We start from the raw sequence: 71,324 nt of genomic DNA on the forward strand, positions 1-71,324 counted from the left end.
CAGATGTATCTTTCACACAACTACTTAAAAGACACACAAGCAGATTTCATCTCGGTGGAAAATGGATGAAAGAATATTTTACACTTTGGTATTGTTTGAACCAGTTCTCAAAATTCTGTTGATGCAATCAAGTTATTTATGTTTTTTAATTGCATATTACTGGTTTCAAACTCTTGCTGCTTATCATTTGCCTTAAAGTCTATCCAAGTTCGGTAATTTGCATTGTCTAAACCATTGGAGGTGGTAGCACACAATGAAAAAGCTTTTGATGATAAATTTTTTGTCTTATCATAACTTGCTTCTTATTTTTGACATTGAGGGGATGAATATAACTTAGGTAATAATTTTTCTAGTTTGCATGTATCTATTTACTAATTCCGTTTATGTTTTAGTGTCTAGACATCGAACTCTTATGAACATATTTGATAAAGCCCCTGTGGTTGATAAGGATGCATTTGTGGCCCCTAGTGCCTCTATCATTGGGGATGTTCAAGTTGGAAGAGGATCATCTATTTGGTACGGATGTGTTTTGAGAGGTATGACATGATTTATTAAGACTACTTGTACTATGCATGGTGCATTTAACTTTTTGTTTATTAATTGGACATAATTGGATAGATTACTCTCTGTTTCATTCTTAAAGTTTGACATGGAAGAATTTCTCATCATGAAATTTGTAACAAAAAATATTATGTTATAGTTATAATTATTGTACTGACAAATGAAATTGATGTGCCCATATTGTCAGAGACCGACTTCTTAGTGCAACCATTTTTTTTTCTTTCTCTTTGTTCTTTGTGCTTTTACTATTTCTGCTGTCTGCATCTGTTCAGATATATTGTGAATTTTTTTCTCCTTGACTTGACCAGCCAGTGGTTTTATGAAGATGATGAACATCTGAACAATTCATAGGAGAGTCTAAATCATCACTGCATGAGTTCATATGATTATCTTTTGAAAATTTAGTCCATATTTTAGAGTTCTCCCCGGCTGAAGGTAAGAGTTGCAATCCTCTAATTGCCCATACATTGGGAAGTTACAACTTACAAGTTGCTTTTTAAGTTCTATATGTTTCAACGGGGTGTGAATTCCTGAAATTTTTGTGGCTTTCTTTTTCTTTTTTTTCCCTTAATAATCTTGTACTTTTTTGCTTTGTGGATAGGTGATGTGAACAGCATTAGTGTTGGAGCTGGAACTAATATACAAGACAATTCACTTGTCCATGTAGCAAAATCTAATCTAAATGGGAAGGTGCTTCCAACTATAATTGGGGATAATGTTACTGTAGGTGGGTGATCTGGTGGAGTTCATATGTTCAATGTTAACCAACCTGATGTGTGCTTCAACTATTTTATGCGTTCTGAAATGAGCAGGTCATAGTGCTGTTTTACATGGCTGTACTGTTGAGGATGAAGCTTTTGTTGGTATGGGAGCAACGCTTCTTGATGGTGTTGTTGTCGAGAAACATGGCATGGTTGCTGCGGGAGCCCTTGTGAGACAAAACACTAGGATTCCTGCTAGAGAGGTATGATTTCAACTCTTTCACTCTGTGCAGAAGGATGTCAAAACATATATATATATATATATATATATATATATATATATATTTTTTTTTTTTTTTTTTTTTTTTTTCAATAGTAATGTTCTTGGCAGGTGGTCATCGTATGATTCAAACTAGTCTCCACTAGGATGCATCAATATTTGTTGGGGCTGATGTTAGGGTGCAACATGAATGAAACATTGAGTAACCAGAATGTAAATTAGGAATTGTATAATTTTGAAGAAATTTTAAGTTAAAAGGTATTGAACATTGTGATATATTGTAATAGCAAACAAATAAGTAGCTGGGGCAATGCCCTATCATGTACTTCTCATGTGACTGTTTAGAGGGCGTGTGGCTTAACTTATAAGCTGGTCAAACCAGCTTATAAGCTCTAATTTTAAGCTTTACCCGTTTGTTTGGAAGATTTTCAAAGCTTACAAGTACAACTTATAAGCCAAAAAAAAAAAAAAAAAAAGTTGGCAGAGAGGAGTTTTTCATTTTGGTGCTTACATTATACTCATAAGTTAGTTTGACCAAATAATTTACTATGTTATCCTCATTTAATTTTGAATTTTTACCATATATCCTCATTTAATTTTAAAATAACTTAATATCCTTTTTAGTCATTTTATAATAATTGTGCTTATAAGTCACTTTTTACCAAACACATCAACTGCATATTAATTACTTTTTAGTATTTTAATTAAATGCGTGACTACTTAAAATTTTAAATGCTTATAAGTTAAAATTAACTTATAAGTTAATTTTCATAAGTTATGCCAAACATCTTCTTAATGCATGCTATTATGATTTGTGAACAAGATTTTATAGGTATATGGATTAGTGGTTTGCATTTATCAATGAAGAACGAATAACGAGTAATTGAATTGGTATGTTCAATAATAGTTGCCTAACAAGTTTTGCCATAGTTGTGCTAAAAGGTGGTAATGGAATGGCATATTAAAGCAATAATTTTTATTTATTAATTATTGATTTCCAGGAAAAAAATGTAGAAACAGCTCTATTTTGTACCACTAATCAAATGTTCCTCTATAAGTTTTCTGAATTGAGAAGATGTTAAATAGACTGTTCCCTTGACTAACTTAGTAACACTGCTTCTTGGATGTTATTTCAATTAATTAAATCCTTTAAGACTTGATCTGTAAAATCCCAGATTAATTTGTTAGTAATACATGCAGGTGTGGGGAGGAAATCCAGCAAACTTTCTGAGAAAGCTAACTGATGAAGAGATAGCCTTCATTTCACAGTCAGCCACCAATTATTCCAATCTTGCACAGGTTCATGCCGCTGAAAATGCTAAGCCTTTTGATGAGATTGAGTTTGAGAAGGTACTTCGCAAGAAGTTTGCTCGTCGTGATGAAGAGTATGACTCAATGCTTGGTGTTGTTCGGGAAACTCCTCCTGAACTTATACTTCCAGATAATGTCCTACCAGATAAAGCACCCAAGGCAAAATGAGGTATTGTTTCTTAAAATTCAAATCTTCATATTTGACTTCAGAGGAATATTTGTTGTCTTCTGCAAATACATTAAGAAGGGATCACTCTCTTTTCCAATAATACCAGACCTGTTTAGGGTAGAATTATGGCTGGTTATAAGTTTTTTGCTCTGCTCTATTTTTGGTTGTTTAGATGTTCTATTTTCTTCCATGGGAGAACTAATGCTATAAAGCTGAATTTATTTTGATGTTTTTCTCTTCCTTTTACCTAACAAATTCACTTTCAATATGATCTTGCTGATCCATGCTTCTTATATCGAGTTATATGAGCCTTGAGGGATGGTGTAACTAAGGGTAAATTTCACATGTTGTCCCTAAACTTTGGAATCCCCTCTTCCAACCCTATCTCTCTCTCAAACTCATTTTCTCTCTGTACCAAAAATTGTTCTCCATGACCTGCCTTTTTGGTCTCTGTCTTCTCATATTTCTATCTCCTTTTCACTTCCCATCACCATCTCTATGTACTTCAATCTAAAAATAATGTTATTATGCATGGAGATACTAATACTCTGCACAAAAATACTGAAAATACCCAATTTCAACAATGTAATAGATTCAAAAAATAACAAAATTGCATCCAAAAAAGATACATAGCAAATGAAACAAAAGATGTGAAATTCTGAGTAGAAAGTTAAAGAAAAACAAAATAGAATTTGGGGAAATAAAACAATATCCAAACAAATTTGAAAAAGAAAATCTAAAAAAGGGAATGGCACAACATGGAGATGGTAGAAACAATCACAGCCATATAAGAGATAATAAATATGAACCAAATAAAGAACGTCTTAAATCCACACTAACAATTTTATTCATATAATTTCCTTTATTGTTGATCTTGTTGCTGACTTCTTATCATTCTAATTTCCTTTTGTGTGCCTACTATTGGGGTGTTAATGGGTGGGATATATCGCTTGGAGGGATGGGCGATACAAGAGGTAGGGGTAAAGGTGGGTTGGATATGGAAAAGAAAAGAAAGGCTGTAGGTAAAATTTGATCCATTTGTGCAAAGAGAACAACCAGAATCTGGAAGAAGGCTGCCTTGGGTCTGTGACATTCTCCCTCTCTACCAATTGGTAGAGCAGATCTGGATGATTGTGGAGAACGAGTTTGGTAGAGAGAGATTGAATTTAAGAGAGAGGACAGGGAGAGAGTGGGGAAGGGAGATTTTTTTTTTTTTTTAACCCTTGCCACATCAGCTCATTACTTATCAGTTGGCAATGAAGAGTCAAAAGGAATTTATTGTTCATTAAATTAAAGTTCAAAGAGTTTTATGTTACAAATTAAAGATTATGAATTGTAATGTTACAACACCCTAAATTCAAGGACAATGTGTGAAATTTACCTGTGCAACTAATTAGCTCATTTTATGATTGGTACGTGAATATATATGAAGGGAATAGCATTGCTGCAGATTTTCGGTTGTTTCTGTTACTGTAGGAACTTGTTCTACATCACCTGATCAACTATCGAAACTTTAAATGCATCATGCATGAGTTGATATTCTTTACCGATATTTATTTTAAAACCCATAATTGCATAACTTGGTAATTAGAATAAGATGCGAAGAAAGAATTTTAAATGTGTATCTTATCAATTAGATTAATAACTTCGCACATGGGAGAGATGTCTTGTTTTTAATCTTTATGAAGGAAGTTAAAAACGGCACGACATGCCTAACTATAAAGTTAAAAACATATCATTATCAAGGAATTAGAGATGGGATAAGCATAGCATTTTAATATTTGATGCATGGGAATGTTGGTAATTAAAAAATGGGGCAGGTAGGTAGGTAGGTTTCAATTTTGCATATACTCTGAAATTTATTACTTTTCATTAGAATTATTTCTAACTTTATAGGCCACATATGTTATCACAATCCATCATACTATCATTAAAAAAAAGTGTTAACAAGACCACCATTATTAGGCTACATAATTAATTTTAAGCATTGGTGTGCAAGCTCATTTAAGAGCCAAGCTTTTTGCATGTAGCAAAGGCCAAAACACATTAAAAATTCAGCCACCAATATATGCATTCAATATTTTTTTTTTTATTTGTATTGTAGCATCAGCAAAATTAACAACATTAAAATGTTAACAAAGTAAAATCTAAAATATTATTTTTATCAAAAACTAAATCACAAGTCCTAAAATATTAAACTCTAAAACTTCGTAATTCCTCGTTACGTTTTGCCCTGCAATGAATGTCAATGCATTAAATGCTTGTATTATATTATTGATTGACCTAGTAAATAGGTAAGTGTTGAATTATATATTATTAATTAGGGAATTCTGATTATTTCTTTTATAGCTTATATATAATTGAAAATGTCACATGCCATGAGAATACATTCTTGCTTTTTATATATAAAAGAAATTACCAAATGATTCTCATGCTTCCTAAAAACAAAAACATTTAAAAGATGTTTTAACTTTCTTGTTTGACGAGTTTGTTCATTATTATTAAAATATTTTAATCCCTTATGAAATTAAAAAGAAGGAATTAATGATTATCATTTGAAAATCTCACATGTTATTGACATCTTGCATTGTTGGAATTTGTAAGTGATATATTCAAATTTAAATCAAAATTAAAAATAGTTATTCAATATAGAATATGTATTTTTATTTCATATTTTTCCGCTAATCAAACAATGTTTTATGTTTGTTGAAAACTCCTATACATTGTAATTTCTTAAAATATATTTTTGATTCAGTAAAATTGGAGTTCATGCTTTTTTTATAATTTAATTTTTTTTTGAAACAATTTAATATGTTCTATTTATCTCGTAAATTATAAAAATAAAAAATAAAATTATTAGTCTAATATATATTATTATCCTAGAAAATGTTAAAAAGCTGTGTATTAATAAAATTCATACATTTTTGTCAATTATGGAAATTTAATATTAAAAAATAATTTCTGAATTTGTTTGATTTAATTGTTAGATAGGATTGATAATTAATAATTGATATTGTTGTTGATTTATGTTAAGTATTTGATAAAATTATATTTAATTGTTACTATCAATATATAAAAATATTAAAAAAATATTATATAAATATATAATTATTAATTTATTATTTTACATAATTTATTTTATTATCAAAATAAATATATAATTATTAATTTATTATATAATTTATTTTATTATTGAAATAGATAAATAATAAATGATATAAAAATTATAATTCAATCAACTAAGAAAAAATTTTAAAATTTTGACCGTTTAATATTAAGACTCAAAATTAAAAAATATTTGAAAAATATTATTTTAATTATTATAAAAAAAATAATTTTAATATTTTAATGATTAAAATGTATCAAATTTAATTTTAAATTAATTTATAATTAATACTCTTCAATTAATAGTTTAAAAAATATTTTTTAACAACATTTTAAGAATAATAATAATGTCATGTCAATCATTTTATCTTTATTGTTAGAAAAATTTTGTGAAAAATAGAAAAATAAAAAACACAATTTTTTTATTTAAGTTATTGCATGACACTTGGCATTGTTTTACACAACACAAATGGACACGCTTCGGTAGGGCTGACTATTCAGTTCAAATCGAATCGAATCAAATTAAATTAATCGAATTAATATATTTTAGAAATCGAATCGAAATAAATGGAAAATCAAATCGAATTAAATCGCTCTATTTCAGTTCGATTTTGTTTGAAACGATCGATTTTTGAGTTTGGATGAATTTTTTAATTTAGACTTGATTTTTTGATTTCAACCTTGGTTTAAACTTAATAACCATTAATAAATGAAATTAAACAATATATATATATATATATATATATATATATATATATATATATATATAAATTCTCTATAAAAATTAATTAATTTAAAAATAATAAAATAATTTAATTCGATTTGATTCAATCAATTTTTCCTCTTTAAAATAAAATAAAATCAAAATTCTTAAAATACAAAATTATACCGAATCAAATTATATAAAAAATTAAATTAAATTACTAAATTAAGGCGATTTGATTTGATTTATTCAATTTAAACTGAATAGTACTCACCTCCACACTTTAGTACAAATAAAATGAATTTGTTGGAGGAATAAAAAAACCTCAACTCGTGTGAACGTTATTTTTATCAAATAATAAAAAAATATAATATAATAATTTATGAATAACTATTTATAAAGCTAATAAAAAAGATAGCAAAGTGGTATTCTATTACTATTAATTGTTTTTTTTTAAGTTAATTAAACATATTAATTCAATTGTTTGTGACCTCCTTAAAAAATAACTTATTTGACTTTTTTATGTGCATAAAATTATTTTTTAGAAAAAAATTCTCACATGATTAATTAATTTATTGATAATATGCATGTGAAAATTGAATTACATATTTTTTTAATTTATATAAATATTTTTATTTTAAAAAATATACTATTTAAATCTTTAATTTTTTTTTCATGAATTGTTAATCCATCTTACTGACTATTTTGTTGACAACGTTAACTAAGAAAAAGAGAATAATTATATTTTTAAATTTTGAGAATTAAATAGTTAATGAATTTTAAAATTACAAAAACAAATATTTCATTTGTTTAATGAAAAATATTTTCTTGAAAAATATAATATTTTTAATATTTTTTAATGTTTAGAGCATTTAAATTAACAGAAATTATTTTTTAATTAAAAATAAAATTAAAATATTTTTTTAAAAAATAATGTTTTTTAAAATTTTAATAATCTTTTATATATATATATATTATTAATTTAGCATTTGTCACGACCCAACCTATGGGCCGGACCGGCACTAGGACCTGGGCCAGCCTAAAGCCCCCGAGGCCCGTAGTAAGCCTAACTGTTCATTAACCCAACCCTAAGGCCCATTTGGGCCCAATATCAAGAAAACAAACGGACAGAGTCCGGCCATAAAATGGACTTACCACGGGGAGTTTTCGACTCACCCGACCTGTAAACACAATATATAGTCAATTGGGGAGCTCAGCTCACCCTCCACATACTCATCAACATAATAATAAATGGGAGCTCAGCTCCCTCATCCAATCCATCAAACATGCATAGCATATTAAGTTTACAGGTCCCAAAATAATAATTTAGTTTACAGACCCAAATCAAATAACATTTCTAACACATGCGGAAATTCTAAGATTTAACAAGTTTATACAAACAGTAATAATTGACCTGCGAGGGAGAAAAGCAGGTTAACCAAAATAAAATCCTCCTGTAGCCTGAAAAAATATTGAACAGGAGTGAGCGTTCGACTCAGAGAGTAAAATATCAATTTTAACCATAATCTCTATAACTATCTAGAACTAATGCACCCTGTAGAGTGAAATGCAACATCAACAACATTTTCACATCATAACATCAAAAAGGTAATTTGGAGCACTCACACACCCTGTAGTATCAATCATAACATATGGGAGCTGATCCCCTATACAGCTCTCTTAAATCCAACCTGGTGCCAGCGAATTACTCAAGCTCGGACTTCCACTTAATAACCAAATCGAGGGTCCCAGCGAATTACTCAAGCCGTGACTACCCCTCGAAGGATCGGGTCCCAGCGAATTACTCAAGCCGTGACTGCCCCGTCCTATCCATAGTCCACACCACATCACACGCACGCCAACGCACGCACACTGCTCCAAATTACCACAACAACATTCATGGCACGTTAACAGTTAAGAATGCAACATAATTCGTGCCTAGAGTTTAACTACATAAATATATGCATATAAGTGATGCATGGGCATGCTGAACATATAATAATATCGAAATTACAATTAAAATTAATATTTTACTCACAAACTTGACGATAAATTACTGTGGCGGCTGGGCGGAGGAAGAAGGCTGTCCCGGCTCACCTGACAATTACATTACATCTATTTAATAAATTTGACTCAATACAAACAAAGAAAAAGATCAAGTACGTCCTAAGTCGTGCCGAAAATCCGGCAGAGTCTCCCCTATACCTAGGACCTACCCAACCTGCAAAAGGGCTAAAAACGCACTTCTATATTCACAATCCATATATCAACAGTTTAATCATATCACACAGCCCCTCCTGGGCCCATCAAATCAATCATCCATCACAATACGCAAAATTTCAATTTAGTCCTTATTATTGATCATTTTTGCAAAAACTGCCCAAACAAGCTCTAAAAATTATAAAACTTTGCCGCGTCCTTAGCAATATTACTAAGCTATTGCAAAAAGAATCGTAATTTTCTAAGCTACCACGAATATTTTATGGATTTTTAATCCTATTTAAGCACTAGAAAATTACAAAAAAACAAGGTTCGGGTTTACCTTTGCCGATTCCGACTTCAGGAACGCGCTCAGGACGTCTGAAAATGGGGGGCTAGCCAAAACCTCGGTCCAATTCGGAGACTTTTCGATGCAGTGCATGCGGCGAAATTTGCGAACCGGTCAATCGCCGAATTTCCGCGAATCGAGGATACCTACACGAAGCCCATAACACGGGGGTTAGTACATTAATTTTTCAGAATTTTCTAAGCTCATTAAATGCTCGGAAAAACACTGCGAAGTTCCGTGGGACCCACCGAAAAACGGTGTCGGAAAAATTCGAAATTTATGTCGTTGCGAAGCTCTCGACGAATGGAGCGTGCTGGTGGCCTCGGTTTTCTCGTGGGATTCACGGTTTTCGAGAAATCTAGCCCAAAAGTCGAAATGGGCTAAAATCTTCCCGAGCAAAAATCGGACAATCCGCTCGATGGATTTCGCCGCGCGAAGCCAGATCGCCGGGCGGCGCGCCGCAAAGGGAGGGCGCGCGGACGGCGGGAGGCGCGGCAAGGGAGGACGCAGGGAGGAGGTGGCCGGCGGAGGAGGAGAGAGAAACGAGAGAGAAAAGAGGAGAGGACGCGCGGGAAAGAAAAAGTAAGAAGGAAAAGGGCGGTCCGATTCGACCGGTCCGATCCGTCGGTTTGATTCGGCGATTCGATTCAAAATACAAAATTTTGAATTTTACTCGCCTCGGGACCGAAAACAAGGTCCAAAAATTTCAAAAATTCGAAAACTCGAAAAATACGTAGACTCCAAATATATTTTTAGTTTTGCCACGTGGTCTTTAAATTAATTTTTAAAAATCATCAAAGTTTATATTTTCGGAAAATCGAACCCGATTTTTAAAATCCGAAAAATCTCAAAAAAATTCCTAAAATTCAAATAAAATTAAAATACCAAAAATACTCAAAAATAATAAAATATTGGGGTGTTACATTCTTCCCCTTACGTAAAAATTCGCCCTCGAATTTTTACACAAGGCAGAATAAAGAAAATGATTTTACATTGAACAAATAAGGTTACTTGCTACGCATGTCCCGTTCTGACTCCCAGTTGCACTCTTCCACCGACTGACTCCTCCACAAAAAATTAACCATAGGGATCTGCTTTGATCTCACTGCCTCACTTGGTAGTCCACTATGGCTACAGTCGCTCCTCAAATGTCAAATTTTCTTTTAGCTCTATCACATCCTGCGAGACATGAGAAGGATCGGAATGTATTTCTGAGCATGGAGATGTGAAACACGGGATGAACGTGAGAAAGGTTGGGTGGTAGCTCCAACCGTGAGGCAATCGCTCCAACTCTATCAAGAACCTCAAAAGGTCCGATATACCGAGGTGCCAACTTGCCCTTCTTTCCGAATCTCATGACTCCCTTCATTGGAGATACCTTCAGAATACATAGTCGCCATCGCAAACTCCACATCCCTCCGTCTGGGTGCATAACTCTTCTCTCTTCATCGAAGTCGCCTCGATCGTTCTCGATTAAAGGAACTACCTCTGAAGTGTACTGCACTAGGTCTACATCATGCACCCTTGCTTCCCCCATTTCTGTCCAACACAGAGGAGACCTACACTTTCTTCCATATAATGCCTCATAGGGTGCCATCCCTATGCTGGAGTGATAACTGTTGTTGTAGGCAAACTCCACCAAAGCTAGCTGCTCATCCCATTGACCTCCAAAATCCAAGACACTCATGCGAAGCATGTCTTCCAGTGTTTGGATTGTCCTTTCGGACTGTCCGTCTGTCTGAGGGTGGAAAGCTGTACTGAAGTTCAATTGTGTGCCAAGTGCCTCCTGCAACTTTCTCCAAAACCGAGAAGTGAACTGGGGCCCTCTGTCAGATATTATGGAAGTCGGAACTCCATGCAATCTGACTATTTCTCGAATATAGAGCCGGGCATACTGTGCCACAGAATATGTAGTCTTCACAGGCAAGAAATGAGCTGATTTGGTCAAGCGGTCTACAATTACCCATATGGAATCATATCCTCGCGTGGTACGAGGCAACCCAGTCACAAAATCCATAGTGATCATTTCCCACTTCCATTATGGGATAGGGAGCTCTTGCAGCTTCCCTGACGGTCTCTGGTGTTCAAACTTCACCTTCTGACAAGTCAAGCACTTGGACACAAAGTCTGCGATGTCTCTCTTCATGCCATTCCACCAGTAGCTATCTTTCACATCATGGTACATCTTGGTGGAACCTGGATGGACACTGTAAAGTGTGTAGTGTGCCTCTTGCATGATTTCATTTCTGAGATTGTCCACATCGGGCACACATATCCTAGAACCTTGCACTAGGGCGCCATCATTGGCAAATCCAAACTCACCACCTTCGCTTTGTACTCTTTCTATGATCTTCATCAATTGTTGGTCTCTGTCCGGGAAACTCTAACTTTGTCCTCAAGTCCGCCTCACCAAAAGTGAGCCAACAATACCCCTCATCCGATGATCTAGGATTAAACCTTGATCCATCAACTCATGTACCTCCGAATCAACGGTCTCTTCTCTCTTGAAATGTGCGCCAAATCGCGGAAGATTTTCTCGCTCGAGCATCCGCCACAACATTGGCCTTCCTGTGGTGGTACCGGATGGTGCAATCATAGTCTTTCGAAGCTCCATCCATCTCCTCTGTCTTAAGTTTAAATCCTCTCACTGGAAGATGTACTTCAAACTTTTGTGGTGGTGTATATCTCGCACACTTCACCATACAGATAGTGTCTCCGGATCTTTAGTGCAAATATTACACCGCCATTTCCAAATCATGGGTGGGGTAGTTACGCTCATGCCTCTTCACCGCTTGAAGCATAAGCCACTACCTTTCCATTCTGCATCAAAACACACCCTAGGCCAACTCGAGGCGTCACAATACACGTGTATCCTTCACCACTCACAGGTAGTGTCAACACAGGGGCAGTGGTTAGACACTTCTTAAGCTTCTGGAAACTCACCTCACAGTCATCTGTCCAAATGAATGGAACATTCTTCCTGGTCAACTTAGTTAGGGGAGCCACTATCCTGGAGAAATCTTGCACAAAACGCCTGTAGTAGCCAGCTAAACCCAGAAAACTTCGCACCTCGATTGTTGTAGGCCTAAGCCAATCGATTCTGACTTCAATTTTCTTGGGATCCACTTGAATACCGTCACTTGAAACCACGTGTCCCAAGAATGAGATGCTTTCTAGCCAAAATTCACATTTTGAAAATTTGGCATATAGCTGGTGCTCCCTCAACGTCTGCAACACCATCCTCAAGTGCCACACGTGTTCTTCCTCGGTCCGAGAGTATACCAAAATGTCATCTATGAATACGATGACAAAACGGTCCAAAAATGGCTTGAACACCCTGTTCATCAAGTCCATGAAGGCTGCTGGTGCATTAGTGAGTCCAAAAGACATCACCAAGAACTCATAATGACCATATCTTGTCCTGAAAGCCGTTTTGGACACGTCCCCATTCCTGATTCTCAACTGATGGTAGCCTGATCGCAGGTCTATCTTGGAAAAGAATCTAGCTCCTTGGAGCTGATCAAACAAATCATCGATCCGAGGAAGTGGATACTTGTTCTTCACAGTCACCTTGTTCATTGCCTATAGTCAATGCATAACCTCAATGACCCATCCTTCTTTCTCACAAATAAAACAGGAGCACCCCAGGGTGAAGTGCTCGGACGTATGAAACCCTTGTCCAAAAGCTCCTGTAGTTGCTCCTTCAACTCTTTCAATTCTGCTGGTGCCATCCTGTAAGGTGGCATCGATATGGGGTTTGTACCCGGCACAACATCGATGCAAAACTCTATTTCCCTTCCTCGTGGCAACCCTGGAAGCTTCTCTGGGAAGACATCCATAAATTCTCTGACAACAGGAACATTTTCCATGCTGACACCTTCTACAGATGTATCTCTCACCAATGCCAAATACCCTTGGCATCCACGCCTCAACATTTTTCTAGCACTAATTGCTGACACCAAATTATATGGAGCCACGCTCCTGTCACCATCAAAACTAAACTCTTCCACACCAGGTATGTGGAAATACACCTTTTTGTTCCTGCAGTCTAAGGTGGCATAGTGAGTTGCCAACCAATCCATCCCCAGGATTACATCGAAATCCATTACTGGTAGAGGAACCAAGTCTGCTGGGAGGATCTTTCCATCCACTACTACTGGGCTACCCGGAAAAACCATATCTACATCTATGTTGTCACTAAGTGGGGTAGCTACCGACAAAGGGCATTCTAAGGTTGTAGGGTTTCTACCCAACCTCATGGCAAACACAGGGGAGACAAATGAGTGCGTAGCACCCGGATCTATCAAAACACGAGCCTCATAAGAACAGACCAGAAGAATTCCTGCCACAACTGCATTTGAAGCTTGAGCATCCTGGTGGGTCAGGGTGAAAACTCGAGCTTGACCTCTACCCTGAGTGGCAGAACCCTAATACTGACTTCTACCTCCTGATCTGCCTCCAAATCCACGTCCCCCTTGTCCTCGGCCCTGTTGGCCATCGAATCGATCGCTGCCATGTTGGAAGCGCCGGATACAATCGCCGAGGAACATTCGCAATGTAACCTGTGACCCCATCCGTGGCTCATTGAACATGGGGCATTCCCTAGCAAAGTGACCCGGTTGGCCACACACAAGCATACTCGATCCCATCAAACAAGGTCTGAATGTCCTCTTCCACACTGTGCACAAGGTGCCAAGGAGGATCTGAACTGCACCAGAACTATCAGCATTCGAATCATACCGCTGGATCCGCACTGCAGATCCTCGTGGTCGGTGTCTGAAACCACTTATCTTGCTCCTACACTTTCATCTGTAATTACCCTGGCCACCACTGTCCGGAGTACCCATGGAAGTGACACCTGAGGAACCCTCTGCTCTGTTTTTCTTTGCTCTTCCGTCATCAACAAAGATAGCTAATCTCAATCTGTCTGGCTCGATCAACCACCACATCAAAAGACTGATCCGACCTCATGGCCAGGTTCGCATACCTCCTGTCAAGCCCCTTTAGGAATCTTTTCACCTTCAGAGTCTCTCAGAGATCACTGTAGGGGCATATCTGCTCAATTCGAAATTGCAGAGCATATTCATCTACAGACCTGCCATTCTGTCTTAAGGCCTCAAAGGCCCACTGCTTCTGATCTCTGAAGCTTTCTGGCACAAACCGATTGATAAAAAGTTCCACAAACTGAGCCCATGTCAAACCCTCCATCCGGGGTAACACGTAGTCATTCATCCATTGCCTAGGCATGGGCCCCATGACGTGCTGCATACATTCTATCAATCTTATATCACCAATCAGATTGCTCCTCGCCGTCAGAATCCAAAACCGATATGCATCGTCGACACATCATAGGTACCGTGCACCAACTTCTTAAAATTTATGATCTGCTTGTAAGGTTCCCCTCTTGGTGCGGTGGATCGCCTGCTGTGGAGGGTGGATCATATCGCGCCATCATGTCGATGGTTCTCTGCGACCCAGAGTAGGCGCCATGGGGTCCATGGGACCTGTGCCATAAAGGACTGCTGTCTTGGGGTTGGCTGCTCCTCTACTTGAGCGCTCTAGGCCTCCTACCCCGCCTCCTGGCGGCGCCTCATCCTGTCTGACACCTCGTCGGGCACATCTGGTTACAGTGCGTGGCGGCTCTCCGCTTCTACGCATTTTCCGAAATTCAGCAGATTAGCCCACAAAATTCAAAGCGCACATTGCACTCTATAGACTCATATTTACACACAATATATGAAGTAAAACTAGAAGCAAAGACGACAATGCAAGACGAATATGGACCCTATTTTTCAAAGATGTGACTCTATTAGACTTTTCCCAACACTTTAAACAACATTCCCTAAGAATGGAGCCTAAGCTCGATACCACATTTGTCACGACCCAACCTATGGGCCGGACCAAGACTAGGACTGGCCACCTAAAGCCCCGAGGCCCGTAGTAAGCCTAACTGCTCATTAACCCAACTCTAAGGCCCATTTGGGCCCAATATCAAGAAAACAAACGGACAGAGTCCGCCATAAAATGGACTTACCACGGGAGTTTTCGACTCACCCGACTGTAAACACAATATATAGTCAATTGGGAGCTCACCACCCTCCACATACTCATCAACATAATAATAAATGGGAGCTCACTCCTCATCCAATCCATCAAACATGCATAGCATATTAAGTTTACAGTCCCAAAATAATAATTTAGTTTAGACCCAAATCAAATAACATTTCTAACACATGCGGAAATTCTAAGATTTAACAAGTTTATACAAACAAGAATAATTGACTGCGAGGGAGAAAAGCAGTTAACCAAAATAAAATCCTCCTCAGAGCTGAAAAAATATTGAACAGAGTGAGCGTTCGACTCAGAGTAAAATATCAATTTTAACCATAATCTCTATAACTATCTAGAACTAATGCACTCGTAGAGTGAAATGCAACATCAACAACATTTTCACATCATAACATCAAAAGGTAATTTGGAGCACTCACACACCTGTAGTATCAATCATAACATATGGGAGCCGATCCTATCTGACTCTCTTAAATCCAACCTGGTGCCGAATTACTCAAGCTCGGACTTCCACTTAATAACCAAATCGAGGGTCCCAAATGAATTACTCAAGCCGTGACTACCCCTCGAAGGATCGGGTCCCAATTACTCAAGCCGTGGATCGCCTGGCCCTATCCATAGTCCACACCACATCACACACACGCCAACGCGCACACCGCCTCCAAATTACCACAACAACATTCATGGCACGTTAACGATTAAGAATGCAACATAATTCGTGCCTAGAGTTTAACTACATAAATATATGCATATAAGTGATGCATGGGCATGCTGAACATATAATAATATCGAAATTACAATTAAAATTAATATTTTACTCACAAACTTGACGATAAATTACTGTGGCGGCTGGGCGGAGGAAGAAGGCTGTCCCGGCTCACCTGACAATTACATTACATCTATTTAATAAATTTGACTCAATACAAACAAAGAAAAAGATCAAGTACGTCCTAAGTCGTAGAAAATCCTGAGTCTCCCTATACCTAGGACCTACCCAACCTGCAAAAGGGCTAAAAACGCACTTCTATATTCACAATCCATATATCAACAGTTTAATCATATCACACAGCCCCTCCTGGGCCCATCAAATCAATCATCCATCACAATACGCAAAATTTCAATTTAGTCCTTATTATTGATCATTTTTGCAAAAACTGCCCAAACAAGCTCTAAAAATTATAAAACTTTGCCCCGCGGTCCTTAGCAATATTACTAAGCTATTGCAAAAAGAATCGTAATTTTCTAAGCTACCACGAATATTTTATGGATTTTTAATCCTATTTAAGCACTAGAAAATTACGAAAAAACAAGGTTCGGGTTTACCTTTGCCGATTTCGACTTCAGGAACGCGCTCAGGACGTCTGAAAATGGGGGGCTAGCCAAAACCTCGGTCCAATTCGGAGACTTTTTCAGAACGGTCCATTCGCCCGAAATTTGCGAACCGGCCAATCGCCGAATTTCCGCGAATCGAGGATACCTACACGAAGCCCATAACACGGGGGTTAGTACATTAATTTTTCAGAATTTTCTAAGCTCATTAAATGCTCGGAAAAACACTGCGAAGTTCCGTGGGACCCACCGAAAAACGGTGTCGGAAAAATTCAAAATTTATGTCGTTGCAAAGCTCTCGACGAATGGAGCGTGCTGGTGGCCTCGGTTTTCTCGTGGGATTCACGGTTTTCGAGAAATCTAGCCCAAAAGTCGAAATGGGCTAAAATCTTCCCGAGCAAAAATCGGACAATCCGCTTCATGGATTTCGGCGTTCTTGGTGTCTATGGAAAGCTCTCGCCGAGTAGATGATTTTGGACACAAGACCCGGTCCAATTGGTGGCCGGATCGGCCGGATTTGGCCGGGGAAGCCGAAATGCCGCACGCGCGAGGAAGGGAGATCGCGCGCGTTTTCCAGCCGTTCTGGGCGGCTGCCGGCTGGCTGGGACGGCTGGGAGGCGGCGCCGGCAAGGGGAGGACGCAGGGGAGGCGGCTGGCCGGCGGCAGGGGAGGGGAGGAGAGAGAAACGAGAGAGAAAAGAGGAGAGGGACGCGCGCGCGGGGAAAGAAAAAGGAAGAAGGAAAAGGGCCGGTCCGATTCGACCGGTCCGATCCGGTCCGGTTCGATTCGGCCGGTTCGATTCAAAATACAAAATTTTGAATTTTTACTCTGTCTCGGGACCGAAAACGAGATCCAAAAATTCCGAAAAAATTCCAGAAAACTCAGAAAAATACGTAGACTCCAAATATATTTTTAGTTTTGCCACGTGGTCTTTAAATTAATTTTTAAAAATCATCAAAGTTTATATTTTCGGAAAATCGAACCCGATTTTTAAAATCGGAAAAATCTCAAAAAAATTCCTAAAATTCAAATAAAATTAAAATACCAAAAATACTCATAAATAATAAAATTTTGGGGTGTTACAGCATTATAATCAGGTAATGAAAATATTTATTAAAAATTTTTTTATAAAAAATATTTTTCATATATAAATTATTTTTTATGATATAAATATAATTTAAAAAAATTATATTATGTAAATTAAAAAAAATAAATAATTATTTAAAATATTTTTATTAATAAAAAATTAAAAAAAATTAAATAATTTACGGACTATAATTAAAAAATTAAGTAATATTAATTAATTTTATTAAAATATATAGACATTAAATAATAAATTTTCTGAAATATTTTAAAATTTTATATCCTATTTCTGTAATATTATATCCTATTAAAAATATTTTAAAATTTTCTGAAATAACATAGTGTACATGACGTGTCAGATATGGACAATTAGATTTCATAATAAGAAACAACGGCAGTGTGGAGCCCACACTTGACTTAGCACAGGCGATAGAGAAAAAGGCCTTGACTATAACAACCAATGATATTAAGCAGCTGATCATGCACCCTGATTGCCCCACGTGCCGTCTTTCTATCTTAATGAACATAGACATAAAGACTTGGCACATATAAAGGAGTATCCCTTTGTTTTAATCTTAAAATATATTAATTTATTTATAAATATAAATATATAAATAAATATTAATTAACTAATTAATAATATTAAAATTACAAAATAAAAAAAGTCACATAAAATGAATACAATAATTAAAATAATTCTATTTTTAATATCATAATTAATTATATTTAAATATTAATTTTAATTTAAAAAATCTGAATTGATTTAATCAAAATTAGAAAATTAAAGAAAAAATTAAAAATTTGTAATATATATATATATATATATATAATAAATTTGATTCTATCTACCCATTGGAATGCAATTATCATGTAGATGTTTCCATTAAAAAAAATTATAGTCCTTCATATCATTCTAATGTAATTATGGGAATTTATTAAATTTTAAATATTCTATATCTTTAGAAATTTCTCTTTTTTTATTATTTATTGAAAGACAAATCAATTTTCATACACAATAGAAGATAAGATTAAATATTTTTCTAAAAAAAATAAAAAGATAAGATTAAAATTAAGAATATTCTAAAAATAATTTATAAGTAACAAAATTAAATTCTATTTTCAGATAATTTCATTTAAAATTTTTAAATAATTATAGAATACTTCTTAATCAATTAAATTTTAATCAGATTAATTTAATTATTAAATATTATTAACCCTTTAATCAGTTGTATTATGCAACTGATCTTGATATTGAAAATAAATTTTTAATAATAAGAAGAAGAAGAAGAAGAGGAAGGAGTAGCACATGGTAAGACACATGGGGTTGCTTGCATCTGAACATATCTTAAAAAGAGTATTATTACAGAGCTTATCCATTACACCGCTATAAAAATAGAAGGCAATTCAGCAATTGGAGCTCAAGCCTCAGGTCAGTATTCAAAAGCAGGAAGCTCTCGACTCCTCTCTCTCTCTCTCCCTCTGTCCCTGTCGTTTCAAACTTCATACCCTTTCCAAATTATCTTCTTTAATTTCCTTTGATCTTTTTCTGATCACCAATGGCATCCAAGAATATTTTCCATGCAAAAGGAGAAAACAATAGCTGCATTCTTGAAAACCCAGATGGTGATTTTAATCCTGTGAATGATTCTGAAAATCTTTTTGAATTTTCTGAGGCAGATATTTGGACTGATAATAGTGCTGATTCTCAATTGGAGGCCAAGAAAATTGTACCTAGTTCGCGTACGTCAAGAAAAGGTGGCAGAAATCTGGTGGTGGAAAGGAGTAACCAGCCGATGACCTGCGCTGCCTCATCACTGCCGGTGAATATACCAGATTGGTCCAAGATTTATATGGATCATCATCATGATCATGGTCAAGATGATTATGATGATGATGATCATGGTGGTGATGATGATGAAGAAGGTAGGGTTCCTCCCCATGAATATTTAATCAGAAGGAGAGGAGCTTCATTTTCTGTTCATGAAGGCAAAGGGAGGACATTGAAAGGGAGAGACTTGAGGCAGGTGAGAAATGCAATTTGGGAGAAAGTTGGGTTTGAAGATTAGCAAAATAAATAACTTAATAATCAAGGAGAGACTAGAATAATTAGATGGGGATTATTATTTTTATTATATGTCATAGAGATGAGGATCATGCAGTAAGTTCTCTCTGGTTATGGGTGTTTTGGAAGCATAATCAAAGGAAGAAGAAGATGATGATGATGATGATCTTATGACTTGTAATTCTTATCTTTTTCAAGTTTGTGTTATCAAGAAAACTGATGGTCACTTTTTTTTTTTTTCTTCTTCTTTTTTTCCTATGAGATCATTATGTATGAGAATTGGAGACAAGAAACTTGAGAAGAGGAAGAGAATGAGACTTCTTGTTGGTGGGTGTAGTTGGCAAGAAAGCTACAGACTTGTTAGTAGCTAGAACAATCTTTGAAGAAAAATCCATTATCCTTTTTCTTAAAATTTTTTTTATATAATTAGTTTCGATCGGTACTCAAAACTTTTTTTTAAATAAAATTTATTATTCATTTTTTTTAATTTTTTTATATAATTAGTTAAAATTAAGACTGAAACCTTCTTTCAAATAAAATCCATTATTTATCTTTAATATAAAAGAAATAATATTCAACTTTGTTTTAAAAAAAATAAACTAATTTTTATCTCTCAATTATATCAAAATTAACACATATTTTAATACTTTCATTTTGATTATGTCAAATCGTCTAATAAATTTAGAAAATATCATTAATAGTATAGAACATGAAATAACTCTATTCCCCTTTTGATTAAATTAATAATATTTTAACTAAAGTTAAATCTCTAACAACAGTTCATCAAATAGTAGTGAAACCTCTTTTCTCATTATCCATGACATAATCGCTCTCAGTATACTCGCTGCTTCTAAGCATTCAATCATTCGTATATCGCTTCAATTTCGTACTATACAAAATGATTTATTTTATTTCAAATATATTTGTGGATAGTTTCATGCTTTTATATGTAATGAACTGTGATTTAATTTTTGTCAATCTTTGTATTTTCTTCTATTCGCAAGTGTGGTCCAATTAAATTATTAGTTACTATTAAATGATATTGACATGGCGATTATATGGTATTGACGTGGCAACACATGAATAACGTGTCAATGCCACATGTTAGCCACATAATCGACGCGTAGGCGCCACATATATCATGTCTATCATATGTTGTCATATTAGTATCATTTAACGGTAACTAATAATTTGAACCATATTTACTGAGAAGGAAACTACGGTTCCTTATGTGTGAAAACACAAACTATATTTTTCTAATATTTTTCTATATTTATCAATAAAATAAATTGAATTTAATTACACAAAAGAATTATCTAAACCATATATTAAATATTTTCTTTAAAATTCAGCCGATATGGAACTTAACACACTTCTGTCTCAATCAAGACCCATTTAGAGAATAATGTTTACAGATATTTATGAGTGACTCAATATCAAAATTATAGTTGATTAATTATAATACCATATTAATAAAACGAATATCTAACCTAATTAATTTCACTCAAAAAACATTTTAACAAAACTTAATATTTATTTAAATTATATATAAAATATTATTTTCAATACTCAACTATTTTTAGAAATTAGAAAGTTTAGAAACCAACCATGTATATTTAGACCTTATTCGACAATAGTTTTTAAGATAACATTTAGTATTTTGATCAAAGTTAGTATTTAGTGTTTTGACCAGAGTTAAAATACTATCTCTTTTTTTTACACTGTTTGGTGGCATGATATCTATGCTAGCATTTAGAGATTGAGAGAATGATTCATAAAAAGCTATTCTCCTAACTTTTAGACTATGTTCGGTAACAACTTTTAAAGTAGCGTTATAATTAAAATATTACATCTCTTATTTATACTATTCGGTGATATAGTATTTATAATATTATTTAAAGGTTAAAAAAGTGGTTCATAAAAAGCTATTCCTTCTTTTATAAATTGAGAGACCATTTTGATAAAAGTCAACAAGATAATACCACTATTTTTACATTTAACAATTAATCTAATAAGTATTTTTATTGCATACTTCTACTTTAAATTATTATATAAACAATTAATCACTAATAGCTAATATCTAATAATTAACAGATAGTAAAATAGCTGATAGCTATTAAAATAACTGACAGAGTCTTAGAAGCTGAGCGAGCATTTTGACTAAGGTTAATAAAATTATATCATCATTTTTACATTTGACAGTTAATTTAACAGTTATTTTTATTGAATATTTTAACTTTAATAATTATATAAAAAGTTAATTATTAGCTACTATTATTTAATTATTGATAATTAATAAAATAATTGATAATTATTAAAATAATTAATATTATTAAACTGTACTTAAAATTATCTGTGAGCCCGTGATATTCAAAGTGATGTTGGTGATATTAGAATTTTTAGATAATGGGTTTCAACCAAATATTTGTCTTTTCAACTTAACGTTTCAAAAAAAAAAAAAAAAAAAAAACTAAATTTTGAGCCTTTTAATAATTTTAGCTAATTCTTTTCATTTTATTAATCAATATTATTTTTATTAAAAATATAAAATATTAAAAATCATTATTTAGTCTCTTAATTATATTAAAAATAATTACTTAATTTTTACATTTTTTAGAAATAAATAATTTAATTTTTTTATATGTAATTTCATTGACTATTTATTATAATTTAATTCACTTTATAAAAAATTATATTAAAAAAAATCTCCATATCATTATATTGCATCAATCTAAAATTAAAATTAAACTAAAACTAAAATGAAATTGATTTATTTATTTTTTTCAAATTTATACGATTTAATTTAGAATCTTTATTCTAAAATGAAAATCATCAATTTCAACTCGAAATGGAAACATGCTTCTTATAATAGAAATAAATAATAAAAAAGTATCCTACCCAAAAATTAATAATAAGAAATGAAGAAACAAGCGGCGCTGCTTGATTTATGTGATGTCTGTGTCCGTCTCTTTAATTCCACACACATTGTTTGTTGTAACTCTAAACAGATTTAGACAGTATTTAAATAATAACAATAATAATAATCATAAATTTGAAAAGAGTAATTTATAATAAATTTTAATCGGATTCATGTATTATAATTATTAATTGAATTAAAATTTTGATAGAATAATTTTCATGAATACTCTATTTGCTGAAGAAATGGAATTCACTTGGGTACATTTATCAAATTAGGAGATTTTACAAGGTGATTGAAGCATGCAAGGATACAAAGAAACTTTCTTACAGAGACAGGCTCTCTACAGCAACTCTAATGCAAACTAGCTATTATGGTGGCTTCTCTGCCTTGGGGCAATCACTTAAAACAGTTGGATGATGGAGGTTTATGTCTCTCAGAAAATTTTGTTTCCAAGCTTGTTAAACAACTGTTAATCCTACATAAATTGAAAGGGAGCTACTCTGGATCTCTGGCGCTTGTTGAGAAATCAGCATCTGTTTTGGCTCTCAAGTCATGGATAAATTTTGATATAGTCTGCACAAACACTTGTTTGTTGTCAGGTTCACTTGGGGATGCAGAGGCAGTAGCTTTGCTGCTCCCTCTAGAACTCTATAATAAAACATAAACTGCAATCCAGTGAAGATATGGCCATGGAATAGTAGTGCAAGTACATATTTTGGGGTATAATTATACCTGGATTATGCCAATGTACAAATAATCAAACAAGTGGTGAACAATAATAATAATACAACAAACCCAACACCAACATCAATTTGCATTTCATTACAGATCAAGCTTCTTTTTTTTTTTTTTTTCTGAAGAATTACTAAACAAAGAAAAGAACCAGTTCTCCAGCATCAAGCAAGGCTAAGTGTGTAAATTAGCTTTAGCCCTAAAAAGTCAATTTAGACCTCACATTTCAATTTGGCTTAATCCCTTACATAATACACATGGATGTTAGCATACTATTTTATCCGTTGACTAAAACACACTTTAAAGGCTGTTTGTTTATTCTATGGAATATATTTTTTTTTAAAAAAATATTTTTTATTTTTTTTTTAAATTTTGGATGACTTAGAAAAAGAAATAATGAAAAATATTTTTCTCATAAAAAAAACATTAAAATATTTTTAAAGAAAATAAATTTTTGCGTATTTAATATTAAAGTTGGATGGCCAAAACTATTTTTCAGAAAAAAAAAATCACATTTTAAATGCTAGTAAAAAAATAATTTAAAAAAAATAATTTTATTATTTTAATATTTATGTGACTAAAATTTATTAAATTTAATTTTAAATTATAATAATAATGTCAAATAGGTTTAATACTCTCTAATTAGTATAAGTAAAAAATTTTAATAGTAACTCCAATAGTAATGTCAAATATGCCATTTATTATTTAAAAATAATAAGTCAATTTTTAAATTTGATAATCTTATTAAAATATGAAAACACTTATATATGTATTATATAAAGACATCCCATTAATTTAACATTTACATTATAATAAAAAAATACTTTTATAAATAATATTTTAAAAAAAATATTTTACATAAAAAATATTTTTTATATATAAATTATTTTTTATGAGATTATAAAAAAAAAACAAAAATCTCTAAACTTTAAATATAATTTTAATTTAGAGACTAGGCTAGGATAGAAAAAAAAAAAAGAAATAGTCAAAGGAATTTCATTAAAATATTAATTATTATTACTATTGGATGTGGAAGGAACTAGGAATCTTTACCATTATATTGTGAGTTATAAAAGAAAGAAAGAAAGAATTTTTATAATTCATTTACTCACAACACACAGAAGTGAATGTGCATATCTAGTTAAAGAGAACTTACAGAAGATAGTCTTCTTCGCTTTAGTCTTCTGCTTCTATCATTAACTATCTCCATTAGCTCATCAAACTATATATATATATAAATAAATAAAATCCACCATTAAAATTATTTACTTTTTACATTTTGAGTGTTTAGACATCAAATTACCTGTTTTACAATTTTTTCATACTTCTTGGCACATTGATACAGCCTCTTTTCATCTTCTTCCTCCTGCTTTGACATTATCAAACCCTCTCTCTCTCTCTCTGTGAGACTGTGACAAGGTTACATGAATGGTGAATATATAGAAGTAATTGGATTCATGTTCAACATGAGACGAGAAGACTTGGCTTTAAGAAATATAAGATTGGCCGTTACCAACTGCCCACTTCACAAACAATAAAAAAGAAGAGAAAAGACCGTTATTTTGCTTCCTTCTATATATCTCTTCTCTCTTACGCATACAAAACACTATCCTTGTGATCACTAACTAATCTATAAGCTCTCATGCAAATATCCCTACATAAATTATTAAAATAAACAACCAATGAAGTCCAGTCTAAATTGGTCTAATGGCTAAAAGCATATCACTCACCTGTGTAAGCAGGCTTGAGTCCCCGCCAATCTCTACTAAAAGAATAAAACTACTGCCAAATAAAGTGCACACAAATTTTTTTTAACTTTTTGCCAAAAGAAGAAGAAATAGCTAATTCCCATATATGCAAACAATCAGCGGAAAAAGCTTGCCAAAAAATAAAAGGCCACATGGAAAAGGTATTGCAAGCAAAGGTTTTGAACATTCAATCATCAAATATCATCTTTAAATCCAATTTGGTTGGGTATAAGAGAGTTAGAAATTATAGAAATCAAAAGTAGATTTGGAAATTTTTAATCCATCCAATTTATAATTAATTTCAACTCATATAAAATTTAAAATTAATGAAATCCAAATATCCACAAAATTTAAATTCGATCCACAAAAAATTTGTTTGCATTGATCCGATCAACTCAAATTTTAACGTAAAAATGTTTGAAAATTTTAACATTTTTAACAGAAACGAACCACAACCCATAAATTGAGAAGAAATCATTTATATATAGTGATTTCATAAATAACACCAATCAACTTATAATTCAAAAAAATTTGACCCTAACTCGATCAAAAAAGATAAGACTCAAAATAACTCATAGCTCGAAATAATTTGAACTCGCCCAAACAATCCATTTGAAAGGGTTAAGATTTTATTGGTTGAATATTGACTTCGAGACGAATCTAATAATACTGAATTAAAAACTCATGAAAGAGTTACTTGCATTTATATTTGTAGGCTTTGAAGGTTTCCTGGGATTTTATCATTAAGTCGTTCAAAAACATAGCTCCACCAAATTGGATAAACAAGTTGTTCTGTTATTCATTAAAGAAAACTTCAGAAACTAATTCACTAGTACCAATGGCAATGGATTTCTAGCAAGAACCCTGAATCAAATAAAGTAAAACAAGACCCATATAGCAAACTCTGATAAGCTAGCTTTGAAGTTAAGCTGAATTAAATGCCCAACAATGGTGAAGATTAGAGGGATCATTTATGTCTGCAAAGTACCTATGAGAGCACTTCATGTTCACTGGTGTATCAATGTCAAGTGATCAGTATTCAAAAGACTAACAAATCCTGAAGATAAAGATGTACTCTCTGTCAATTGCTGTCAAGAATGCTCCAGCATTCAGATTTCTAAAACATATGCAATCAACGCAGCCATTGCTTATTTTGGAAAATTAATTTCATATCTGAAATCCCTTGAGAAATGAAAATATTCAAAAAAAAAAAAAATTTACAACTGACCATGAAAAATTATAAAACATATAACTGTATACAATTCAGCGTCAATTATCATGAAACTGTAACTAATAACAGAATTGCATCATAGAATTTATTATGCAACCGTAAACCCACCGATTAACCCTGGAATTCCTACTTTGTATAATGCATGTAAATTGTGTTCAGATGGCACAAGCTTCTCAAAGACACGGTCGACTGGCAAGGCTTATGCAAAAAGCACTAGGATTTGTATTCTCCTAAATGCTTCAAGTCATGGTAATTTCTAACTAACCAGATTCTACATATTTCTGGCAATTAGAAAAACCAAACTTTAATTTCTGATCTCAAAAATGAAACTCCCCTAACCAAACTGTAACAAAATTTATCCATCTACAAAGTAGTTGCAATCAAATCTCCATGGCACACCATAGAGAAAAATAGTTAAATAAAATATAGTCGCCTGAGACTAAAGATTCCATCTAACCAATTCTCAATGGGAAGCCAATGACCAGAAATTCATGAGAAAGGACGGTGTCATGGCAAACCAGCTGATAAAAGCCATGGCTGTAGCAGCTTCAAACCTAGAGCAGTGGTTCATAGAACACTTATCGAGATCATTGCCAATTAGGACTGTGATACCAGCAGATGCACTGGCCGCTGCAAATATAAGGGTTGATGTAATCTGCACAAAAGCAAGAAAAAAAAAATACATTTCAATAAGTCGGGGATGAATGTAAATCCGAAACTCATGCAGAGAAGATGCACATGATTACATAGTCAAAACCACAGCATTAGTAGATGGGCCCAAAACTACTAGCAAAATCAACATCAAGGCAGCTCAGTTCCTATTCAAAGAAAAGCTTATACCTTATAGTCAATAAAAGTCCAGAGTGGAAATTTTCAGTCATTCAGCACGACAACAGAGAAATTTTGACAGCACTGGAATAGAAGATAAATCTACAAAAACCAGACAGAAGAAGCAAATATATTCAATGCAGAAAGATAACTGCAAGATTTTTACACAAACTTTGTAATTAGCTAAATTTTTTCAAGGGCCACTTGTTATATACCTGTGAGATTTCTTTTTCACTAAGTAAAATCTAAATTCCAGATGATTCACATCAATCTTTTTTTTTTTTTTTCAAAATAATATAACAAGGTTGTTCTTCTGTTAAAACTTAAAACATTCAAAAACTAAGATGCCTACTCTTCCTTAACAGATCATGTCCAGTCAGAAAAGGGCATGGAAGATTGGTTATGAACTGTAACAACTATCATGACAAATGCGTTTCTTCCTCTAATATTAGATAGAAACTCTCAACTTTAGTTCAAGCAATCAAGAAAAAGTATCAACTATGAGAAGTTTGGTTTACCATTAAACATTCATCTACACAAATATTATTTTGAAATAGTGACTATATGTATATCAAAATATCCGCAATATGCTTTTCATTCCCCCACCACCCACTTTTATGTTGAACTGGGAGTTCATTAAAAACATACTGAAAATCATCACAAAATAATTGAAGCAAGAGCAACAATTAAAATTTCACATGAACAACATGCCCCACAAATGATAAGGAATGATCAAAATAATCCCTAGCATATGTCTCAGCTTCGTTGGCATTGGGTATTTGATTGGACAGCATAATCTAATATCAAATTAGAGAAACACTAGTTCGAATCATCACATAATTGAGGAAAACTTAAATAGCTGAGCTGAACCTGAAGAGTGAAGAGTGACAGGTATATCAAGCAAGTAAAGATTTTAGAGCCGGTGAATATATCAATAGGATGATGCGGAATTATCAACTCTGGATCACTCATTAAGGAAAAGGAACTAAAAAGAAGAAAATTTTACCCCATCACCAATGGCAAAAAGTCGAACAATTACTCGTTTCCTGAGACTTCTTCTCACCAAAAGAGCATAAGCATCCACAATAGCCAAGGACAAGCTCCATGATATTTGCAAGCTAACAGCAATGACCAGGTAGCTGAAGACGCAGTAGAAATAGAAAACCACAACCCTTTTCAACAAAGATAAAAAGCACCAAATTTTAATGAATTCTTAGTTCCAATTCCACATACCAAAAAGCTGTGACAGAGCGGAAGTCACTGGTGGTGGCCATGACGCAGACAGAGACAAGACCGAACAAGAACTGAAGAAGACGAAGCGCGAGGCCACCGTGAGTCCCTGGCATGCCTTGGACGTCCTTCATACTCATTCTCGGCCTGTTCAGAGGCCCATCGTTCAACGGCGGTGCCTCCACCGGATGCACCGTTGGCCTACTCCCATTCATCATCTATTATTCCCAGTATCTATACACCGATCATAGACACAAAACAAGAAGAGATACAAGAGTATGGGGAATGGGTTTGTATAGAAGGGAAATCGAATTGGATTAAATTCTAGTCATGGGTTTTTGATGAAATGATGATCGATCAATGAATTGAGGATTTTTTTTTTTCCTTTTTCACTAAGTAACAAGTGAATATTTCTCAGTGGACTGCCTTTTTCTCTCCAATACCCTTGCCGCGTCACTTGGATGCCCACCCCTAAAATCAATTGCTCCCACGGTCCAAACCTCATCTCGGTTGCTCATTTCTCGATACAGCGTCGTTTAATTTTCAAGGTGTCGTTTAGAACATCACGCTACTTATCAAATGTCTAATTTAGCCTTCTACTGCATCTTCGAAGTTAATTAGGACCTCATATCTCAATTGGAATCAAGGTTAATTTTAAAAATAAAGTTGGAGGATTAATTTGAATTTTCTTTTCCGGGTCGGTCAAGTACGGCGGCGCATTTTATGCGGCCCTCAGAAACCGAGAAAATAAAAAAGATTGGTGAATTTGGGATTAGGGATACCGGACTTGTTGATCGCGAGATGTTGGAGGTGGTGTTGAATGATCGGCTCGGGAAGAAGGTGAGAGTGAAGTGTAATGAGGACGACACAATCGGCGACCTGAAGAAGCTGGTAGCGGCGCAGACCGGCACTAGAGCCGAGAAGATAAGGATACAGAAGTGGTACACCGTATACAAGGATCATATCACTCTTAAGGATTATGAGATTCACGATGGCATGGGCCTCGAGCTCTACTACAGCTAAAAGGTTCCTCCTTTTTTGCCTTTTTTTTTTCCTATATATATATATTCAATCTGGACCTTAAATTTTAGCTTAATTGATTGTTCGTTCTGTAATTGGTTCCATATGAGTCTCTGATTGACTCAGTTATGTGAATTGTTATAATTTGATTACTTTCTTTCTTTACAAGAACTAGCTTTGGACATTTGCAGAATTGATTATGGTCTCTTTTTATTTCTAATTCGGATGAAAAATCCAGTTTGGTTCAATTCTCGGCTTCTGATAGAGTAATCTCTTGTATGAAATGCTTTGGATTTTTATTGGGTAGGTTGCAGTTGCCCTTGGTTATTTGATGTTGAAGAGTGAATGAACATATCATAAATTTTAAACTGGAGATTACCAATCTCTATATATATATATATAGAGAGAGAGAGAGAGAGAGTAGTGATTATCTTATTTAGCGCTTTGATAGGTATTTGCCAAAGTTGGTTCTTATATATATATATATATATATATATATTAGTTTATGTTGCTGAGTTTCATCGAGGTTTTTTGGATCTCTTCCAAAGTTTCAATGCCTATGTTTGTTTCTAATAGCAACGGTGCCTGATTGCTTGTTTGTTCTACTACTTGCAGTTACTTTGCTTTTAGATGAAAAATGATATCTGAATATGCAAGGTTACAACTTAATTTGTTGCCTCAGCGTTCATCAATGCCCATTTAATAAATTAGTTAATTACTGAAAAAAAATTGATTAGTGAATTGTCCATGTCCCACTGTCCCTTGAATTGGTTCTGGAACATGCTCCCTTTGTTGTGAGCAACACATTCTGGTGTCCATGCACCAGAGTTTGGAATTCCTGGTTCTAGAAACAAGCTAAGCTTTTCTCTAGCTCATATAGCATAACTTCCTTCGTTTTCTTTCATTAGAAAGTTATGGCATACAGAAAATCTATATTCATGGAAAAAAAATAAAAAGGATAGAGGAGCTACATGATATTTCATTTTGTTTTAGACACTATCTCCTCTTTGTGAGGAGATTAAAGGTAAGGGATAAGGGATGGCTATTGAATTTCAGACCTTTGCTGAGACAAAAATTCAATCTTAAAGAATGTTCTGGAATTCTTATTTTTATAGGAACTGAAATAGAAGAGGGACCAAAACTCTCTTGCAATTTAAATCTTTATCGCATATGATCAAATATCATCTTTTTTAACTTTTCTCCCAAATACAGAAAATAAAAGCTATTAGTTTTGAATTTAATAGGATTTCACCCATTGGATTCTCAGATTTGGACTAGTTTTGAGTGTTAGATTATGTGAAAGTGCTTAAAAATGAGTATGGCATAGTACTTTTTTTTTAACCTCTTTGTCAAAAAATTTCTTTGTCGATCTAAGGCATTGGAGCAGGGGCAATGAAATACAAAACTTAGGGTGGGTTTGTCATCATTGATTTTATGCCTGTATCATTTTCAATGGCTTTAGGAGTAATGCCATCTGGTGAATGGTAGCTATATGGAACTATACAGTCTCGCTTTTTATCTCTTACAGACATTCAGATGCATTGGTTTATGGAAATGGTATGTATTCTTAGTTCTGGGGTGTGTGTGTGTGTTTGTGTAACTTTTCTTTTCTTTTCTTTTCTTTTTTTAAAAGAAAAAGAGAGGAAGAAGAGAGGCGGTGGAGTATATTCAATTTGTGCATATTTTATTTTCACTTGCTGTAGGAGTAACACCTTCTGGTGAATAGTTGCTTGTATTGGTCTATATGCATAGTCTTTCTCTCTCACACAAACACAAATGCAGATGCATCTGTTTAGGAACATGGCATTTAATCTCAGTTCTTACATATATAAATAGCTTAAAAAAAGTTAGTAGGAAGGTACTGACATGGACAGTGATAATGTGACCAATTTGGCAATCAAAATAGTATATTTCTCTGAACTGTAAACTAAATAGAAACAAAAGAATTATAAATGTAAGTACATCAACGCGTGTCTGAAGCTTTCATTTAGTTTTACATATGCTGGCGGTTGTAGTCCCCATGATATATTAATCTTTGATTCTTTGTTGCTTGGCGGCCAGTTTTCCCTGTATCTTCAGGAAGTAGGCATATCTTCTATATTTTGTCAGAGCTTTTGATTCAACGATGATAGGATGCACCCAAAGCTTTGTGCCTGTATTGTTTCGGATTGTCACCTAACAATTATGCTTTGTGTTCAGGTCCTGTAGCCATGCAAATCCATTGGGAGCAAAATGACTTGGGATCTCATAGTAAGGGATGCTGTTGTTTCATTTTACTTTTCACAGGTGGCTTGCGAATCCAATGTGGTGTGAGAACATATATTTATGCATAAAAACTGTCGGCTTCGTTAAAATACCATTAGCAACTACTTGTTTGTAGATGCAAGCATGTAGCCAAGTACTCCTTCCATATATGCATATCAACTTGATGCAGCGAGACTCTGTATTAGCAGGGAAAATGCTGGTGTACTTTTATGTGATTATGCATTGAATGGCTGTAATGAAATTAAAATATCCAGTTAAATTTACTGCAACTTACTTTGAACTTTTTGACACTTCTATAATGCAATAGGATATTTGTAGGGATGTAAATGAATCGAATTGAGTCGAGCTGAGCCGAGCCGAGTTTTGAAGAGCTTACAATTGGCTCGTCAAAATTTGTTCGAGCGGTTATCGAGTCAAATCTTGAGCAGCTCGATGTATTTACAACTTTAATGAATTTTAGGGTCATGAAATTTAAAACTATAAAGTTTTTATTAGGTTTAAGATAATAAGTTTAAAATTAAATAATTTTAGTTAAACAAGCTAGGTTGCAAGCATGTTCATGAGTTAGCTTGCAAACTTGTTAAGTAAGTCAGCTCGTGATAATGAGCTAAATATTAGTAAGTATGAGTTTAACTTATTATTTATCAAATGAGTCTAAAAATTAATTTTGAGTTTAGCTTATTTAAAAAATGAATGGAGTTAAGCAGAGATTATGTTGATTTACAGCCCTTAGATGTTTGGATGAAACATTAGGGCATGTTGCAGGTATTCCCTGGGCAAGTGTAAAACGCTCATAAGTATGTGCTGCCCATTTTTCGGCTTGGAGAAAATTTTGGAAATTTGTAAAATTGGGCCTAAAGGGCCTGGCCAATAGGCCCGGCAGATAGAGAAAAGTGGGAAACGGGAAGATGTAGAAGCAGTCACGTTCGTTGGATGGAATGGGTCCCTGAACATCGTATAAATCAGTTGGTGGAAGAAGAGGACAGATTTCTCCTATTGAAAGAGTCCATCGCACGGGTCCTGGTTTATTTTGTTGAGTTTGCAACCATAATTCGATAATGTTGTGGATAACTCTTGTATGATCTAGTTCAATGGTGGTCCGATTTTAAATTAAAATCATTGTTTTTGATTTATGAAATTGAAGACTAAATTAGATTGTAGGAGTTTGTTGGTTTTAATTTTAATTTTATTTTTTTTAATTTAATGATTTTTTCTATTCTTAGAGAAAAAAAAATTGTTAATTTGATTTGAATTGGATTGAAATAATTTGATTTCAATCAAGAGGGAGAGATTTGACTCTTATTAATAATATTTCAATAATAATTATTAAAAAGTTTGTAAAACTGAAATCAAATTAAATATTTATTTAAATTTAATTCGATTCAAATTTGATCAAATTTAATAGGTATATTTTTAAAAAAAAATTTTTTATAATGGAAAATTTTAATTTTTAATCTAAAAGTAAATCAATCAATTTCATTTTTTTTTTAAATTTATAAAATATTCTTGAAACATTAAAAAATAGTGTTATCTATAAATATAAAATTTTAATTATCTTTAAAATTAAAAAGAACAAATCTCATATATCATGAGGAAAAAAAAAATAGTAATTCCTTAATTTAATCCACAGCAAAAAGTCGGGGAAGAGTCTACGTGCATGTGTTGGCAAAAAAATCCTGACAGACTCGTCTGTCAGTGGGGTTGATCATTCTAAATGATTTTATTGTGTCTGTGTTCTATTTTGAGAAAAAATTTCATTATTAATAATAAGAAGGAAAATGAGAAAACAAGGAAAGAGCGACTGAATCCAAAGACACAGAAGAAGGAGGAGATTACGGTCTAAAATTCTACAGATAGCCACTAGAGCCGCTTCTTTCTCTCCTTTCACTTCTTGCTTTAGACCCGCTACCGCTCTCTCTCTCTCTCTCTCTCTCAACAACTGCTACAATGGAGGCACATGCCTGGTTCTGTTTCACTTCTATTACCACGATCTCTTCTTTCTATCCATTCTTGATCTTTTTCCTCTAAGCTTTCAAGCTTCCCCATTTCACTATTACTCTCATTACATGGCGCTTATGAGGCTGGGATCTAAATCTGAGGCCTTTCATCGTCAAGGCCAAACCTGGTAACCAATTCTTTTAGCTTTTAACTGCCTTTTAGTTTTTTAACCAGAAAATGATATCCGGGTCGTGGCAGTCACATGCATTTATTTGCTCTTTAATGCGATGGGTTTGCTTCCTTATCACTGTGTTCAATTTCTTGGTGATGCATGTGGTTAATCTTTTCATGATAATATCTGTCACTTGCAGGCAACTTTGCCTTTGTCACAGTTGTTAATTGTTATTGATTCTTTTTCACCATTTCTGTGGTAATTCATCTTTATTTTTCTTATATCTAATTTCATACAATGTATATATATCCTGTATTTGAAAGCATTTTCATAGAGGACAATGCGGCGATCAAATAGTTTTTGCATTATTAAGAGATAGTGAAATCTTAACAACGACATACCTCTTAAAGTGGTGCAATGAAGATCAGTTTTGAATTGCAAGTATTTGCTGCTATCCATTATCCTTTGCAGGTCTCGCTACCTAAAGATGCAACAATTTTATGGTAGTGTGATTGAAATTGAGTCTCCTAGCTATTGTTCATAATCCTGAGTATCCAATCTCTTCTTCAATAGCTTCATTGAGTTTGTAACTATGATTTTCCCATTTGGGATATGCTGATAAGATTTTTAAACAGTGTCTTTGATGTAGAACCAAGAACACTCAAAAAGGGAAAAGGGATAAATTCTCAAAATTCTTATTAATTTTCAATTGTGAATAATAATTATAATATGAACTAATATTAATCATGATCCTTGTTTACCAACCACACATTATTTAATCAAATCCTCGATATGTTCCTCAAAAAATCTGATTCGTGCTGATTATTCCCCCCAACTAACGAAGAGATCTCGGTGGAATTGCTACGTATGAAATTGAGCACAATTTTACAAAGAAATAGCCCACTTCTTTCTGGAGAAGAGATGGGAAACTTGCTCAATATACTAGTAATTCAATCATTCAATAGAAAAATAATCCTAGCTCATAAATTTACTTTAGTTTGATTGATTTTAATCATTCTTTCTCTGCAGGCTTTGCACAACTGGGCTTCAAAGTGATCTTACAATTGAGATCGGAGAAATGTCTTTCAATCTCCACAAGGTGCATTTATTTGGTTCTGCTCAACCTCTAAGTAGTTACTATATGAACTTTTCAGTTGAATTTTTATGTCCCCATCCCACCAATTTATCCCAAAACCAAAATGAAAAAGAAAACCGCTAATTATCTGACGGGTGCAGTTTCCACTGCTTTCAAGAAGTGGGCTATTGGAGAAGCTTATTGAAGAACTTTCTTGTGAGAATGGTTCAATTCGTGTCTTGAAACTTGATGACATACCTGGCGGTGCTAAAGCATTTGAGCTTATCAGCAAATTCTGCTATGGTGTAAAATTAGAGCTCACTGCTTTGAATGTAATCTGCCTTAGATGTGCCGCAGAGTACCTGCATATGACTGAAGATTATGGAGAAGGAAATCTTATTGCCCAGACAGAGGCTTTCCTTAATGAAGTCTTCAGCAATTGGGAAGACTCACTAAAAGCTCTAGAAACATGTGAAGAAGTTCTACCTTTTGCAGAAGAACTTCACATTGTCTCAAGGTGCATTGATTCTTTGGCAATGAAAGCTTGTGCAGACCCAAAAGTATTTAATTTGCCTTTATCAGGACAAACAAACTCTCAGAATGAGGGAAGTGTAATAGTATGGAATGGTATATCTGTTGCAACTAAACCAGAGCCCATGGGTGATGATTGGTGGTTTCAAGATGTCTCATTCCTCAACTTACCCTTATACAGACGACTGATTTTAGCTATTGAATCAAGGGGAATGAAGCCCGAGACTGTTGCTGCATCTCTTATACACTATGCTAAGAAGTATCTTCCCTTGATGAATAAGCAATCAAGCTTCAACAACATCAATCATGTCAACCCGGGAACAACTGTTTCATTCCCTCCTGAGGCAGACCAAAGAACTCTCCTTGAAGAGATTGTGACTTTACTCCCTAATAAGAAGGGAGTCACTTCCCCCAAGTTTCTGCTTAGGCTGCTTCGCATTGCTATGGTGTTGCATGCTAGTCCATCATGCCGAGAAAATTTGGAGAAAAGGGTGGGAGCTCAGTTGGACCAAGCTGTACTTGTAGATCTTCTCATACCAAATATGGGTTACTCAGTGGAGACCCTTTATGATGTAGATTGTGTTCAGAGGATTCTTGATCATTTTGTCTCATTACACCAAGAAACATCTTTATCAACTTCACCTTGCCTAGTTGCAGAAGGCCAGGTTCTGGAGGGGACTGATGCACTAACACCAATAACAATGGTGGCCAATCTGGTGGATGGATTTCTTGCTGAGGTAGCACCAGATGTTAATTTGAAGCTTCCAAAATTTGAGGTTCTTGCTGCTACCATCCCTGATTATGCCAGGCCACTCGATGATGGAGTTTATCATGCAATTGATATATATCTCAAGGTAATAGACCATAAAAACCTCTCTTTTCTCTTGTCGAAAGAAACAGTGGGAAATGCTAATATTTTGAACGTATATATATATATATATATATACACGCCATTAACTGTATGCAAGGAGAAGTTTGTGTGCCCTTCCCCAAGCCTGCAATGTGGAAAGCTTCATGGACTGAAACATCCAATTCATTGATTATTAATTTCGAAATACCAGCCACAATTTTCATGAGCAATTTATTTTTCATTATTCCAGGCACATCCTTGGCTAACAGATATAGAGAGGGAGCAACTTTGCAGACTCATGAACTGCCAGAAGCTCTCACTAGAAGCTAGCACCCATGCAGCACAGAATGAGAGGTTACCTCTCAGAGTAATTGTCCAAGTCCTCTTCTTTGAACAACTTCGGCTCCGCACATCAATTTCTGGCTGGTTCTTTGTCTCGGAGAATTTGGAGAACTCACAAAATCCCAGTGGAAACCTAGGGCTGCCCAAAAAGAATGGCTCCTGTCCAGTGGACTCTGCACAAGAGCATGCTGTGGATGTTGATATGAGGGACCGTGTTTCTGAGCTTGAGAAAGAGTGTTCAAACATGAAGGAAGAACTTCAGAAGCTTGTAAAGACAAAGAGAAAATGGAAAATATTTTCTAGGAAATTTAGTTTTAGACAGAAACTACAGCCCTGCAATTCCAAAGAATCATGCGATTTAAAGGAACCAGAGTCATATATGAATGGGCAACCGAATCATGAGAAAGGTTATGCGGCTCAATAGTTTTTCAAATTCAAACTAACTGGACAATAGTCTCACTCTATATTTGTTTTTGTTTATTAGAGAGCCATATATATGTGATTCTTTTCCTGTGGATTACAGAAAGATCACATTCCAGTATTGTTTTAGGAGTTAGGATTTAGTTCAATTCTTCTCATATCAGTTCATTAACTTGCAAACAAGAGCATAGTTTTGAGGTTTAATTTGTTTCATTTGTAGCTGGTGCTCATGAAAGGAATAAAAACACTTTGGATTCATCTTTCTGTAGCAACTTGGTATGCTATCTGTGTTCTTGGCTATTTGAATCAAACCCCATATAAACCAAAATCATGTGAAATCAAACCCCATATACGATCCCACAAACCTCTGAAACCGGCCCAAAGGCAGGGCTACTCTACCCCCGAACAGCCGAACACGCTTCCAAAGTGAGCCTACATTGAAGCAGCTGCTGAAAGGAGGAGAACCAGTCATTGTAATATCTCATTATTATTAACCTAAATAAATAAATGAAATAGATCTGAGCCTTATGACGGGAAGGAAATGGACCAGGAGCCAGGGCGGCCTGGGCATAGTGTCTTAGCCCATTACTTGTGTGGCTTAATATGTCTCCCACTCGTCAACTTGTGCATAAATGAGTAATGACAAGGCTCCAATAGGACATAATACTAGGCCAGTCTCTAATCTAAGGCCCCACTGTAGTCGAGTCTGGCATGAATTGAAGATTATGTGATCCAGCAATGGCTTTGCTTGCTTTATTAATGGAAAGGCTCCTCCTCTTACCAATTATGTCACCTTAAAATATAATAAAAATGGAATAGAGGGTTCAAAATTATCATTTATATATAAACTATATAAAAAAAGAGGGAAAATACTAAATTATTTGAATTTGAATAAAACAAGAAATGGACAAAGAAGTTACATTTCTTGATGGGTTCAGCCAAAAACAAAAGAAAATCTACTTTGTGGGGACTCAAAGGGAAAGAAAATAGTAAACTATATCACATGCATGGGATGTGTTGAAAGAGATGCTTGGAACTTTGGTTATGGGCTTTTGTTTTTCTTTCTCTGTGACATTTTCACATGCAATATACCTCAAGCTAGGGCAATCTGGGATCATCCTCGATGTTTGCTATGTTCCATGTCCTATAAAGCACAACCTCTATATCAAATAGAAGGGTTGAGATGGGTTATATGAATTCTTTTTCACCATTTAATTTGATGATACTTTTTTAAATTAAGAGATATATTTATTTCCCATTTCGCTAATAGTAACACTTAGCATGCAAAAATGTTTACTTTACTGAATAGATTGCAGAGTAACGTAATCATCCCATTAGGGTTTGATATTCTTGCAGAAGTCATCAATGAAGATTGAATGTAATGTCAATAATGGGATGATTCTCTCTTTCATGAATGCTTTAATTTCCTCCGTTGGCTATGGCATCTTTAAAGCAAACTTAATGCCTTTCACAGATTAAAAATAAAAAAAAAAAAAAAAACAGAAAAAAAAACAGGGTTTGAACGACTGGACAAGATTAGTCCAATCGATTCAATTTATTTCAAGATTTACACATTCCTTTCTTAATGTTATATATCTGTCACATTAAACACTAAAAAGGACCTCTCCAACCACCACCAATTGCTTTTGAACATATTGATCTTCTTCAAGACCAGATGTTATAAATCAGTCCCATCAACCACAAACATTTGTTGCTAAACTGAACTTGGTTGACCAAACTAGCAGGCTTCCATTACCACATTGTCTTATAGCCTCCATGGCATCTCCCATATTGTCTTCCTTTTGTTTTGTGGGGCCCAATAACATATGTCATTGTCTCATTGGGTGGACGGCATGCGGGTCTCTAACTTTATCTTTATTCATTAGATTCCACAGGATATCTGAAAATTTGAAAATTTTAAAGTTTTACAGTTTAATGCTCTCTCTCACCCTCTCTCTTTCTCTGTCTAGCAAAGCAAGGAGACATAAGGAGGGCCTCCTCTCTCTTTTCCATTCCAACATCAACAAACACCAACTGACCCCACCACCTTCGGTTATTTATAGTTGGTTGAGTTAGGCCTCCACAAAATCTTCACAACAGCAAACAAGAATTTGCACTGCCCGGTCCCCTTTCTCTTCTCTCAATTAATGACACTTAGCTCCTTCTTATTGGATTCTTAATGCTGTTTTATTGGATTATTGTGCTGCTTCCAATAGTGTCACATTGACTTTGTGTTCTTGCTTTGATCTAATTGTGACATATAATACCAAGAACATATGAATAATTTTCATCAATTTTAACATGATATGTAATTATGAAATGAAAAGATGGACAGAGAGGAAACAAGAAATGGGAAGTGAAAGATAGTTGATATATAAATTAGTTAACATGTAATGGGGATGTTCATATGCCTCTAGTACTTACAACTTAACAGGAAATCCAGATTGTTCACCAGAAGTGAATGTTGAGAAGCTTAACATATTGAGGTTAATTGCAGTAATTTACAAAAAAGAAAAAAGAATTTCCCCACAAATGGAAATTTCAAGATCATCCAAAATTAGCTCCTCCCACTTCCAAATTCCATCTATTCTTCCTTCAGTGCAGTCATCCCCATGTCATCTGGATATATCATAATTCTGAGAGTAGTCAAGTTGATCGATTTCCCAGCTCAATTTCGAAGCAACCCTCTCATGACTGGGGACATATTCCTATGATATTTTGCCAGTAAATCAGACCATGTAAAACATGAGGAACAGACTCAAGAAACAGGGCAAGTACAAATTTCTTTCATTTATTTTGAGCAAAGATTACCTAGATTTTTTTTCTTGGAGCAATCAAATCATTTTAATTTTTCTTTGAATATTGGCTTTAATCTTAGCTTTATGCATTTGAAGACAAGTGAAAGTAATTGCTGTGCACTTTCCAGATTCCCTATAAATCACTCTAAAGATAAACAATTCAAAGTGATGAAAGTAGGCCTAGATAAGTGGATACCTTAGCTTACCTCCAATTTCATTACCAACTCCTTTGCTGTTGGAGCAGATGCAAAGATGTTGCGAGCACTGGGGTGTATAAATCCCTCTTCCACAGCTTTGTCAATAAATGAGAGCAAAGAATTGTAGTATCCATCAACATTTAACAATCCCACCTTCAAAATGAAATGTGGAAATATGACGCATCATTAGTTCTTTAAATACACCCTACAGTTAAATAAATCCTCCTGCAGACACTAAATAAGCATTCAAGCACAAGGTATTAGAAATGAAAACACGACAATTACCGGTTTGTCGTGAATTCCAAGTTGAGCCCAGGTTATCACTTCAAGTAACTCTTCAAGAGTCCCATAACCACCTGCATTTAACCAAAACCCAATTTAATATGTGATAATACAAGTGCCAGCTATCTCTGCCAGGAAGACGCATAAGGCATTTGAGAATATTATCCACCATTAACTCATCAGAAAAGAATTGGTCAACTGCTTAGTTAGTAGTACAAATCAGCAAGAACTTTAGGTATAACAAGTGTCTTTTCACTCTGCATGCTAGATGGTTACAATTTAATTCTGGAATTTTTTTTTCCCACTTATAATAATTTTAAAGATCATGTCAGTACTGTTCCACATCTTCATGTTTGGTGGTCATATGGTTTTTTTGACTTGCACTATTTGTTCTTTTTTTTTTTGGTTACACCATCAGTTCTTTATTGACTATTGTTCATTTCCTTAACCTTAAACATTTTATTATTGATAGAACTATAAATATATTTTTACCTAAAATGCTAAACTAGGGACAAAAATGTAATATTAACATGTGTGCCCTACTATAAATAGATAGTAACACCCTAAGGCATGAATCTTTTTCTCTCCTCTCTAGCTCTCTCATTCTCTGAAATAGTTGTTGACTAGACTGCTGGAGTGGGCAAGCTGGGACCATCCCAGAATTGAGCTACCAGAGAGGATCAGATTTTTTTTTTTTTTTTGATATTTGTCAATTATTATTATTATTTTTATGGAGAAAAGAGGGAAGGAAGATTGGATGGATTTTCCCACGCATCAATTCCCTCAACGTAAACATGGTCTTCGTTTGCCAAGATAGAGGCATAATCCTTTGCCAACCCATTCGGGTCATAATAGCTCTCATCTTATCATGTTACAGCAAGGAAGCCTTTTCTTTTTTTACTGTGGCTGTGGGGATTCGATGACAAGATGAGGAGTTCACATGAACAGTAATTTGACTCTTTTGTCCATGCATGTCCTCCTGTTCCCCAAAGTTTTAAACTCCATGATGGGGGTGGGCATCATTACCTGTTAGGTGCAGGTACTAGTTGGCAAAACTATTTTTCCTAAAAGTGTGTCTCTGTGTCCCTTGCCCTTACTATGCAAAGGAAATAAATGAGTTCAGAGACATAAAAAGATAAACAACTACATTTACAGGAAAAGAACACATATTAACCACAGAAGCAGACCTCCTTAGCAGCTCTAATTTTCAGTGTAAGATGTTGAAGGGTCAAGAACTAGGCTCTGAGCTGTTCCACTGTATCCTGTTAGGTATTATTGGGCTGATGATGGAAGGCTCAAAAATTTGTCTTAATTTAGACTTCACATGTTCTTTTCATACATTATGAGATGCTACTTATGCCATCTGAACCAAACAGCTATAATAGCTAAATATGGAGATATATTTTGTGAAAAATCTCATCCTACTCTCTTATATCACAGCTTGCTTACTAGACTTAAGCTGAAGTCAGATAGCCTCTCAGCTCACCATTTCTGTTTGATTTCATTTTTATTGTGGGTATATAATACATTTATTAGCAGCTCAAAAAAGTATAGCAAATAGAATATTAAGGAAAAAAATATATATAAATTGAAAAGTAGAAATAGACACTTCTTTCTTTCATATCACTACTTCCAGTAACCACTAAATAAAGCAAAGATGTCAAAACTTCTAATCCTAATTTTTTTTTTTTTTTTGGTGTGGTTTCTCTCAAGGAACTGTTACCTTTCATGATTATTTTATTTTTCTCTTTCAATGTGGGGCTGGGGGATTAGTTTCTCGAGGGTAATCAGTAACTGAGAAATCAATCAAACAAAGAAAAGTACTCAGCAATCCTAAGAAAAATCAGAACATGAGATATGGCCAATCTTGGATGCTGAACTTGGTAAAATAAAAGCATCTGATGGTCTACATGATTCCTTGATTCGCCTTAGAAATTTTGTGTGAGTAAGAATTTTTCAGAGCTTATACTAACCTGGTAAAGCAATAAAAGCATCTGAATGCTTAGCCATCTCTGCCTTCCTTTGATGCATATCTGCTACTGCCTTCACTTCCCCCACTGTTTCACCAGTTAACTGCAAAAGGGGTACGACAGGCACAGAAAAATAAAATTGAAGGATTGAATAAAGAGAGAAGTTTGGAGGGTTGTGCAGTGAAGCAATGATGAGTGTTGCAGGAATAGTTGGCTTAATCCAAAGAATTTAACTCGGCAACTTCCTAGCCAGTAATTTATTTATCTCATAACAGGAAGAAAAATAAAATAAAATTTTGAAAGAACCCAATAAAGAAAAACACAGAACAAAACACTGCTATAGAACTAAACAGAGAAGACAGCAGAAGGTAGAAACCCATAAATATGTATGTAGAAGGTGTAGTGCCTAGTTGCCAACTAGTCAACTAGTATTATGGATAAGGCTATCTAGTATTTGCCACATGAGTAGAAATCTTGTGTAACAGCTTATTTGTTATTCTGATATTCGTGCATAGTAAATGAATTATTTTATCTCAATGACAGATGGAAATCTTGAGAAACAAACAGAAAATGACAGAACCGAAAGAAGAAGAGGAAGAAAAAAAAAAAGAACTAATCAAAACAATTAAAGAAAAGGAGAAAAAAAAGTATAAGAAAGTAACCAAAAGCAGAGAAATTAATCAAAATATTTGAAAGAAATAAAGGTAGAAATTGACAACCAAAAATCTATACCCAATCCATTGTCATAAAAGACTAATAGAAGTTGTAGCCCTTTTATGCAAAAAAGAAAAGAAAAAGAACTAAAAGATGTAAGACTTTTTCTGGTTCTAGCAGACAGACCTCTCGAGGCATGAGCGTCTTGGGAATAACTCTGCAGGGAGACAATAACATGACAAAAAATAAGTTGTAATGGAGAAGACAAGCACAACCCATCTCACTGATTTTGTTTGTTGAATTCATTTGGATGATTCTAAATTCTTAAAATGAACTTGAACATCAGCTTACCCAATAACGTGGCGACCGCCGTCATGAACAGCTTGAGAAACCAAACCCATCAAACCTATGCTGCCCCCTCCATAGACCAGATCAATGTTCCTTGAGACCTGCAAGAAACCCGCAATCATATCAATTGGTAGAAACTATAAGAGGCTTTCAGAAGGCAAAGAAACGTTTCCGATGTGGGTATGGGCTCATATTATGAATAAAAAAGTGTTCTTAATGGTACATTCAACCATTGTGAAATTGCTCAATTGGCAAATCAAGCAGTACTTGTCAGTTCTCTAAAAGGTCTCAGCTTTTCAGTTTTCACATGAAGAGGGGGGGGGGGGGGGGGAGAGGAACTAGCATAAAGACCTAGAGAGAGTGCATAAATAATGCCTGAGACGAATCCAAAAAAGAACATTTTGAAGAAACCATTCAAGATTATAAAAATGTTAGAGCCCATGAGCCAAGTTACAAACAGGTTATAAACAGACTAAGTTTACCCAAAACTCAACATAAAGAATTGAACTTGGAGCAACTTGCAATACAGATTTCTATCAAATCCCTTCTCATGCTTACACAAAGAAAATAACTTGTAGCTACCAAGTTTTGCAAATGCGGCCAGAGACCAAGAGAAACAAGCGAGAAAGGATAGAAAGCAAAAGTGGGAATCATTGAAATAATAGTAACAATACCAATTCCTTGCCAAGCTCAATAGCAGCATCTTGGTAACTACTCTTCTTGCCTTGACTACTCCCACAAAAGACACAAATCCTCTTGAACTTTGATGCTTGCCTCATTTCAATACCCTCAACTTCCATTTTCACTTTCTTTGGTGTAAATATTCCTCTGGAAAAATTAAAAAAATAAAATAAAATAAAATAAAAAATACAATAAGAATCTCTTTCCCTTCTCAGTTTTGCCCTGTCTCTACTCTAGCTAACCTTATATTACAAGTGTCAAACAAGAGCACGAGTATCAACTTGACTCTTTTCTTTCTTGCTTGACCACTGTATTTTCATTTAGTGCGGTTCTCTCCATGCGTATATATAAACCTCAACGCACGTGAGTACCCTCCACAGCACGCTTTGCTCCGCTCCTCTCACACATACAGCTAATCTTGGCACGCGTGGACCACTTATTTTAATGGATTTTATTTTTTTTTTCTTTTTTCTTCTCCATTAATTTTTTTTTATTAAACAGCTGATATCTCAATTCAACATACAGATGAGATTAATTTATTCTTAATTTAAGAATAATATTTAAGTAAATCCCTTTTAATAAGAATGATTATAAAATATTAATATTTTACCTTAAATTATCTAAGTAAATATTTTTTTTACTTTAAATTATACAATTATATCTCAAATGAATTCAAATTTTCATTTAATAAAAATTTCTTGCTTATAAAAAAACAATTCAAATTTGATGGATTCATTATACATGAACATATTGATACAATATAGGCTCTAAGCATTAATCAAAGCATCTCATTTGGGAATTCTCACTATGGATAAAGGAAATTATTGTCTTTCATATTGCTATAATGTCTTTGCACTTAGAATATATTAAAGAATGTTCTCATACAATAATTTCAATTGTCTATGGTAACTATTCTCTGTTAAGAATGTGAAAATTTGATAAATATAGTAATCAAGATATCATAAATTTGTTAATAATTTTCCTTAATTAGGGTCCAATTTGTTCACTCCTTACATCAAGAACTTTTAAAGATAAAACAGACATGCATCCTTTTCTAAGCCAGAAATAATGCCATCTATGGACAATATGATATGGGCACAATATATTTTTTTAAAGAGATAAATGTAACTATTTATATATATTTATTTTATTATCACAATAACACATGCACAAAATATATATGATCTATCTGAAATGAAGTATGGGTAGAATTCAGAAGCATGAGATAATGGTATACAGAGTATTGTGCATTGATGATTGAAATAAGAACATAAGTGGGGTGGTGGCATATCACCTTGTAGCCTCATCCACCCTCCCCTGCTAGACACACTTGTTGTATGCTTAGGAAACATTTCACTTTTATTTCACTCCTCCCTAACAAACCTTTCAACCCTTCCCCGTTCTCAGCCCCCCTCTCCCCTCCTCCTTAGTCCTTTGCTCTCTCATACTCTACTGCTAATTGTATTTAGAGGTTTTATTCAGTGCTCTAATTAAACATATACTCCCTTTCTCATATATGGGGTCAAATATTTAGAAATGATAACGAGACGGATCAGAAATAGAATTGCCCCCTCTGTCCCCACTCCATATATAGACGATTGGAGTTGAGGCGACAAACTTTCTCACCTATGGGAATTTTTCTTTTTCTTTTTAATTTTTAATTCAATTAATCATTATATAATAAAATTTATTTATTAAAAAATAAATTATGAATTAAAAATATAAATTTTTGACATAATTTTAATAATATACATATATTATTTGTAAAATTATATAATATTAAAATGATCAAATATATAAAAATAAATTAAATTTTTAATAAAAAATAACAATATATTATTAACAGAGTGAGTTACAAGAATATAAAGCAGGGAAGACTTTCTCTCTATTTTCATCCCATACAATATTATAGTTAGGTTAAAGTTAAGAAAAATTAATCAAGTGCGAGTCAAGTAGAACCGAGTTTGAAAATAATTGTGTACTCTCCATAATACTTCAAATAACTATAAATATATGAATATAAGGTGTACTATTTTATAGTACATATAGAATATTTTACAAATCTATTACATTTGTTTCTTAAAAAATCCACATAAATTTTGAAATTATTTTAAAAATTTTAAATGTTTCACGTTGATGTAAGAGAGAGTGTATCCTTAACCTTTTATTTCACACCTCCCTAACCTTCCAACCCTTTCCCATTGACATAGCCTCGCTCCTCTCCACGGCCTCTCCTCTTCCTCTACTCTCTCATGTTCTGCTGCTAATGTATTTATATCTTCTCCACCCATCACTTTTCTTTCTCAACATAAAAGGCCTGGCAGGCCCACTGAAAGGAAGTGGGTTCTATGAGACCTTGTTGGAGAAGCTGTTTGCATTCTTCTTGGGCTAGAGTCAAGTCTGTGGAATTCATCCCCAGGTGCGATGCTTTTGTTGGATTAATATCCTCTTTGAGTTTGAATGGAAGGTTGACAAAGAATTCTGAGTTCTTCCATGGGGGGGTAATGGTGAAAATGTGCGTGAGAATTAGCACAGGACCTTAAGAGAAACTCCTTATATTCTTAAAATTCTGCTGAAGCATCAGCCAAAGAATATAACCTTGGGACGGAGGTGAATGGTTGGAAACTCTTTTTAATACCAATGGACAGTCCTTCCATTCAGCCTTAAGACGGCCCCATCAGTTTTCTAAAAGGCCATGACAAGGATATTCGAACCCATACTCCATAATGCTCTCATCTACATAGACGATATCATTCTTTTCTCCAAAGATATTACAGTCCTATTTGTAAAATTATTCACAAATATTAAATAAAAAAAAATCAATTTAAAACTATTTTCTCATCAACCCACTTGCTAATTTTTCAATATTTATGTCGGGTCATTGCTTAATGAAGATGTAAACGTTGCCAGGATTATAGGAACATGGTAATAAACTAATAAATGTATCAGTACTGTATTACTTAGCTTCTCTAATCCCCAAAATTGGCCTTTATGGCTATTACTACTCTTGCTTGCCATACTTTACTTTCTTTAATATTCCGTATACCTCCTGCTCACTTACTAAGTATAGAGATTATAAACTCATTATTACTGTTCTTAGTGTTTTCCTTATTTAACTAATTGTGTAGCTCCTGCATGCTTGCATGCGCATTTGACTCTTGTTTCTTTGTGTTTGCTTGCTAGCGTCGCTTGCAGTTTACACATGTGAGTGCCCTCTATGTGTGTGTGTATATATATATATATATATATATATATATATATACACACCAGATATCATATGGAGAAAATATAGAATGTCAATTTCTTAAATTATTTTTTTACATAAAAATCAAAGTTATAAATAATTAATATATACTTGACAAGGTTGTGAATGAGTAGCAGCGACATATATATATAGAGAGAGAGAGAGAGAAATTATTAGTAAGAATTTGTATGAAGCTATATAATTATGTTGGGTTTTGCAGGAGGCTAGCTGGTGACCAGATGGGGGGTTGTAAGATCTGTCATGACCACCTTCTAGTCCTACCACCACCCGACCTATCCTTCATTTCCCAATGCAAGATTTGCATCTTCTTTGTTATATAGTCCCATAACTTGCCAGATTTTATGTGTTGCAATTTTGGAATTACGTACACTTGCTGAAAAATTAAAACTATATATTATCATGCATAGATGGAATTAGAACAATTATTTTGCATATAAGGTGGTGCTTAAAATTTTTAATTTTATAAAGATTGAAATTCTCTGTCTTCCTTCATTGATCAGAAAGCCAAGCAAACTCTGTGTGTCTCAAATGCAGTGCATAATCAGATGCACTCATGTCTGAGCCAAAGCCTGGCAAATTTCATTCAATTTTGTTCTCCGGTACCATTTTTGCCCAGTGATATAATTTGCTTCATATCCCTCTCATGACACGTGGCCTCAACACAGTGGATGCTGCAGTATAGTTCACTAATTATTGATGGGCTTTTTCTTGGTTTTCTTCTGCATGCCAACAAGAAAAGACGTATTTCACATTATATGCATACATACAAAAACACACTTGTGCTGCTATCTTCATTTTTTCAAAATTCATTTCCATCCCTTTCCCTTTCATGTGGTCTTGGCTGCACAGTAAGGGCCCTTTTTGTTTCTCCATATATATTATTATATACCTTATTTTCCACACCCATTTTCAAATTCATATACTTTTTTTTCCCTTATGTATACATTAAAGTATGGATAGATTTCTGCTACTATGCATAAAATATCACATATTAACAACAACAAATTTGGGTATAATGATAAAACTCATTGTATTTTTTTAATGAAAGAACTTAAATTTAATTCTTGAGGAAAATATTATTAGAAGGGGCAATGAGAAACTTATGAATTAATTAATAAAATAAATATGCTTGTATAAATAAATGAATGTTTTGTGTTTTATTAATAATATCCATGCACTATAAGTATAAAATTTTACATATTATATTACATACTAATATAAGTAAATGAATAGAATTTTTAAAAACTTCCAGATTCTTATTATTTTCGCTATAATTCTACGATGTTTCAATGCTGGGCCATTTGTAGATGTTCATATTTACAAACTTTATACTCCAAATGTATATATTGAGATAAGAAGAGATTTTATTGTTTCACATTAATTTGAGACAATAAATATTTATGCTAAATATAATATTTTGGTAAACTCCTTTAGTCTCTTAAGCTAGTTCTTGGGTGAAATTATCGCAATTCATTTTTTCTACAGGTTGCCTCTACCAAAATAAAGCAATTGAGAGTTTACGTCTCCGTAGCTTATATTTTTCTCTTCACCACATCAATTTAACATTGCATTCGTGTAGTCTAGTAGCTAGACTTATTTTGTCCAAGCTCTTTTTTAATTTATATGTATATAGGGTTATAGCTAGCCATTAATGTTTTAGCCAATAAAATAAATGGAAGACATAAATGGCAAAAAGTCCATTCCTTGATCAATTATTGTCAAGAAAAGAAAAAACTAAAATTATATATATATATATATATATATATATATATATATATATATATATATATATATATATATATTTATTTATTTATTTATTTATTCCCCATTAGCAAATGTTCCCCATGTGTATAGCATTCTTTACATTTTATCTACGTTATATACGAGGATTAATTAAATATTATTTATTTATCTATTTACAAAGAAATAATTCAAAACTTGAAAAAAAAAAAAAGCCTCTTGGATCGATGCGAATTGTCGTTTGGTAGTGTTAATTTGATTCCCTCCCATCAGAGAGAGTTGCAGAACAGTTAGTCCGAAACTAAAATGGAATAGCTTCTTCTAACTACCAAAACATATTAGTTTACAGTGTTTGTCTATGAAAAGGAAGAAAAGTGCCTTTAAATTTAATTTATATATTATAAATTTCAAAAAATTCATACATAAATTGACCATCATACGTTTATGTTTTGTCGTTTTTCACACTTGTCGATTGTGGCTTTCTGGACTAATATGAAGGCAGTCTTCACGTTTTGTCCCCTTAGCCCTTAGCTATGCATACCCTAGCTAGGGTTACAACTAGCTGCCTTGGATCCCAAATAAATACTCTAATATTAACAAGTTAAAATTCACTCATAGTAAATTTAATATATTTTATTAAGAAAATGAATTAAGTCATTCATGTGAATTAACTTCAATCCATAATTTTTTATTTTGTGAAATAAAAATATTTATTAAAAAAAAGTAATGAACATGTGAAAATATAAAAAGTTATATTCACATATAAAGATGTATTATATAAAGAGTTGTATCTATTGATCAAAAAATGTCATATTAAGTATTTAGATACCTAATCTTCTCAAGAAAAATATTGTTGATTAGAATAGTAACAAAAGTGTTACCATTTGAAATTGGTTCTTAGGCTTCTTTTAAAGATATTTTCAATCTTAGCAATTTTAAATATTTTATATTTCTGCAATAATAAGATATACATCTAAATTATGGACTAATTTATATAGTTCATGTTATTAATGAGATTATGTAGTAAATTATTAAAATAAATATGGTGAATATTTTAGAGTTGTATGAATACGAGTTAAAACTCATATATTTGAATCAATGTATTGAGTTTTATATTGTTTTTATATTTTAATTATAAAAATTTTAAAATAAATATATAATTTATAATACTATTTTTTCTACACCATTTAAAATTTTCTTAGCCTTTCAAGCACAATGTCAACTAAGCGAAAGTAATTTGGCATGTCGGCCTAGGCTTAATCCAGTGGTCAAGACATTGCTCATTCTAGATAATGTCCCGTATTTGACTCATCAAAATGTACCTTAAAAAAAAGAAAAAAAAAAAAAAAAAAGAAGAAGAAGAAGAAAGAAAGAGTGGTTGGCATATGGTAGAAAAGCAAATAGATGCTTGGTGTGGGAAAAGAAACAAGAGTGGTACTTAGCAGGTATAATAATTGACATAATTTCTCTCATAGGTTGCACCAATCCATGCATATCCTTCAACGTGTGGGTGGTGTTGTGTGTGGACTGATGAGTGATCACACCATCTCAGGCATAGGGTACGTACACACAGATTTAATTTATGTGCTACTGGGAATTCTGTCACCCTCTTCTCTTTATACTCCTGGTTTGCTTGTCATTGCATCATGATTTCCGTATCCTTTACATGACTTTATAATTTTGTAGCTTATAGGTTCCAGGTTTCTCTCCCACCCGTGTCAACACTATTCAACCTTAACCATACCACCTGTTGAACTAGGATTCTTATACCTATTCTATATTCTTTCTTGCTTTGTTTTTTCTTTTTCTTTTCCATCTTTCCATCCAGTGGAGAGTACAAACGTTTTGAATGGAGAATCCTTTCTTCTTTATTTTGACAATTTATATATAATTTTTCTTAAATCATCGAGTGTACTAACTGTAGTATTGAGCTATATATACAACACAAAGCAACTCTTTTTATCATTTGACTATTAGATTATGTTGAAGTTAAGAGCAGGGAAAGTAACAGGTTGAGGTTTTATAAATATTTTATTCTATCAAATTTTAATAAAATGATTGGGATGAGTTTAAATTTGAGTAAGATGATTTTCACATATATTATTAAGATCATATATTGATTTGGGATATATTGTTAAGATCATATATTGATTTGGGATAAGAGTAATGTGCCTCTTATATATGGCTTTGGGTACTGCTCCTCCATTGAATTAGCTTTTGAGGATAAGTTAAGCCTGACTTATTTTTTTAAGATGGTATCAAAGTATCCCTAACCAATGTTTTGACCTCCTATAAGTATTTTACACTTCAGATGTTTGGTTCTGGGTGTGATGAGGGTGTTAAGATCCCACAATGATTTGAAATTGGGGTATTGTGCCCTTAATATGGCCTTGGCACTCCTCCCCTCACAAGTTAGCTTTTGGGAGTTAATAAAACTCGGTCTATTTTCTTAATAAATATTCTATCTATTGTCATTTCTAACTAAGATATTTACAAAAAAAATAAAAATATGATTTCAAAAATAATTTCAGTATCATTAAAATAAAATTCATTAGTTAAAAGTTTTTTTTTTTAATATGACAATTTTTTATTTGAATTCTGATTTTAGAAATCAATTAATCTCACTTGTAAATTGAAATAATTGGTCCTTTGAAATTCAAAAGTTCTACCTGAGACGAGATTTTTTTTAAAATTCTCATTGCAAAAACTTCAATAATTATTACAATTTTCAAATTTTAAAAAGACCTTATAGAAATATGATGGGTTTCTCGTTTAAATCTAGCTAGTTTTTTCACTGGAAAAGAAATCATCATGTCATTCATATAGCTTAAAGAGCAACAGACATTTGCAGAAAAGCCTAATTTCAGGGTGTTTGACCATTGGCTAAAGAAAGACAGTCTCTTTTCCTTCTCATGTTGTTCTTTCCTCTATCCTTCTCTTAATCCTAAGCTTTTAAAGTCCCATTTAAATCCAACATAAGCAACTCTTGTTGGTCTTTGATTACGGTGAAAGTGACGTGAAAATTAATTATTTCTTTGTTTAGAATTTAAAATTTTACAAGAATTTAATTTAATTAATTTTTATATTTAAAATAAAATAATTTAATTTTTTAATTTATAAAAAATTTTAATTTAAAAAAAATAAAAATTAAATATAATTTTCTGACAATTCAATTAAATTCTTTTCTTAGCCGTGAGTGCAACGAATTTAACAAAGAATTTTCCCATCATTAGTGACATTTGCATGTAACTTATCAATCATTATTCTCTAAAAGCTTGGATTTTTCCATTCCCAAGTTCGAAAAACATTCCATTTTTGTTATTAATTGAATTCTCTCTTAAGCTTCTTTTGACTCCATGGAATGCTTTACCATGAACGTGAGAAAAGATGATCTCTCTTTTTCATCTCTTTATGACTAAGTACACCGACAACCTAGAGTTTTATATTTGTGGACAACGAAAACAATGGCGGTCGACACGCTTTCTCCATTACCACGTTGTAAAGGGGAACTCTGATTTCCACAGGTCCAGACGCTGAGATCATGGCTTTTCCTAAAGCCAAAGCAATTCATAATTTATTTATTTTTTTTTAAATTACACAAAAATAAAAAAAATAAAAAAGCCATCTCTTAAATCCAGTGTTCATATTTAAATCTAATTAAATATTTTTTTAATTAAGATTTTGTATTTATTGTATGGTTTATTTATTTGAAAGTTTATTAAATTTGTGTTCAATTAGTTGGATATATGCATGCATGCATGCATGTATGTGCATGCACCAAATTTTAATATCACGTTAGGTCTATAATCTAGTCGTAATCCTACCTACCAATACTTAAATAATAAAACTTTGACGTTTAAATCAATTATTTCTTTCATTTTCCTTTTCTCCTTTTCGGTGCGAAAGCGAAAATTATAGCTACATTAAGACAATTCTAAAGAATATTGCATTATATTATTATTGAAGTTACAGTTAAAAAAATATATTTTTTAATTAATTGTAATTAACGAATAATATATATAGATGACAAGTTTGAGTGATAGAGTTAATCTTTGATTAATTAATTAATTAATTTTAATTAACGAAGGGTAAAGCATAATTAATTGCTTGGAAGAGACATAAATGATAAAAGAGTTGAAGAGATTCTACGACCCCACTTCACACACAGCACTTAGCAGGATTGTTTCTTAATAGTATCTGACCGTTAATACAGTTAACCTCTTTAATTAACTTCAGAATTATTGGATTACGACCCTAATTAATTAATTTTAATTTCCCATCTTAATTAAACTAATGACAGAAATATAATCTTATTAAAAATGTGAACTAATGGTTGATAGCTATATATTAAAGTCATTTTCGTAACTGGAAAATTTCTAATTAATTTAAGTTTTAATTAAAATTAAATAAAAATATTTTAATATTATCGGTGTACTTAAAAATAATATTCTCTCTTTCACGTAAATATGAGTCCTCTTATAATATAAAGAGTAAGTCTCATATGATTATAAAAATTAATATATTTATACCGAACATATCTAATAATCTCTTAATGTTAAGTTGTTGTAATATTTATTGTGAATGAGATAAGTTTAAAGGGGAGAAAAACTTAATCTTGAAACCCAAGTAGTCATAATTCAATAAATTTCCCATTAAAAATAAAGTAACTTCTCCCCATCAATAATTGAATAATGCCAGGCATTTAGGTAAGGAAATTGCATGGTGGGATTTGAGGACATTAGAGGAGCCAATGTGGCTTCCTTAAATCCAAGTGTCCCCTGCTACTGGGGCACATTTATAACTGCAGGGACTACTACCCATAATCAGTTTTCCATAGGTTCCCTTCTCCTATCATCATAGCCTCAAAATAAATTTTGGCCCCCAAATTATATAGCACCATATATCATATATGTGCTTTGAGTTTCATCTCTCATGGTGATGTGTTTTCTTGAAAGCTAAGTTCATTACTACTACTGCAACTTATTACTTTGGACACATTCACTAATTACATTAAGGGCCCTAGTCTCTCTAATATAATATTAAATAAATAGTAAAAAAAAATACCCTTTTTAAAGTGTATACTCCCACTTATAAAATATGCTAAAAAATATATTACTTATGTGGAATATTAAATATATTATAGAATATTATTTTATCACTTTGTATCAAGAAACAACTCAATTTAAAAATTCAAACTCGTAAATGAGAATTTTAATAATAGTTCAATATCTTTCTATTATAGTCTCGTATGCGAAAACTTATTGGGTTTAAAGCATAAACAAGTAGATATCTATTTTATCTTATGCTAAAATATTCAATTAATAAATTGAGTGGCTATGATTCAAACTTTGAACCTTTTAGTGTGAGAGACTCTGATACCATATCAACAAACTACTCAATCTAAAAACTTAAACTTATAAATAAAGATTATAAGAATAGTTTTATATCTCTACGTTGCTTTCTTTTTTTTTTATAAATATATATAGATAAGAGAAGTAAGAGTTTCCTCTCTTCTCACTACCCTTTCTCATGAAACTCTAACCATTCTCTTCGCTTGCAAGTTCCCATAGCTATTACAAAATTGTGGGATTCCATATATGTGAAGCTAGAATTTCAGACTTCATCATAATTATATAATGTGAATAGATACTCTTGCAATGATCATTCAGTTGGTGGTATGAATTATCCCTTGGATTTAGGATAACATAGACAGGTGTTGCAGTGGGTTTTGCGTTAATATGTTTGCTTTACAAAGAAGCAATTGAAAAAAAAAATTAATTAATGGTCTATAAGGATCACTTTGTCTCTTTTGATATGCGGAGTCTAATCATAAGACATATTCATCCCATTTTCCAAAAGCTACTGCCGTGACTGTGGTCCCTGCCCATTGCCACTCAACTAGCTACTATGTATTGTTTGTTTCTCATCCTTTTTATTATTATCAGATTAATTTAAAAAAAAAAGTTTATTCTTGAAGACTTTTTGAATACTCCATACATACATGAAAGGAAGAAATTCACTTTTCACATAAATTTGATATTTCATCTCTCAGTAATTAAATTAGGATGTTACCGTTATTAAGCTATTAACTATTTTAATAACTTTCAGTTATTTATTAATTGTTAGCTATTTGATATTTATATTTATTGTTAATGATTGTTTATTTATATAGTCGTTAAAATAGAAGTGTTTAATAAAAATAACTATTAAATTAACTATTAAATATAAAAATAATAATAATATAATCTTATTGACTCTAATCAAAATGCTCTTTCAGTCATTAAATATTCAATATTTTTTAACCAAATGAATAGAACCTTATCCAATGGTGATGGCTTCTCATACCTTCTCATGCAAACTTCCCAAAAACATATAGTTAATTAAGAGTCATTTTGCCCTTTTGTGGCACCTTTGCTTGCTTGTTTACTCACTTCTCTTCATCCTATATTATTATTATTATTATTATTATTATTATTATTATTATTATTATTGTCTTTTGACCAATGATGTTGAGTGTCGAATGTTGTTGGTTGGTTGGGTTGGGTTGGTTTTTTTTCTTGTAATTAACTTACCATTGTATCAGAGTTTGAATTAACCAAAATTTACTTATTTACTCCAAAAAATTTCATGCATTGCATAATTTTCATAAATATAATTGGATTTAATTTTTAAATAAAATTAAATCAATTAATATAAATTTTTATTTTCTAATATTTAAAATCTTAACAGGGAAAAAGAAAAGGAAAACAAAAAAGGTGGGCATTGGTCAAGGTGGGCCAATCTATGCTGACTAATGGAGAAGGTCCACAAAAGGCATGGTAATGTGACATGGTCAGTAGAACCATGCCCTAGACAACCCTGATAACTAATTATTAAATTATAAAATTAAAATTAATAAAAAAAAAGAAAGAAAATTTTGAGAATTGCAGAGAAATATGGAGGTTTATGACTAGGTTTCTGGGGTTCATCTTAATCATAATTTTCCCCTTTCATTGATCTTGTCTCACTTTTTTTACCCTTTTTTATGCTAAATCTCATCACGATGTCTACCAATCAAATTCTCAAGAAATACCCAAAAAAAGAAAAAGAAAATTAAAACAAATCATCTCATATGTTTTTCCCTCCTCTCTGAGTTGGTGATTTTCTTTATCTCATGCAAGAATTCCAACCTTTTGAGGCTATATAGATATATCTTTTGTGTGTGTGCCTTACATTATGACTAGTAGATGATAACCCATGTGTTTGTTTAATTGAATGCATGCATGAAAAGATACAACAATAATATTTATCGATTTTAAAATAAATTTATACTTGCCTAATCTGATTTGGTCTAAGTCAAAGACATATTACTCACCTGATAAAGTTAAATTGAAGTCTCACTCATATATATATATATATATAGCGGATGTCTTACTCTTAAAACAATTAAATTAATAAACTTTAATTTAATAATATTTAAATAATTTTAAAATTATGAGATCTTAATCAATAAAGCTTTATTTAGAATAAAACTAATTAGGATAATAAGATTGAAGTCTTAGAATGAGTAGATTTTAAATTCAAGTTTAATGAATATTGAGTTAATTACATTTTTATATTATTTAATTATTTTATATTATTTAAATTATAGGTGGTAATTAAAGAAGAAAAAGGAAAAGAAAAGAAGCATTGGTTAGACCAATTGGATCTTCCAGTAGATGATGAATGGCCAAGAACCCAAAAACAAAGAGACTCAGTAAAGACAAAGGAAGTATTATCCCATCTATAATATAATACTTAATCATAATTAATCTAATTAATATAAAGAAAACCCTAACATTGTGAAGCTCAATTTAATATTACTTCTCTTTGGCTTCAAGTCAAAGGTTATGGACTTCAAAAGTTCAAACAGAATCATTGAGTCTACACAATTTTATTTATTTGCTTATTTTCTATTCAACTACTTTCCAAAAAGCCTGAACCTCCATTACCAAATCACCAACAAAATGACTAAAGAAAGCAGCAACATGACCAGAAATCATCTCTGCTTCAACTTCATTAAAAACATGAAGAAAAAGGAGGCCCAATAGGATAAGAAATTTGTTAATTTGGTTATATATTAGTAATTCTTTTGTGGACAACTTTTCTTGTTGTTCTCTATAGGTTGGGTTGGCCCAGCAGAGGCTGCCAAGAATCTTGTTTATTTGGTCTTGAGTTGGACCTTAGTGAATGAGCCCAATTTAAGAACTTCCCAAGCTGCTAACATAAAGCAAGCAGCCCATGTCCTCCACTTGACCTGCGGAATCGATATGCTACAAACTCAATTTCAGCAAAAGCTTGAATGTCGGTAATGGCAATGGCTGTTCGTGCAGATGAAGGCAGGGTGATCAACAAATATTTGATTAAAAAAGATCAACAAATAAAACAGATTCGAAGTCTGATTCATCAATGAAGAGATCAACAATCGCATATATCCTAATATCATCCACGGAGCCAAAAGAATCGCCTGCAATATCCCACATCTTGTTCTCACCTTCAATATGCTGTGTGAAGTCTTCAATAATATAATTCTATTATAATTCTCTTTATCTTTGATTCTTTTTTAAATTTCAGTAATATATGCTTTCTATTTTATTAATATATAAAAATTAATTATTATATAAATTAATTGTAAAGTGTGAGGTGTGTTGTTAAATAAATAAACAATTAATTATCGGTTTATCATTCCATGCCAAATGCCCACAAGAACCTCCAAGAGGAGAAATTTTTAATGAAAAGATGTTTGCAAAACATATATGGGAAAGCCATACTAAATAACTGACACATTGAACTTATAAATAGCCTTACAAATGAGAGTTTTCATCAGGATCATGGTACCCAAAACATACATCAAGAAATTTCAATGCAGGGCTCTTGTTCATCTAGATGCATACATCTAAGAAGCACATGATTGTCATTTCTACAAGCAATTTAGGAACAAGGATCATTTGGCATGTGTTTCAAGAATACCAATACAGCAACAGATTGCAGTTGCTCATCTTCCAAGTCCCTGTCACAGAAATTTGAAGTTTTAGGTTGCAAGAACTCGTATCTATAAAAATGACACATAATGGTCTCATCAGATTCACTTTAAAAATGACGACTAGCTGGGAGCTAGTAGATGGATCAGACATTAGTTTAGTTTTGATAATGATTTTGTTCATTCAGACGCAAACACACATATAAAGCAGAAAGATACCTGTAGCATTCGTTCACCAAGAAATACAGCAAAGGTTTTTTGCTCAAAATTGACGTCTTGGCCTAGCTTCTGCAACAGAGACCCGAATTGCTCTGCCATCCAATTCCTGCACCAAACAAGTTTCACAAAGTACAGATCAACTTGCAGCTATTTATAATTGGAAGCACATTGACAAATGGCATAATGAGACATCAGATTGATGTTAATAATTAGTTTAGTCACATAATTGTATGAAACATTTAACTTCCCAATTAGACTCACGCAAACACATGTATCGTTCAGTGAGCCAGCTTGATGAAACATAAATGACCTTTAAAAAGCTCTGGCCAGACAAAAAATCATTATATCGAAACCCACAAACTAGAATTGGGCGCAAATCAACCATATGCTGAAACATGATCTAAATTTATCATCCACATGAAAAACAAAACACTCCACTGCATGAAACCACCAACACAGAAAAATGAATAATAATAGTTAGCACTCATGTATTAGCAACATTGAAAGCCAGATTTCAAAACTAGCAATTCAGATTCAACACAAGGCAGTAAACCTGCAGATTATTTGAACAATAAATATATCATCACTGAAAAGAGAATAATAAACTTACAACGCCATTCAAGGACTCAATGGCATTTTCAACCTCTTCAGCAGAACTGTAAGTAACAAACCCAAAGCCCCTTGATCTACCACTCTCTCTATCATAAATCACCTTAGCTTCCACAACTTTCCCTTGCTCACTGAACAAGGTCTCAAGTGCCAAGTTATCAACACCCCAAGAAAGGTTACCAACATACAACCGGTTGGCAGAATCGAAAGTATCACCACCTCGGGGACTTCTATTGGAAGAAGCTTCCCTCTGGGGAGGAGGTCCAGAATTCACTCTCAATGGCCTACCCTCGAGTTCCTGCAATTGTAACAAACGCTGGCTCAGACGCAATAACCTTAATCATGGAATATAACCTTATCACACAGAAAGGACAGAGAGGTCACATTAGTTGGACACAACCATTTATTCACCACCAAGCAAACTCAAATGAATTTCAGCCCCACCTACAGCTAAGCTTGCCTTTACCAACATAGTACTTTTGATTTAAATATTTCGGAAATAGTCTCACTCAAAAGCAACTACGCAAGTAGTCTTAAAACCTTTCACCAATCCATTTTAATACATATATAAACAGAGATGCATAACACATTACCAAGTGATATTCACAAAAATTGGATAAAATATGATTCAACTTACATAGCCATTGAACTGCTGAGCCGCTGCTTCAACTTCCTCAGTAGTTGACATGGTCACAAAACCAAATCCTCTGCTTCTCCCAGTTACTTTGTCATATATTACCTACCAAAAAGAACAATACTTCAGTATATCAAAGCTTGTTTCCATAGTAAAAGGAGGGGAAAATGGCACTTTCAGAATGCAAATTATAAACAGGTCATAATAAGAGTAAATTATAGAAAAAAGCCACCAAATTTGAGTAAAAAAAAGAAAAAAAAAATACCTCAACCATCTCAACATTTCCAGCGCTTTCAAACAAGCCAGCAAGCTGGGCACTGTCAACGCTAAAGGGAAGATTACCCACAAACAATTTGAGGTCGGGAGAGAAAGTGGGATCATCTCCATCGCTCGCGACCTCCTCTCCGAACTCAGAAGAAATAGCAACGTTGGGAACGAAGCGAGAGGAAAAGGGTTGTCGGAGAACTCCCAAGGAGTGGAAAAATGAAGTGGGAATTGAAATGGGCTTGGCATGTAACCTGAGAGAAGAGGAAGAGGGAGAGACAAAAGAGAGAGAAGTGAGTTTGTTGGGGTTGCAAAGGGAAAGAGTTTTGGCGTTGAGAGAAGGAAGAGCCAGATAAGAGGCTGAAGCAGTAGACATGGCTCTTCTTCTGGACTTGTAAGGATAGAAAGAGAGGAAGATAAGATTTTCAGGAAGAGAAGGGTTTATGAAGGGCATTACCAATTTTAAGATATTTATGGGCATGTTTCGCTGTTTGGGTAAACCTTGCTGCAGCACTTCCCCTTATTATATATATTATTAATATATTGTTATCATATAAAATTATTTTTTAAAATTTTATTGGTATAAATTTTGATTTATGTTGATTATTTAAAAATTATATTTTAAATTTAGAAATATAAATGCATTAGGATGATGGTTTTCTTCGGAGGTTTAATTGATCTTTAAAGGGGCTTGGATGGTTTTTTGGCCAGTTGCCTGAGGCAAGATCCTTATTAATATTAGAGGGTGTGTCCGTGTTATGGCTAATGATCCACTTGCGCTTTGCTTTGTGTGGTGCTCTTAACGAGGATGTGTTACAAACTTTGAGGGATTGTACATTTGCTCATCAAGTTTCGTGTGGACTGGTTTAGGTCTCATCTTGGTCTGATTTTTCTACTAGCTCTTGTTCCCAGTGGCTTCTTTGAAATTCTTGAGCAGCCTGTGGGAAGTCATCTTGTGATTGGGTGCTGATATTTGGCACTGCTATGTGGTACCAATTTGATAGGTTAATTTTGTGGTTTGGGCACTAATGAATTGCTACGCCCAGACTATGGACTCAAGTTGCCTGGGCTGCTACTCTTGCTTTACCAGCCTCTGGGCATTTGGTTTTGGACTGGGAAGGTTGGAACTTGGGAGCCTGCGATGATGAGATTCAAACCATTAGATGACATCTTCCAAGCGAAGCCAGAGGAGAAAACCACCCCAGATATTTACTGACAGAATAAGAAAAAGCCCTTTTTATACTTGAAAAGAGGATGCGGCAACCATTCCTTAGCCGTAAGAATAATATAAACATAAACATATATAGAAGTAAAATTACATTATTATACAAAATATAAAGGAAACATAGCCATGCAAATAGAAACACTGAAGATTATTGAATGCTCCTGATATATTTAAAAATAATATTTCTTGCGTTCACATTCATGTCTAACTTTTCAGAAAGCGAATCTAATATTTCTGTGACATTCAAATCTTATAGTTACCGTCATACAAAAACTAATGCAACTGCATCTTGTAAGCAGAGCAGGAAAAAAATGAAAATAGTCATTTTGCTTCATGGGCACTGCAACCCCAATGTCACAGAACACAATTATTCCACTATCCAGCATCCTCCACTAATGCTTACCTCTGGTTCTAGCCTACCGCCACACAGGAATCAGCATATCTATAGCACAGATGCCAGAAGTAAATGGTATGTTGTAGTGAAAGTTCATACATACAGATAACTGGTTATCGAAATGCAGTTTGGCAAGCGAATAGAGCTTCCGCTAAAAGATGTGAAGCGAGATGAGCAAAATGTGTTAAGGTGTAGCTTACCTGACACTTGTAATAAGAGCAACGCCAGTATCATAAGCTAGCCTCTGAGGGAATAAATTTTTTATTCTCAGAACTTGGCAAATAAGCTAAAACTATACTCTTCACTGCAGGAAGCTATCCCAATATAATAGATGATTGCAATTTTAGAGTTCAGAAACTAGATTAAAATAACTACATAACAATCACAATGAGTAAAAAGGAACTAATTTCAAGGATAACATTAGTAACAAATATGATCAGCAGCCATTCATCATCTGCAATCCTTGAGTATTAGAACCATCTTTCAGTTGAGAATATCCTGTCTAATTCACTAACTCTTCAAAAATAATTCAACAGAGAAACATGTTTGAAGGGATAACACCCTATCTTCAAAATGATTAAACAGAATATTTTACATAGCTTTTCTCAAAATTTATTCTACTCAATGATGCGAGGAATAATTTTCCATTGAACATTCAACTATATTCTAACCAGTGAACCAACCAAAAATTAAAAGCACTGCAATTAAACAGCAAAAGAAGATTGTTTCTTTCCTTTGCTGTTTTCACGAGATTTCTCCCCTCCCTTTATCATTCTTGAGAGAATATCAGCCTGCTTTGTGTTACCCTCCTGATTAAGGCTTTTAATCAAATCCTCACAGCTACTCCAATCTGTAACCCCTCCTTTCTCCATGATTTTACACAGTATCGAATATGCATTAAGGGTCTTCCCTGCAGCTAAGAGAGCATCCAACACTTTATCATAGCTTTTAAAGTCTACATTAAAGTCCCTCTCTAATGCAAAGTCTAACAACTTAAGAGCGGCAATGGTCTTGCCTTTCTCACTAAGAAAGGACAGAAGATCATCAAAATTTACATGACACCCACTATGCATTAGTAGCTCAATTCGTCCAAGGGCTTCCTCAACATGACCTCTCATGAGGAGAGCTTCCAAAATCTTAGCTACCAAGTCAATATTCTCCTTCACCCCCTTCTCCACCATACTCTTCATAACACGGCTAGCAGTTTGAACCCTCCCATCTTCAAACAGACTCTCCATCACTGACCTAAATACTGATGAATCTGGGACATGCCCTTCTTCAATCATAGCATCCAAAGCTGTTTTGGCATCAGCTGGCTCACCTTTCCTAAGGTAGCTTTCAATAAGCAACTTGTATGCATCTGCATCTCGAGGGACCCCTCTCCTAGCCATGATCTTTATAATTTCAAAAGCAGAATCAGGAGACCCTTCTTTTGAATGCCCACGGATCAAATTATTAAAGGCATTTGGGTCCTGAACACCTTTTTTCATCAACTGCCGGAAAAAGATTTCTGCCTTTCCTGTTTGCCCATGACCACACAGATACTGAATCATAGAGTTATAAGCACCAGACCCCATTTCCAAAGTATTCTGTGGCCTCAAAATAATTTCTTTCTCAATTAACTTATCCAACAACTTTACTGCCCGATCATACTCCTCAGCCTCACAAAAATTTTCGATCAAGACACCATAATGGCCAGCCTCTGTCGGTATGCTCAATCGTATCATTGCCTTCAGCACATCCTCAGCAGCTCTCAAATCTCCAGCCTTGCACTGGCTAGATAACAAACTTATAAAGATCGAATTATCTTTCGGAGCAAGATGCACCCCTACCATCTCCTTCAAAATCTCTTTTGCCTCTGTCATTTTCCCAGCATTACAAAGCCCCGGCAACAAACTCGAATATGTGTGAGCATTAGGCTTAATACCAAAAGACTTCATCTCCTCAAGCAATCTCAGCCCATCATCCACTCTATCTACAGAAACATACCCTTTAATCATAGTCGTATAACTAATAACTGTAGGAGCTATGTTTTTCCCCTTCATCTCTACAAACAACTTCTCTGCCTCCTCCATCTTTCTAAATCTATAATACCCATTGATCATCGTATTATAAGTAACCACATCAGGGGATATCCCTCTAGTCTTCATATCCTCATAAAACCTCATTGCTGTTTCCAACCTCAATGACAAGAAGAAACCCCAAAGCATAATATTGTAAGTATGCCTAGTTGGCTCAATCCCTTCACTCAGCATCTTATTAAAAAACCTCTTAGCCATCATATATCTCCCTCTCCTCAAGATCACCTTAAACAAAGTATCATAACTCTTAACTGACCTCTCCACACCCAATTCATTCATTTTCTGAAATATCTTAACAGCTTCTTGAACTATCCCAGCCTTACCATAACTCTCAATTAGCACTACAAACATATCCTCATCCCACTCAACCCCCTTCTTTGGCATATCCAAGAGAATACAACGAGCGTGATTGAGCTTCGAAGCTCGACCCAAAATCTCAATAATCTTCGTATGGGTCTCACGGTCGTGCCGAAACAACCCAGCCCGCTCAACCCACCTGAAGAACTGGAGGGCGTGCTCAGAGTTACGAGCACCGTGCAGAACATTATAGACTAAAGAGTGGTCAAATTCGGGAACCAAATCCCGGATTGAGTTCTGCAACCGCGTCGTCCAGGCCCGACTGGCCATCATTCTGCATATTATATCCTCTAATTTTTCAGGGTCCGGACGCTTACCACGCAGGATTAGCTGCTGCTTTTGATTCTCTGGAGCCGCATTTGGAGACTCGGTTTCGGATTGGAGTTGTGGAATAGGTGGCGGGATTTCTGTGACACAGGAGATTGGATCTTGGGTTGAAGTGCAGAAATGGAGGGGAGTAAGGAAATAGGGGAGTGAAAGTCTCGGAAAAATGTGATAAACCCGAGCTTTGTAGGAATTAGAGAGGGTTAAAGAAGCCATTAGTAAGGAAATTAACAAGACTATGAAGAGCCTGACCTTGAATCGACGACGAGACGAGAAAAGCAGGAAACGACACAACACTGAAGCAACCAGCAGTGTATCGACGCGCAGCAGAGTATCGACGACAAACGAAGCACAGCAGATCAGAGGACTTGAGGAGGCGGTGCAAATAGAGAAGAAAATCTAAGAAGGGGGAAAGGGGCAATGAGTATCGGCGTCGCCGCGTCGGGCACAGACGAGGTGAGAAGAGATCCGACGCAGAGAAGCAGCCGCATGGGTTTACAAAGTTTAGGGTCTCTGGCTTGGGTAGGATAGTGGGCTGGGCTTTAGGCAGAACATGGGTTTTTTTCTAACACTATTAGTAGAACAGGCACAAATCCGCTCTAGACATGGGTGCTAAAAGCTTTGCCAAGTGTAGTAGAGATCAAAGTGTACCCAAAAAGGCCTGCCTCCAAAAGGCCTCCATTGTTTTAGCGTCTCAAAATGTGTTTATTGCACAATCACTCTTTTTATTTTATTTTATTGTATATGTTTCACGGGTATATGTGAGCCAACTTAGAGGGCAAGGAGCATAAGAGCAGAGCTAACCAACTCCAATCACTCTTTTTATTTTATTTTATTGTATATGTTTCATGGGTATATGTGAGGCCATTTTGAGCCAACTTAAGAGGAGAGGAAGCATAAGTGCAGAACTAACCAACTCCAAAATCAATGACATATTTCAATTAATTAATGTATCTATTAATCTATATATGTAAAGATACGATGAATAAAATTACCTCGCTCATTGTTTACACACATTGTCAAAGTGTCCCATAAATCTCAATCTAGGGAACAAAAATGCAAGTAATAAATTCTTGGCAGCTTAGTGTTTGAAAATTTTTTAAAAAATAAAATTTAGCAAAATTATTCCTTTCAATTGATTTGTTTAGTATTGTTGATTTGTCGTTAAAATTGAGAAATATTTTTTAAATATATTAATTATAGAGTATAAAAAATAATTTAAAATTAAATTTAATAAATTTTTATTATAAAAATATTAAAATAATAATATATTATAAAATAATTACATACAATATATGCTCCTTTTATTTAGAAACATATCTCTAAGTAATATTCTCTAAAATATATTAATAAATATGTTCTTATCACTTTTCCCTATAAATAGGATCAAACAATAATAGAAAATTATTTATTTTTTTCAAACCTCTTCTCTCTTCCTGCTCTATTGTATCTCTGCTATATTGTTATCATTTCGAGTTTTCATTAAGGATCTCCCTGGTAGACTTTTGACATTTTTTCCTTTGATTGTAGGTCCCTTATAACAAAGACGATAAAAGTAAAATTATATTAGTAAAATAACAATTTCAAACTTTATCAAATAATAAATTTTTTTTAATTAACTTTTAATAACTTTTGAAATATTTTTTTTTCTTGAAAAACAATTTTATCCCACCAAAATGCCAAGAATTTGAGTCTTATTTAATGTACCCCAAGATCAATGACATTACTGCACTAGGCATTTTTGTTGGGTTGAAGGGTCAATTGGAAGTTCACAAAACCTACTTAGAAGGTACAAACCCTAATTAATTATTATGCAAAATTGACACTTCCCATCTATATACTAATAATAATAATAATAATATACAATGAACAATGACTAATAATAACACTTCCTACCTACGGTGCATGTAATATGTGATCAACCTCATATAAAAATCATTTAAATCAAATATTTATATCAAAATTTATATAAAATTAATTAAAAAATATATAATGAATATATAAATTTAAATGTAAATATTTAATGATCGTAAAGCTTAACTTTATATAAACTCGTTGTTAATTAAAATTTTTTATTAAGGCTTTCTCATTTCAACGGAGGAAGGCTAATGCTTCATTTATAATATATATATATATATATATTTCTACAATTTAAGAGAATATTTAGCTTAATTTATAAAAATTGATTAAGCTAGTGTAAACTTATATGTATTTAAGATATTAAATAATTATCTGTCACAACTCAAATGATTGTAAAGCTTAACTATATTCTTAACTTTATATAAACTCATTGTTAATTAAAATATCTTGTTTTGCTTTGTCTCAAATTTGCAAGGCTTTATCATTTGAATGGAGGAAGGCTAATGCTTCCTTTGTAATATAATTTTTTTCTTTTACAATTTAAGAGAATATTTAGCTTAATTTATAAAAGTTGATTTATAAACACATAGTATTTATAAGTTGATTTAAACTTATATGCATTTAAGATTTTAAGTAATTATCTATTTGATTAAAATATTTATAAATAACTAATAAATAGTTAATGTATTTGATAAAAAATAATTTATAAATATATTTATTATTAAAATAATAAATAAGATATTAAATAAGTTTTATGATCAAATTTTAAAAATTAAATAAAAAAATATAAAAAAAAAATATTTTATTAAATTAACTTATAAGTACTGAAAATAAATATTTTTTTTTAATTTATAAGTGTAAGAATTATTATAAATAAGTAATCAACTAATTTTTAGAGCATATAAAATAATTTAACTAATTTATAAGTTAAGACAAAATACCATCTAAAGCTACATACATTACGTGCAACATTAGAGAGTCTATAATCAATTCCTTAATAGCTAGAGGCTTCAATTCGTTTCAAATTAAAATTTGTTGTTGTTATTTTTTCAGTTTCAAGTTATAGTAATTTTGAATTTTTTTTATAATATTATCCTTACTATTAATTCCATAAAATTTCAGCAAATAAAGTGTATATATATCTCTCTCTCTCATGTTTAAGTTTGTTTGATGAGGAGGCTAATTTAATAATTATAAATATATTTTTCATTTTTTAAAATAAATGTATTCCATATAATGAATTTCACATATCATATAAAAAGATTAAAAATGAATTAAAAAATCCTTAAATTTCCAATATTTTGATTAATCTTTTTAAATCGAGTTATTCTAAATTAAGCTCTATTTATTTTATAAAAAATAATTTATATTTAAAAAATATAAAAATATTTTTATGAAAATATTTTTTTATATTTAATTATAATTTTAAATTAATTATATGTATTTATTTTATATATCTAAAAATATATTGATATTTTAATAAAATTATTAAAATTTAAAAAATAAAAAATATTTTTTAAAAAAAATTAAAGTACTTTTTTTAAATGATAATTTTTTTTAATAAAAAAATTTTTTGTTAACTAATTTTTTTAAATATCTGAAATATTAAAAATATAAAAAATATTTTTTTAAAAATATTTTTTTATGAAATAAATAAAATTTTAATTAGAATAATATTAAATTAATTATAATTTGACTATGATATATTTTAAAGATAATTTTTCCCAACTGAAAATATTGGGAAAAAAAAGGCTGAGGGACAGAGGAGAAGACAATGTGCCCATGCGCAGCTCGGTAGATGGGATGGGATGGGACCTCTTTTTAAACTTCATAAAGTGGTTGTCTTGTCACTCAGAATCCTATGGCACACACGTGTGATGTTTTCATTTAGTCATGCTTAAACCTGTTCATTTATACTTTTATTTACACTAGCTGTATATAATTTTAACGTAAAGTTTTTTGGTTTAAATTGAATAAATTAAATTAAATTATTTTAATTTAATATTTTTAATTTAATTTTTAATATAATTTAATTTGATTTAATTTTATATTTTAATTATTTTAATTTTATTTTATTTAAAAAAAATTAATTAAATTGAACCGAATCGAATTATTTTATTAATTTATAAATTAATTTATTTTTATAAAAAATTTATGAATTACATGTGATTATATGTGTAAATTATTTAATTTTATTAATGAATGGTTATTAGGTTCAAATTAAGGTTAAAATCATGTGAAATAACTTAAAAATTAAGTTTAAATAAAAAATCCATCAAAAATAAAAATTAATCGGTTTGAAACAAACTGAACCAAAATATAATGATTCGGTTTGATTCGATTTTTAATTCATTTTGGTTCAATTTGATTTCTAAAATATAGTAACTTGATTAATTTAGTTTTGATAATTCGGTTTGAACCGAATGCTCAGCCCTATTAATTAGCTAGGCATTGTTTCACGCTTTATAAAAGATTAATTTAAAAAAAATTATAAAATTTTACATTTTTTTACAATTAAATCTTAAAATTTATATAATTATTGATTAAATTCTCATGTTTAATTAATATTTCAAATTGATCTAACCGTCAAAAAATCATAAATATACTAAACGAAATTCTACGTCAACTGTCATATCATTATTGAAAAAGTTACATCAAAAACCTAAAATTTATATTAATTGCAAAAAAAAAATGAAGTTTATTAATTTTTGCAATTAAACTATAAAATTTATATAATTACTAATTAAACTCTCACGTTTTATTAATATTTCAAATTATCCAACTGTCAATAAACTATTAGTATACTTTAATAAACTATAAAGCCAAATTTTATTTTGTAGATACAATTACAATATCCTATTTTAATTAACCTACACATTCAAGCTAATATTAATCAAGTTTGTTCATTATTACTATACATATGTTCAACAATATAATACAACCTTGGAACAAAGAAAGAAAAAACAAAATCAAATTCTTTCTCCTCTGCAAGGTGGGTCAAAACACTAGAAGAAAGAATAGTTATTCATTTACATCAATCACTCATTAATAGCAGCAATCAACAAACTTATAAATTACAATTTCCAATCAAAATAGTCAAAATAAAAGTTATTATAATTATCTCAAAAGCATCACATACTAATGGTTTTTTGACAGTCGTGTCAATTTGAGATATTAAACAAACGTGAGAGTTTAATTGCCAATTATATAAACTTCAGGATTTAATTATAAAAATTGACAAATTTCATGGGGTTTTTTTGACAATTAAACCTAATTTAGAGTTTCTAATGTGACTTATTCAGTAATGATATGGCAGCTGATATGAAATTTTTATTAAGTATACTAACGATTTATTGACAGCAGAGTCAAGTTGAGACATCAATCAAACATAAGGGTTTAATTGATAATTATACAAACTTCATGGTTTAATTGTAAAAATTGATAAACTTTAGGGATTTTTTAGCAATTAACCCTTTATAAAAGGCTAATTTCTTTAAATTGTGTACCTACTTCTTTTGATAATATCTTTTTCCATAATCGAACTTATTTTATTACTGCATTCAACACTTTATTATGTATTTTTAATAAATAGTCATATGTATGATAATATATATTTTTGATATCGAAACGTAAAAAAAATTCAACCTCAGGGTCGTTGGTTAATCTTAGATTTGCCAACCCTCGTTTGCTTTTCGTTGTCTAGGTATTTAGTTTCCGGCAATTTCCTTCCAACATGGTTTAAGTTATGCCCTTCCCAACTAATTTCGTTTATATATATATTCTCATTATGGATAAGTTGGGTTAAGTATGGCTAGAGTTGATCTCGCTGGCCCCCGCATTTAGATATTAAGAGAAAGTCCACTTTGAGTTGATCTCGCTGGCAGAGGTTAGAACTAAGAGAACTGTATAGGGGATTAGCTCTCATATATATATATATATATATATATATATATGTGTATGAGTATGAATTTGACAGACGAGTGTGTAAGTGCTCCAAATTGCCTTTCGTGTGAATATGACTTGACTTGTTTGAATTGTGTGAAGACGTTGCATTTTATTCATAGAGATGCACTAGACTTAGATAGTTATAAAAATATTATGTAAAATCAATATCTTACTCTATGAGTTGAACGCTCATTCTTGTTCACCCTATTTTTTTCAAGCTTCAGAAGGATTTTTTTTTTTTCAGAATAATATATTTCCTTTCTTGTAGGTTTATCAGTGGTTACCCATTTGTATTATTATTTCCTTAATTTGTAATTTAAAACTCTGCATGTGCTAGTAGTAGCGTTGATCTTGTCAGGAATTGAGTTAATTTAAGTTTTGGTATTAATAAATAAAATTTTTTTATGATATTTAAGTAGTTAGTAAATAATAGTATTAGGGTTAAGTTGAGCTCCCTTAACTTTAGTATCTGATGGTTATCAGGTTAGTTTGGCCTGAATAAAAGTATAATATTTAATTTTGATTTTACTTGCATATTGGGCTTCAGATTTTGGCTCTGAATATGGATTGAGAAATAGTAAGACTTATTACAAGTCTCAGGGACTTTATGCTGGCCTAAGTCCTTGTGCCGATCCGGCCCGTGGGATCAAGTAATGACAGGGACAAGTTCTCACTATAAACTAGATTAATCAACAAAATGAAACCCAACTAAAGCAAAAAGCACAACAGACGAGAGGAGAAAGTGAGGGGGGAGAGGGTCTGACAGTCAAGAGGTTTGATCTCCCTCAGACTAACTAAGGTTAAGTTTTTTTAGTGAAAAGAGAGAGGTTTTAGTGAAAGAAAGGAATCGTCTAAAATTTAATATGTGCCTGTGAAACCCCTTTATTAAAATTCTTTTGATCAATAGGTGAAAATACAAAGACATATGAAATCAAAATAACATTATTTGAATGATGGTACAGATAAAAATATTCTAAACCTTTATATAAATGACATATGGCCACAACGACTATAAGTCTACTCTTATGTGAAAGAATTGATCATAAATGATTAAAGTGAGCAGCTAGGTTCATAGCATATTAAATATTTAGTCAAAATCATTGCTCTTGATTCAATAGTAAAATTATTATTAGTTGATAAAAATTAATGAATTTCCTCTTCGATAAGTAAGAGTTTAATTTTATTATAAAATATTATAAAATAATCTATTCTCAATATGCTAGAGAGTGCATTATTAAAATCGATTAAAAAAAATA

The 71,324-nt window shown here is 32.9% G+C and overlaps 8 protein-coding genes across 10 annotated transcripts in view; 4 read left to right on the forward strand and 4 right to left on the reverse strand.

Moving 5' to 3' along the window:
* Positions 1-3,249, forward strand: part of LOC110667288 (gamma carbonic anhydrase 1, mitochondrial) — a 3,966-nt gene extending 717 nt beyond the window's left edge. The window contains exons 2-5 of the mRNA XM_021828085.2: positions 393-536; positions 1,163-1,288; positions 1,374-1,525; positions 2,743-3,249. Coding sequence (XP_021683777.2) covers positions 393-536; positions 1,163-1,288; positions 1,374-1,525; positions 2,743-3,021 — 701 coding nt within the window. The 3' untranslated portion in view covers positions 3,022-3,249. The remainder of the gene's footprint in view (positions 1-392; positions 537-1,162; positions 1,289-1,373; positions 1,526-2,742) is intronic.
* Positions 3,250-19,134: 15,885 nt separating this feature from the next.
* Positions 19,135-20,234, forward strand: LOC110667287 (protein S40-4-like). Its single transcript, XM_021828083.2, has one exon. The coding sequence runs from the start codon at positions 19,416-19,418 to the stop codon at positions 19,923-19,925; it is 510 nt and encodes a 169-aa protein (XP_021683775.2). The 5' UTR covers positions 19,135-19,415; the 3' UTR covers positions 19,926-20,234.
* A 6,303-nt stretch (positions 20,235-26,537) lies between these two features.
* LOC110667285 (CASP-like protein 5A1) lies at positions 26,538-29,092 on the reverse strand. The gene is made up of 3 exons (XM_021828081.2): positions 28,614-29,092; positions 28,387-28,519; positions 26,538-27,207 (listed from the first exon to the last, which is right to left on the reverse strand). The coding sequence occupies exons 1-3, from the start codon at positions 28,826-28,828 to the stop codon at positions 27,016-27,018; spliced, it is 540 nt and encodes a 179-aa protein (XP_021683773.1). The 5' UTR covers positions 28,829-29,092; the 3' UTR covers positions 26,538-27,015.
* Positions 29,093-29,243: 151 nt separating this feature from the next.
* LOC110667286 (ubiquitin-like protein 5) lies at positions 29,244-32,175 on the forward strand. Its single transcript, XM_021828082.2, has 2 exons — positions 29,244-29,636; positions 31,830-32,175. The coding sequence occupies exon 1, from the start codon at positions 29,334-29,336 to the stop codon at positions 29,631-29,633; it is 300 nt and encodes a 99-aa protein (XP_021683774.1). The 5' UTR covers positions 29,244-29,333; the 3' UTR covers positions 29,634-29,636; positions 31,830-32,175.
* A 1,479-nt stretch (positions 32,176-33,654) lies between these two features.
* On the forward strand, positions 33,655-37,495 carry LOC110667316 (BTB/POZ domain-containing protein At5g03250-like). The gene is made up of 4 exons (XM_021828120.2): positions 33,655-34,020; positions 35,035-35,104; positions 35,242-36,465; positions 36,712-37,495. Exons 1-4 carry the CDS (start codon positions 33,962-33,964, stop codon positions 37,225-37,227), a joined length of 1,869 nt encoding a protein of 622 aa, XP_021683812.2. The 5' UTR covers positions 33,655-33,961; the 3' UTR covers positions 37,228-37,495.
* Positions 37,496-39,575: 2,080 nt separating this feature from the next.
* LOC110667302 (cytokinin riboside 5'-monophosphate phosphoribohydrolase LOG3) lies at positions 39,576-44,476 on the reverse strand. Of its 2 annotated transcripts, none has more exons than XM_021828104.2 (7): positions 44,147-44,476; positions 43,476-43,573; positions 43,311-43,341; positions 42,474-42,573; positions 40,504-40,574; positions 40,218-40,371; positions 39,576-39,931 (listed from the first exon to the last, which is right to left on the reverse strand). In XM_021828104.2, exons 1-6 carry the CDS (start codon positions 44,270-44,272, stop codon positions 40,219-40,221), a joined length of 579 nt encoding a protein of 192 aa, XP_021683796.1. In that variant the 5' UTR covers positions 44,273-44,476; the 3' UTR covers positions 39,576-39,931; position 40,218. The 2 variants fall into 2 exon arrangements, with proteins under 2 accessions (XP_021683796.1, XP_021683795.1); XM_021828103.2 differs by having other exon boundaries at positions 40,228-40,371; positions 44,147-44,475.
* A 13,455-nt stretch (positions 44,477-57,931) lies between these two features.
* On the reverse strand, positions 57,932-60,369 carry LOC110667283 (29 kDa ribonucleoprotein A, chloroplastic). 2 transcript variants are annotated; one of them, XM_058143563.1, is made up of 5 exons: positions 59,884-60,369; positions 59,622-59,723; positions 58,986-59,282; positions 58,393-58,481; positions 57,932-58,186 (listed from the first exon to the last, which is right to left on the reverse strand). In XM_058143563.1, the coding sequence occupies exons 1-4, from the start codon at positions 60,361-60,363 to the stop codon at positions 58,419-58,421; spliced, it is 942 nt and encodes a 313-aa protein (XP_057999546.1). In that variant the 5' UTR covers positions 60,364-60,369; the 3' UTR covers positions 57,932-58,186; positions 58,393-58,418. The 2 variants fall into 2 exon arrangements, with proteins under 2 accessions (XP_057999546.1, XP_021683772.2); XM_021828080.2 differs by having other exon boundaries at positions 58,376-58,481; positions 59,884-60,368.
* Positions 60,370-61,893: 1,524 nt separating this feature from the next.
* On the reverse strand, positions 61,894-64,764 carry LOC110667282 (pentatricopeptide repeat-containing protein At2g37230). The gene has a single exon (XM_021828079.2). It carries the CDS (start codon positions 64,477-64,479, stop codon positions 62,206-62,208), a length of 2,274 nt encoding a protein of 757 aa, XP_021683771.2. The 5' UTR covers positions 64,480-64,764; the 3' UTR covers positions 61,894-62,205.
* Between the last annotated feature and the right edge of the window lie 6,560 nt (positions 64,765-71,324).

Source organism: Hevea brasiliensis, chromosome 3, assembly GCF_030052815.1.
Source record: "Hevea brasiliensis isolate MT/VB/25A 57/8 chromosome 3, ASM3005281v1, whole genome shotgun sequence".
NCBI lineage: Eukaryota > Viridiplantae > Streptophyta > Magnoliopsida > Malpighiales > Euphorbiaceae > Hevea > Hevea brasiliensis.

Excerpts from the sequence above, each read along its gene's own strand:
- LOC110667287 (XM_021828083.2), top strand. The coding sequence starts at position 19,416 with ATGGCATCCAAGAATATTTTCCATGCAAAAGGAGAAAACAATAGCTGC.
- LOC110667285 (XM_021828081.2), bottom strand. The coding sequence starts at position 28,828 with ATGATGAATGGGAGTAGGCCAACGGTGCATCCGGTGGAGGCACCGCCG. Across the intron at positions 28,520-28,613 it reads CGCTCTGTCACAGCTTTTTG|CTACCTGGTCATTGCTGTTA; the intron begins GTATGTGGAATT and ends CTGCGTCTTCAG. Across the intron at positions 27,208-28,386 it reads TTTTTGCCATTGGTGATGGG|ATTACATCAACCCTTATATT; the intron begins GTAAAATTTTCT and ends GCTTTTGTGCAG.
- LOC110667286 (XM_021828082.2), top strand. The coding sequence starts at position 29,334 with ATGCGGCCCTCAGAAACCGAGAAAATAAAAAAGATTGGTGAATTTGGG.
- LOC110667316 (XM_021828120.2), top strand. The coding sequence starts at position 33,962 with ATGGCGCTTATGAGGCTGGGATCTAAATCTGAGGCCTTTCATCGTCAA. Across the intron at positions 34,021-35,034 it reads CATCGTCAAGGCCAAACCTG|GCTTTGCACAACTGGGCTTC; the intron begins GTAACCAATTCT and ends CTTTCTCTGCAG. Across the intron at positions 36,466-36,711 it reads CAATTGATATATATCTCAAG|GCACATCCTTGGCTAACAGA; the intron begins GTAATAGACCAT and ends TCATTATTCCAG.
- LOC110667302 (XM_021828103.2), bottom strand. The coding sequence starts at position 44,272 with ATGGAAGTTGAGGGTATTGAAATGAGGCAAGCATCAAAGTTCAAGAGG. Across the intron at positions 43,574-44,146 it reads TTGAGCTTGGCAAGGAATTG|GTCTCAAGGAACATTGATCT; the intron begins GTATTGTTACTA and ends GGTTTCTTGCAG. Across the intron at positions 39,932-40,227 it reads AGTTGGTAATGAAATTGGAG|GAATATGTCCCCAGTCATGA; the intron begins GTAAGCTAAGGT and ends AAAATATCATAG.
- LOC110667283 (XM_058143563.1), bottom strand. The coding sequence starts at position 60,363 with ATGCCCATAAATATCTTAAAATTGGTAATGCCCTTCATAAACCCTTCT. Across the intron at positions 59,283-59,621 it reads CTCAGCAGTTCAATGGCTAT|GAACTCGAGGGTAGGCCATT; the intron begins GTAAGTTGAATC and ends TTACAATTGCAG. Across the intron at positions 58,482-58,985 it reads TTGAGTCCTTGAATGGCGTT|GAATTGGATGGCAGAGCAAT; the intron begins GTAAGTTTATTA and ends TGTTTGGTGCAG.
- LOC110667282 (XM_021828079.2), bottom strand. The coding sequence starts at position 64,479 with ATGGCTTCTTTAACCCTCTCTAATTCCTACAAAGCTCGGGTTTATCAC.